A 72,089-nucleotide genomic window follows, 5' to 3' on the forward strand; every position below is an offset into this window, starting at 1 on the left:
AGCAAGAGAGAAAGCGAAAGCGAAAGTGAAAGTGAAAGTGAAAGCGAAGGGGTAGCCGGCTAAAGCTTAAAGCCAGCCACTTGTTCCCTCTTGAGCCGAGTCAAGGCTTGGCTTTACAGCTAGGGGCCCTGTTTAGCAGGGCAGGCCTGAGCTGTTTGTAGCACTGGCTTTAAGCAAGCAGCTCACAGTCCAGCCTGAGCCCAGACCTGGGCCGGGGCTAGGGAGCCGGCTGCTCCGGCTAGGGAGCCGGCCCCAAGCAGTTTTTAATGGATTCTTGTCACGTTGGGCGCCAGATGTAGATGTAACCAATCGTATTATTAAAATAAGAAACACAGAGCCAAGGTAAAAGAGAAAAGCCGAGAGGTCAGAGCTCAGAGATAAAATCTTACCTCCTCAGTGCTCCTAGCTTCCCCGAGAGAGGGAGGTACTTCCTGTGTCCCTGTTTAAATAATCTTTCTGTTCTGCCTTCTCATTGGTTGTAAACCCAACCACATGACTGCTTCATCACTGCCTGTAAGTACCGCCCTCCAGGTCTTAAAGGCATATGTCTCCAATACTGGCTGTATCCCTGAACACACAGAAATCTACCTAGCTCTTCTAACCACCACGCTCTTACTATGGCTCTAATAGCTCTGACCCCAGGGCAACTTTATTTATTAACATAAAATTAAAATAACATTTCAGTACAAATAAAATATCACCACATCCCTGTTTTCTATAGACACGGTGATGGTTAATTTGGTGTGTAAAAATGCTGCAGGAATGTGGGGCTTACCGCTCCTGTCACCAGCCCCTGCATGCAGCATTTAACTTGAAGAGTGAAGGGGTAGGCTCTGTCCTCTTGCTGGTCTGCACTCGGACACTGCAGCCCGAGTGGAGTGTCTGTGTTTCAGTGTCCCTTCTGGAATAAAGAGATGGAGCTGAAGCTGCCTTTCAGTTTTGCTTTGGGTTTTGCCTGGTTGTTTGCATCACGTCAGACTCGAGTTTAGACTTTGGGAGCACACCATTGATGAGCTTTCGCCACTTCAGAACACAGATGTTTACATTTGCAGTCCTAGAAATTGACCATCACAATCTCTGGGCAGAGTTTAGTCAGCAGGTCAGCTCAGAGAGCAGCCTGCTGTACAGGCCTGGAACCTGGCTCCCATCGGAAAGACTCACTTAAAGGTGGAAGGAAGTAGCCGACTCCATGGGTTGTCCTTTGACCTCCATATGTGTATACACATTAATATTTTTTCTACAGAACTACAATCTCACGGGCTTCAATCACATTCAGAAAAACAGATCACAGCCTTATATTAACAACTTGTAGAGCCGGCTGAGTCCACTTCTCCCTCGACAGTAACTAGGACTTACATTCCTTTTCAGGTATCGGCAGAAAAACATCTTAAGGTGAACCCCAGAAATTACTTTCTGAAGGCTCCTCACAAAACTCCTTTATCTAAATTGATGTGGAAAAAGAGTCTGGGCATCGCTGATGGCACAGCTGTCTGCCAAAGTGTCTCCAAAGTGGCAAGGGCCAGATCCATTCTTCTACACGTAACACGGTCCTGATGATAAACAGAGAGATGCATCTCAGACAAGCAAGAAAGGAGGGGTTATAAGAGAGAAGTCCATGATGCTCTGGTTTAATTTCCTGCTGCCGTGATGAAAGCACCTGGGCGGGGGTGGTTATTTCATCTTACCGGTGGTAACAGTTCACCGAGGGAGGGGAGGGCAGGAATTCAAGCAGAAACCTGGAGCAGAGGCCTGGAGGAACGCTGCTTGCTCACACACCCACTCAGGCAGCCCACCTGCCTAGGGATGATACCAACCACAGAAGACGGAAGCCTCCTCCCTCAATTGGCAATCACAAAAATGCTCCCAAAGGCGTCCCTCCAGGGCTGTCTAATGGAGGTGATACTTCAGTTGAGGTTCCCTTTCCTCTTGTATGTCACAATTGACAACCAAGATTAGCCATCGCAGACAGTGAGTGACTTGCTTTGGTGGCTGGGGACTCATATAAAACCTTTAATGCAGAGAGTGACTCTTAAAATGCTGGAAAACAGGCCAGTTTTCCTCTTTAACCCCTGCTAGTCACTCCCAATCCGAAAACACAATATAAAAGGAAAACGCAGTCTTTATTGTTTTTCCATTTTGCTTTGTTTTCATCGGGTGCCTGAGGCTCAGGCAGCTGGAAAGATGGAGTTACTAACCATGAGAGCAGACAAGACACTTCTACTAAAGCAAATTTTACATGGGAGTTTCTGGTTCTATTTTGGGCATGGCAAGGCCTCTGTTACAAATCTAAATAAAGATGCCTGGATTTGAGAGATGTATGGAACAGAGATATGTGCCCCCAGAGCTGGGGGTTGGGGAGATGCCTCCGTGAGCAAAACACTTTGCTGTGCAAGCCCGATGACCTGAGTTTGGGTGCCACAACCCATGTAAGGCCAGCTGCACACAGCAGCTTGGTAATCTGGAAGCAGGTGGAAAAATGTTCAGAGACTTAAATGTCTCATCGATCCTATAGAGATGCTAAATCAGTTCAGATCTCTGAGGTTCACAAATGTGTCACTCACAAGCTTGGCAAAGCTGTCTCTGTAACCAGTGGGGAGCAAAGGCCTCAGTAGCATAAGCTACAGAGAACCTGGCAGAGACAACTGAAGACAGGGCTCACAAGGATGGTTGAAGTAGAATATTTTAGCAAAACAGAACAGAGACGTGGGGACAGCGGCTGGCAAGGAGGGCCAAAAGTAAGACTTTAAAAAATAGTAACACGAGAGGTGATTTTCCAATAAAAGGAAACATGATAATGTTTGGGGAGCAGAAGGAAAATTATTGGAGTTATTGGTAGTGTAATACCAACCTAGATTTCTAATGTGAGTCCTAGGTGGCAGTGTTTCGTCTTTTGAAAAACATACCCTGGGTTCAGGTTGTTAATTCACCATACTCTGTAGAATTTTTATGACTATACTGCTAAGGGAAATAAACCTATAATTTCGCTTTCTTATAATGTCTTAGTCAGATTTTGGTATAAGTTATACTGATCTCATAAGTGAAATTTTCTTTTTCTACTTTCTGGGAAATTTTACACAAAATTAAATATTTATTCTTAAAATGCTTGAAATTTCTATGTGAAGCTATCTGGCCCTAAGTAGTCTCTGTGGTAAAGGTTTCGTGTTGCTGTTGCTTCTGCTTAATAATTAAGGGGCCTCTCTGATACTTTGTTTCTTTGTGGGTCCATTTTCATATTTAGGTTTTATAGAAATTTGATATTCTGGAAAACATATTAGCATGAAGGATTTTGAGGGCTCATATTTGCTTACATCCACACATACAGAATTATGGTTATTCTAACCAAATGGACATGTTTGTCATATATATTTTCTCATAGCGTCATCCATTTTAAGAAATAGAATTATCGGAAGCAACTGCATGAAAGAGTACCCATTTGACTGTTCCTCTCTATAACGTTCAAAACTGTTAAAGCTAGAGAATAACCATTTCTGCTGTTTCTGCCAAACTCAGCATGAATGCCATTTATCATCTATTTGTTGACCATTTACCAGGCTGAAAGAATATTCTTTTTATTAACGTTTTTCCAAAAGTTCTGACAAGATGGACATTTCTGGCAAATTCTGACTGGACAAGTGGCTTTGGTGAGCACCCTATAGGTTACATGTTGTACTTGTTGTTTTTTCACCTGTGGTAACAGGGATTGAACACAGGGCCTTGCTTGGTGTTGCTACTAGGTGGCACTATTCTTTCTTATTTAAAACAGTACAAGTTGTGTCATTTTAATATACATAAATGCAATAGAATTTCAAATGTTGTCATTTATAGAACTGTTCCCTACTAGTTGCTTAATGAGCCATTTTAAAAGTAAAACAAAAGATTACATGTTTGCCAAATTATCAACTAAATTGATGTCATCATTATGACCCCAAATTGTTTCTTAAAGCAAAATTATCTTTTCTAAAATAATAAAAAAAAAAATCAAGAAACAATAGATTCAGTCAATGCAACAGACCTTAGAAATCTAAACAGTCACTGAAAATATTCAAAATTAATTCATGTACAGACACATCACGACCAGTGTTTGATATTGGAGCTGGGTAACATTATTGCCTGTATATTTATTTATGTATATGTGTGTGTGTGCCTATGTAAGTTTATATGCACCACATACATGCAGGTGTCTGTGGAGTCAAAAAGAAGGTGTAGGTTCCTCTGGGGCTGGAGTTACATAGATGGTTGATATGGGTGCTGAGAAACAAACCCAGGTTGTTTACAAGAGCAGCAAGTGCTCATAAACACTGAGCAATCTCTCCAGCCCACCCACCCCCATTCAGTAATCTTTTTTTTTTTTTTTTTTGTTTTTTTTTTTGTTTTTTTGAGACAGGGTTTCTCTGTGTAGCTTTGCGCCTTTCCTGGGACTCACTTGGTAGCCCAGGCTGGCCTTGAACTCACAGAGATCCGCCTGGCTCTGCCTCCCGAGTGCTGGGATTAAAGGTGTGCGCCACCACCGCCTGGCTTCCCATTCAGTAATCTTAAAACAATATTCAATATTGCTTTTTGTTTAACATCAGTTTTTGAAACTAATTTAGAACTAATTTTTAAAAACTCAATTTCCAATTAATTACTTTAATATGTACCATAATGTTATAAAGTACTAGATTAAAAATGTAGATAGATAATACTGATAGATAGATAGATGATAGACAGATAGATAGACAGATGATGATAGATAAGTATATGAACAAAAAAAGTATATGAACAAAATTCTTAGAAATGTGAAGCTTAACTACCAAATTCCTATCACAAGAGCCTTATTATGGAATCTTGAGAGAAACAGGTAAAAATGCAAGTGACTCAAGAGAAAATAATATCAATGAATTGTCTTTGAACTATTTAAAGTGTGTGAGCTCCATCAGAGTATGTGGATGTTAAGTATGTGCTAATAAGTTTCTCATACAACTCACTAGCAGTCATGTCTCCTTTCAAACATATTTAATGGTTATTTTCCCAGCCTTTGCTGTAACACTTCTGCTATCACTCAGTTCTGACTTCTGAAAAATCTTGTATTTCACCATTGTTTGTACGGCATCCTAGAACACTGACTGCAAGCTCAGAACCCTAGATCACACAACTCCATGTTCAATATGACATCATCAGTTACAACCATAGAGCCTACAGGTCCCTTTTTTCTTTTTTGTGAGGTACTCATTTATTTTCTACCTTGAAAAATTATTGGGAAGATTAAAATAAGACTTGTGAAAAATATATCCCTTTCTCAAGGATGCCTTACCCAGCAACTCAAACCCTAAGCCTGAAGGTCCGTTCATGTCTCTTCCTTCTCATACCCATCAACTCCTGTCATCACCATCACTTCATCTTAACCATGTGGTCAGTCTTCACCAGTGCCTTCTATAAGGCCTTCCTCAGTCATTTCTGATGGAGCTCTCTTTATTTTGTCCTTCCCACATCATTCTCTAGGAGAGTTACATTTCTAGGTCATGGAGTAAAACCTGTCAACAACCCAGTGTGGCTCCCGGTGGGACTCTTCATTCCTTCAGGATAAATTGGAACTGCTCAGCAGGGCTCCCCAGAGGTCCTTGTCAATGTGGCTTTTAGTTCTTTCCAACTTGAGGTATTTGTTTCTTGTATTCCATATGCAAACTCTCTCTTTCCAGCCATTCTTGTTTGTTTAGAAATTTAAAGAGCTTTTTTTGGGGGTTTCCTTTTATTTACTTACATATTTACTTGTTTGTTTGTTTTTTATTGAGACAAGTTTAACTATGTACCCCAGGTAGGTACTGAACTCACAGTTAGCCCTGCCTTCTTCTTCTACTTCCCATCCCTACCCAAGGTAGAACTCACCCTTCTAGTTCCCACTATAGTTGGCACAAATATATTGTATGATAGATAGCAAATGGTGTCCTTTTGTGTGTAATTCCTACTACTGAACTCTAGGAGTGGTACCCTAGCATCAGACAATGATCACAAAACACTTATTTTTTTAATCAAGGAGGTGACAGTTCGAGGACGCTCTAAACCACCTGTACTGGAGTGACTTGTTAAAAGAAACATTAACTACAAACTATGTGTACTCCTCCAGTGGTTGCTCCAAGAGATGTACAGATTTGTTCTTTTAATATTTCTTTTGTTGTATTTTTATAAGTAAGTCTAATGTATTGCCCCCAGAGTCTTGCTCATCCTGAAGCTATATTGTACAAAGTAGAGAAAACCCAGAGGGAGAAGCAAATCTCCTGGAATGCATCATCTTATCCTTTAAACTCCCCCAGAAACCTGACATACATAGCATCTGTAATTCTTCGTCAACTATAAAGGTCAGTGCTCTAGATGGCATCATTAAAGGTCAGCTGCCCCAGGGATGTCCTTACAACAAATACAGCAGCTTGGGAAGTCTTGTGAGGATATCAACCTAAAGAACTGAAAACCTTCCAGACTTTCATCTTCCTTGAGTAAAGAGTGTGGTGGCCTTGTTTTGACAGAGACCAACTGTGGTGGTATGAATGAGAACGGCCACAAGAGACCCATTTCTTTGAATGTTAGTGGACTATTAGGAAGGATCAGGATGTGTGACCTTGTTGGAGGAGGTGTGCCAGTGGGGGATGGGCTTTGAAGTTTCAACAGTTAGCTCCCTCTCTCTCTCATCCCCTCCCTCCCTCCCTCCTTCCCTCCCTCCCTCCCTTCCTCCCTCCCTGCAGTTCTCTCTTCTCTCTCTCTCCCTTTCCCTCCCCCCACCCTCTGGCTCTAACTTTCGGATCAGGATGCTTATAGCTGTTAGCTACTTCTCCAGTGCCGTGCCTGCCTGTCTGCTGCCATGATGCTCACGAACTCACCCACTAAAACTGTTACGTCCCCAAGTAAATACCTTCTTTCATAAGTTGCCTTGTTTGTGGTGTTTTAACATAGAAATAGAATAGTCACTAAGACTGTTAGTTATTTCGCGGCGCTCTTACCCTGTGAGGAAATGTCACGAAACACGACAGAATCCACTAACAAGAGTTTTATTAAGATAAAAGGGACAGACGAGTGCTCAGGCCTGTGGAAGAGACACGTGTGTGGAGAAGAAGGAGAAGGGGGAGCTGGGAATATGGCGCCGGCTTATAAAGGCTGGGTGGCGCATGTGTGTACACAGGTTGACGTAACTACTCCACACATGCGCAGATCACGTGGCTGCGTTGCCTCCATCCAACTTGAAAATGAGTCCACCATCACAAGGAGATATTTAACTTTCCTGACGGTGGGCATATGGGTAAAATTGAGCTGCCAGTCAGTCCCTGGAAGGGAACCTCTAGCCTGGTGGGTGGGAAAAGGCTGACTCCTGTACTTGGTATTGGGATCTGTTTTTTGGCAGATCTCACAAAAGGCAGTAATAGTTCTTAAGAACTGTAAGTCCTCAGAGGTGGGCTGCAGGTGAGCTTTTACGAATTGAAACAGGGCAAGATTATTAGGATGAAAGAGCTGGTGTAGATAGGAAAGAATTTGTCTAGTGTCAGGAGTTCCCTGTGAGGGTGTAGGCTGCACTGTGTGGATTCCCTGTGGTGGGTGAGGTGAGACTTGGCCCTGGAGGGCTGCTGTCCTGGCTGCCTGGTCAGCCCAGTTGTTTCCCTTAGAGATGATAGAACTATTGGTCTGATGAGACCAGAAGTGGACAATTCCTATTGCCTTGGGGAGGTGGGAAGCCTCCAGCATGGCCATTATTTGGCCTGAGTTAGATATGGATCCCCCTTTTGCTGTGAGAAGGCCACACTTCCTCCAAATAGCAGTATGGGACAGGAGGATATGAAAAGCATATTTTGAGTCTGTGTAAACATTTAGAGATTGTCCCTGTGCCAATTGGAAGGCACAAGTGAGAGCTATCAGCTCAGCCTGTTGGTTGGTGGTGTGTGTGGGTAATGCCTGTGCCTCTATTATCTCAGTATCTGACACTATGGCATAACCTGCCAACCAGAGAAGTGGTGTTGGATGTAGTTTAGTGCAGCCGGGCGAAATGGAGAGCTGTCTGAGGCATACGGAGCAGAGTCCCCGGTTTACAGGTTTACAGGCACAGGGCCCGGAAGTGCCCACTTGGTCTCAGCACCAGATGTTAGTTATTTAGCGGTGCTCTTACCCTGCGAGGAAATGTCACCAAACACGACAGAACCCACAAACAAGATAAAAGGGACAGACGAGTGCTCAGGCCTGTGGAAGAGACACGTGTGGAGAAGGAGAAGGGGGAGCCGGGAATATGGCGCTGGCTTATAAAGGCTGAGTGGTGCATGTGCGTACACAGGTCGACGTAACTACTCTACGCATGCGCAGATCACATGGCTGCGTTGCGTGCTCTTACACAACCATGCAAAGTCACGGGATCCTGGTCACGCGAGACGCTTTTGACCTGGAAATGGCTATTTTGACCTGGAATTGGCTAGGCAGAAGTGTCTAGGTCTGCCGTGCATGCACAAACATGCCCAACTGTGGGGGTGTGTTGTGAATCCATCAAAGACATCATCTGAATTCTTACTTTTTGTTGTGCCCAGATCGTGACCCTCAGAGAGACCACCAAAGACGAGCATGCCAGAATGCAAAAGCAAGGTTTATTTCTGGATATCCAAAAGCAATACAAGCCTAGGCAGTCCAATACACTCCAACGCAGTGGAGGCCGGAGGAAGTGCCCACCTGTCTGCAAGCTCAGCCTTTAAGGGGAAAAATCACAAGGCTACATCATTTAGGGGTGCTAGTACGGGTACAATTCTGATTGGCTCGATTCTAGGGACTTCTAGAAATTACCTCTAAGGGAGTGGTTGCCCGCCACCATTTCTCATTTGCTGCCCTCAGGTGGGGGCATTTCTGTGGTCAGTTACCCTAGAAACCAGGGAGAGGACATTCCATAGTCCGGCAGGCATTGCCTCATGACAATCTTGTGACTCTGTACTTTTACACTTCCTGGTTTCTGGAATCTGAACTGACTGATTTCAGTAACGAATGGCCTATTCCTAAAAGGAAAAATCTTAGGCCTTAGTTTTTGGGTGAAAGCATTTTGGTCTTATTTCTAAGATGGCTCATTTTGGTCTCACACTTTTCAAGCAGTTTACTATGATGAGAAGGGTAAAAAACACATTGACTGTGTTTTTTAAGATGTGATTTCTATGTCAGAGTCGATAAAGTCCTCTCAGAACCAGTCCCAGCCCATGGCATTAAGCACAGTGTGAGAAAATATAACACTGACCACACAAGAGCTGAGGGGAGACTAGTGGGTCTCAGAGGCCAGTCAGAGCAAAGGTGGAAGGACAGGCTGCTCACCTTTACCTGGATTATAGACTGGAGCCTGAAGTTCTGTATGGAGTACCCAGGGGTCCCAGGGTTTAGCTATATCTGTCGTCAGATATCTGAGGAGAAAAAAAAAAATCTACGCACACTATGTTCTTACGTCTGTTAACTTTATTCCTCGAAGACAAAATTCTTTTTTTTTTTTTTTGGTTTTTCGAGACAGGGTTTCTCTGTGTAGCTTTGCGCCTTTCCTGGAGCTCACTTGGTAGCCCAGGCTGGCCTCGAACTCACAGAGATCCGCCTGGCTCTGCCTCCCGAGTGCTGGGATTAAAGGCGTGCGCCACCAACGCCCGGCTCGAAGACAAAATTCTATCAGTACAGCTATAGCTCCATCAGGCATTCAGGGCAGAAATAACTCTAGACATACCAAGCTCTATCAGTCTACTTTATTTCTCTGGGATGAAATCCTGTTTCCATAACTACAGTTCCTTCCAGTTCCCTAGCTCAGAGTCTTGCTAACGACTTAACGCCTGTTTTCAACCTCATCTTCTCCATGTCCACTACTCTCTACTCAGAAAACTCTACTCGAGATCTGCTTACCCTCTATGGAACCTCTGTCATCCTCTCTTCTCTCTCGCCATGCTGTTCTGTCTGTTTCCACAGAAAATGCCTGCCCTTTCTTTTCCTGGGCACCTGGTTTTCTGCCTCTTCAGGAATGTTGTTTTACCTCTCACCTTGATATGTAAAAACCTCTTTTGTTCTCATTCAAAATGCTCTGGAGAACCACTAGGCCTTCTCAAGGCCAGAGGATGGTCTGAGCTTCATTAGCACAAGAAACAAAGCTATGTGTCTCCTGCCAGCTTGTCTCCTAAACTCAGCAGGAGAGTTAGTAACTTAGAAGTTCAGCAGGTCTGGGGAGCTGAACTGTTTGCCAATTGGACTGGGCACCCAAGGACTTCATAGCAGAAGACAGCTGGAATATTAAAGGCTGGATATCACCAAATAAATATAATAATACTTATAAATAAATATTTATAATAATAAATGGCTTGCCTTTTGACAGATCCTTGGCAGGTCAAAGTATAGCTTTAATACACAGCTGAATCTCTGTAATATATTCCTGTGGCCTGCACAAGTTCTGGAGTGTTTATAGGTAGCTATTATTACTGTATATTGTGAAAAGGGAAGCAGAAAGGATCCCAAACGTTTTCATCTTAAAGCAATAATAAATGTGTAAGGAGATAGTCTGAGTCAAATCCAGCCATTAAACAAAGTATATAAATGGGTTGATATAGCACCCTGTGCCTTGTAAGAATGTACAACTTTCATTATGTAATTTAAAAGCAAATTTAAACATTCAAAAGAATAGAAAAGAAGAAAAAGGAAAGCAAGGAGACAGTGAAACCATTTTCCATTGGTCTAAGCTAGTTTTGATTGGAAGACTATACTAAAATAGGCTTATGATGCCCTAGAAATAAATACCTTCCAGTCATTAAATAGACGGCCACCCATGCCTCTGGTAATGTTCTGGAATCTGCATATGTGAAGTTCTACACTTAGAAACACAAAGGAGACTCCTAGGGGTGACAGTCAGCAAGTGATGTCTAGAAAGCGAGTCCAGTGGCTGTCTAGGGCTAGGCATAGATATTCACGAATAGTGCTGGCCCTGGAGAAGACACCAGAATTGGTCCTTCCTTCTGACACATGTCATATTTACAGGCAAAATTGAAACTTTTGTGCTGTATGTCCACACTGGGCATAGCCATGGTGTCCTATCAAGTCTAGATAGCTTCTTGTAAAAAGGTTTGCCTTGAAGTTGTGCTGGCTAACAAAACTGAATATACATTTTGTACGGAAAATCTGCCTATACTACTTTCCCAGAATACATGCTCTGCAACTGTGTGAGTTACATATAATTGTGTAGGTCTGTGGGAACAGCTGTTCTCAGAGATGCTGCTTGTAGTTTGCCAATGTCAATCAAACTTGACCCTGCCTGTAACCACGTTATGCTTGGAGATCCTTCACAGCTAAGCATTCTGCTTCCATGCTGTGAACTCAGTCTGTTTAGAATGAACTTTTATGGAAACCAATGTAATCAATCCTACTAGATTTTGGACTCCCAATGTTCTTAACACCGAGCTGAAACCATAGCTTTGATCTCATACCTTGCTCTTCATGTCTGACTCAGAGCAACACATCTGTGTGTAAAGACGTGCTGACCATTTACTCGAAGCACCAAGTGGCCATACCCTTCCCCCCTCATAATTTTGAAAACAACCTGTGGACATAGGTTGGTAATATTTGCTTGTGGCTTTTTTGTGCTGTTGTGAGTCGATATAGTGAGAACAATATCCTCCCTTGGGAAATTCCTGTAAGACTCATTAAGACAAAATTTCCTCATTCCTTTTCCATATTGTTTGTATTTTCTGGGTTATTCCATAGAGAAGATGCCTTCGCTCAGATCAGAGCAGAGCAATCAGAACGCTTCTAAACAACCAGGCTCACTCTTGAGTCAATAACACCAAGGGTTAATTTCTTTTTATGTGGTATCACTTCACACATCCTCTACCCCAAAGTCACCATACCTTGGCCAATCAAGCTCAAGAAAGTCGCCTCACTCTGCCCTCCCCTCCATTTCTGTTCTTCTAGAAACCTTCCTAATTTCCCTTACTCCAAGTCTTTTCTATTCCTTCCTTCCTTCCTTCCTTCCTTCCTCCCTCCCTCCCTCCCTCCCTTCTTCTTTCATCTGTAAATGTCCAATAGACTTTGGGAAGTTGCATAAATTTCAGTCTGCCTGGGATAAATTCTGAGCAGTAGAGAAAGGTAACTAAATGTATGGAGCTGAAGCTGGAATCCCTTTCCTGTAATGGAAGAAGGAATCCCCATCTGCAGTCTAGAATGAAGTTCCCTGCAGGAAGAAACATGCATGCTAGGCATTCTTAGATGTTTGAGATGTCAAATAGGTCTTCTGCTTCTAGCTGTATTTGTTCATATCTCTCTCTCTCTCTCTCTCTCCCTCCCTCCCTCTCTCTCTCCTAACTCCTCCGCACATTTGAAACCCAGCCTTGTTTCTTAATAGTGTTTCTGAAGTATTCCGTCTCTCTCCTCTCCCTCTTTTCCTGTCTCTGTCAGTGTCTCCCTCTCTCCATCCACCAATATACTGGAACTCTAGTTACTTTAAAACAAAATGTCAGAAAGGTATGTGTGTGTGTGTGTGTGTGTGTGGGGTGATTTGGGAGGATTTGGGGAGAGGAGAAGTAGAGAGTGAATTGGTCAAGATACATTGTAAATTCTTTAAGAACAAAAAATATTTTTAACAAGTTTTAAAACTCAGTTGTTTCCCAAATGGTTTCACAGATAATCAGATATCCATTAACAATTATTTTAAAATTATTATTGTACAAACATGGCAAAAGCTTTAGAGAAAAGGTAGGTTCTTTAATAAATGGTGTTAGGAAAACTGAGTATGCACAGATAGAAGACCAAACTTAGATATGTTTTATGTTGTATGAAAATCACCTCAAAATGGAACACGGGCCTTCATGCAACACTTTAAATTGCTAGGAGACCCCATGGGAAATGCTTCAAGATACTGGCATAGCCTATGATCTCCTGAGCAGGACACTTAACAGCTCAGAAGGTAGAAGTAAGAGCTGACATTTGGGACTGTATCAAATGGAAAAGCCTTTACAAGGCAAATGAACGACAGAGAAGCCATCTACAGAATCTTGGAGGCCAGAATGGGAGAGAATCTTGGCCAGCCATTCATCTAAGAGAGGACTAGCATGCAGAATCTCTAAAGAACTCAAGCTGGGAATGTGGCTCAGTGCCAGAGGGTTTGCTTGGCACTCTAAAAGCCTTGGGTTAGAATTTGCTACCCCCAGCACACAGATGAGAGACCAAGGGGAGGGAAGGACAAAAAGATCGAAGAAGGAAGAAAGGAAATCGAACAACTTATGAATAGATTCTCACACATGCACAAGGGGCCAACAGCTCACACAAAAATGCTGAACATCTTTTGCTATGAGAAAAATCCACAGAAGGAATGCAAATCAAAGCCAAGCTGAGGTGCCAGCTCAGTCCAGTCAGAAAGGCTTCATCAGAAAGCAGAAAGACAGGCCAAGGGGATGGTTCAATGAGTTAAGGTGCTTCCAAAACAAGCCTAATAACCTGAGTTCAGTTCCTGGTACCCACATAAAAGTGGAAGGACAGATCTGACTCTGTAAATTTGTCTTCTGATCTCCGCATATATACATACACAATAATAAATAATTTTAAAGCAACAAAGAAAAACCCACCAAACAAACCCGAAGCAAAACAAATGAAAATGCTAGCAAGGATGTGAAAGTGTAAAATAAATCTGTATGAATTTGTGGGGGGTGGGGAAGAGGGAGGAGAGAGAATGTACATTAGTACAGCTAGTGTGGAAACCAATATAGCTCCCTCACTACAGTAAGAACAGAAGCACCATATGATCTACCAATGGCACTCATAGGTGGAAATTCAATGGAAACAAAGTCAGGGTACTAAGGACATCTGTGCACGCAGGCTTACTAAAGCACTATTCCCAACAGTCACACCGTGAAATCAGCCTATGTGCCTACCAACTGATAAAAAAGATACAGAAAATAGTACACACACACACACACACACACACACACACACACACACACACACGTATATATACCTGTATTATACAATATAGATAACAGAGTACTATTAAGCTTAAAAAAAAAAAAAAAACCAGGTCATCTGCAGGAAAATGGAATGAAGTAGGGGTCACCATGTTGAACTAAAGGCAGATGCTTTTTTTTTTTTTCCTTCAGTATGATGCTAGGGAGACAAAAAGAAAAAAAACCTGAAAGAAGTAGATTGGAGAAGGGTAAGAAGCCACAAGAAAAAAGGAGGGAAGGGTAAAACAGACTTGGGAGAGTAACAAGTATCGCATATGTAAAAGAAACAGTTAATATGGACAGTTGACAAGCACAATTGTAATAAAGATTTGTACGCTGTTAGATTTAAAAACATTTCTGTATGTTACTCCTGCTTTAAACACCTTGTGGATTCTTTGTTTCTTATCCTCTCTCTTCTGAAAACATGTTGAGCCACAGACCTTGTCTTCTGCAAAATTTGCAATACATGAATTTAAAGGAGTTTCTAGAAGATTGGGTAACAAAGGCCATAAGTTTGGACATATGGACTCCATCAAAGAATAGTCATTGCCTGGGATCTAATAACTATCTTCATATCAGGATGAGGCATCTCTGAGATACTCATCTGTTTTAGTTACTGTTCCATTGCCATGAAAAGGATACCACGACTAAGGCAACTCTTAGAAATCATTTAATTGGAAGTTTGCTTACATCTCTGAAGGCAGAGAGAGGAGAGAGGAGGGGGAGAAAAAGAAAGACCCAATAAAGTTATACCTACTCCAACAAGGGCACATCTCCTAATCCTTCCCAAACAGTTCTACTAACTGGAACCCAAACATTCAAACATATGAGCCCATGAGGGCCATTCTCATTCAAATTAACACATCTTTCCATGAATTTCTGCCAACCACCCTGATAGCACTTTCCAATGTGCTGTGGGGCATTGGGATAGGGGATGTTCTATGAAGAAAAAATATATACAGAAAGCAATATACCTCCGGAACCTATACATTGGGTTGAACCCTATACAACTGCCACCTTGTAGTCAGTTTTGGCTCAAAGTTAACAGTACTGGAATACATTAACAAAATTAAGGCCTTCAGCTATTTTCTTCTCTTCTCAAATCCATTTCTGCCCCAAACTTGTGAACTGAATTCATTTGAACCTGTATTGTTACCAACAAATATACCAACAATTATACGTCAAAATCCAAAGTGTTAAAATTATCTACATCTAATGAATCATACACCGAGGCAGCTTCCATAATTGAGTCTGATGGTGCCAAATCATGTCTGAAACAAAACACTGCATGATACATCATCAAACAGATATTTTCAAGAGCTGTTACAGGGGGAAAGAACAAACGTCCCCCAGCACTTCTGAATGTCATAGGAGCACACCATAAAAGCTTTAGAGGTATGCTAACAGGTTTTGTCCAGTGACTGGCAATTAGGACAGAGAACATTTTAATCCATCTCTACCATCGCCACACTACAGACTGCCATCATCTATTTACCAAATTTCAATGGACAGTACCTGCTAATAGATTCTATCCCTTTGTATCTGTTCTAGTTTGTTATCTTTGGGGTCATACCTCTTGTTAGAAAAAAACACTTGGCTCCTCTCTCCTCAATATAAACAAAAGCTTTTACCACATGAACAAGGTCAATTTATTCTATTCAGGGGTAATGCGACGAACTGTAAGGTATTGCAGTGCAAAATGTACCCGCCTTTCATCAACCTTACAAAAGAGGACTGAGAGGCAACGAACAACTGAGCAGTATGTCATGGTGAGGCTTTTCAGACTAGCTTTCAAAAAACAAACATGCACAGCAGCATAGAAATCGAGCACACAATGGTATTTTGTTACATTTGCAGAAGAGAGTATTTTTCTTCCTTTTTACTTTACTGATACACAAATTCGCACCTTGTTTCCAGGACACTAAGTAGCTGTACATGTCTAATTCACTACACAATAGTAGGTACATAGTGCAGACAGTCAAAAAATGTGATCTGATGCTATTCCTGCTAGAAACTTAAAACAAGTATCTGCTAGGAAATACTGAGGAGATAATATCCAACTTCAGTTTCAACTATAGTATGTTCTTAACATCCTAGGTTCCAACTGAATAGAATGTCTGTTGTGTGCTAACATATTCACATACTTTCCAAAAAGTAATCAAAACAAGCAGAGTACTGGCACTCTAATGGCCACAAAGGACACTGCTGTGACTTCCTTTAGAACCCTGAATGAATTAAGTCATAAATAGCTCACCTTGAACAGTACTCAACAAGTTTTTGTAAAATTTTCGGTATTTCACATTTCAGCCCAGACTGCATTGAGTTTCGTGTGTGTGTATGTGTGTGTGTGTGTGTGTGTGTGTGTCAGGTTTTCTCTGATGTCAAACAAGCAGTGTCTGAGCACGTATTTTGGAAGGGCTCATTGTGTGAATATGTAGATTAATTCATTCTGCAAATGTCAAGTTTTGACTTTTAAGGACTCTTATTTGAGAAGGCATTAACTTACTGTCCCTAGCACATAATTATAGCAGTACACGACTATTTTAAAGAAGTTCTAAGCACCTGAGTATGTAATGATAGCACTCCATGTGAAGAATTTGCTCAAATTTTGGGACTTGGTTAAGGGAAAGGGAAGAACACAGGACAAAGCTGTTACTTCTCTCAGTTTATATTCCCCAACTTTAGTCACTAGGAGGTGAGGGACATTAGAGTGGAAACTCAACAATGGGAAGTTGTGTGAAAGGACAGGACTATCACAACCAAACCTATTAAAATGTAAAAATCTGTAAAACCAAATAAAAAACCAGCCATTACTGGTGAAACATAAATCACTATGATACAATATAACACAATGCCTGAACTTGTATCTCCTCAAAACAACACAGGGCTTGAAAATGCTGCTTACATGAAGTAAACCCTTTGAATACTGGGGCCTTAACCCCTCTGATTTTAAAAGTTAAAATGACAACACTTAGATTCTCATTAAATGGTGTTTATTAGCAAAAAGTAACACATAAGGGTAACGAATAAAAAGCATCTAAAGTGGAGAGTACAGAGTAGAAAAGAAGGAATACTGCTCCTGGACGTTTCTGTTCCTTCTCCATTGAGCACTGGTAACGAGGAACCATTACTAAACATCTCACCACATAGTGACATGCACACATTTTGGAACTCTGTCACTTTTGCCCAATGTTCTGCTATGGTCTGACTGTCCCCTCCAAACTCAGGCTGGAATTTGTTACTGGAACAGTACTAGTAAGGGGGATCTTTAAAGAAGGGCTTCAGACTATGGCATGCCATGGTATGGTAACAAAAGACCCCATCCTCCACAGCTGCTTTCTGTGATGAAACAGCAAGAAGGCCCTTGCCAAGTAAGTGTTGGCCCCCCACACTGTGCTTTCAGGACTCCGGAACTGTGAGGCAGTCATTTGGTTTGATATGAATTACCCAGTCTGTGCATCCCATCATAGCAGTCCACTGTCAAATAAGGCATGTCCCTCAGTAAATTTTCAAAGTTTTTTATTCCAGATTTTCAAAAGGTAGCCTCACCCGCTTCTTTCAATATCCATCCACAAAACTGTATGTTTGTGGATGTCAAAAGAGGCCAGAAGAGGGCATCAGTTCCCCTGGAGAACCAAGGCATAAGAGTTCCAGTTGGTTGTGAGCAGCAAACATGGTTGGTCCAAACTCTGGTCCTCTAGAAGAACAGCAAGTGATAGCCACTTATCTTTCCAGACCTCCACATCCATTTCTAATCAGTGCACATCTGATTACTATGAATTGCACTATCTTTTTTTGTAAAACAAAATTGAGCTTAATAAACATAGTAGCTTAGTCAGCAACAGTCCATTTTACATTTATTAACTACAGACTGCAGATATAATTAGCTGCATGACACTGACTATCCTAATTTAGTGCAGGCAAAAATTAAGGATTTTCTATTTGAAGTAAGAAATAATTAATACATTTACTTTTTCAGGTTGGAGTTTAGATGTAGGGCCAAGGTGATTTTGAATGTACTCTTAAAGTGAGGATAACAATCCTGCACCATTTCTCTCTTCCAAAAGGTCGTTTGTCTGTTAGTCTGTGTATTACTTCAAAATCAACAGACTTGAATAATTTATAAACAATACAAATTAATGATTTTAGTTCTGGATGCTGGAAAACGCAGCAGCTTCTCTGATGTTTGCCCATTTCTGCTCCAAAGGCAGTACTTGTTCCCAGCTCTTCCAAGGGAAGAGACTTACTCCCCACACAGTAGAGGATTAGAAGCGTTCGAGGCCCAAAGCAGTCTCCTCCAGCCACATTCCAGGGCATGCACCCACTGACAGGCAGCTTCTTTCATGAAGAATCACGTCTAAAAGGCCCCACAACCTTAATACCACCCACAGCTAATTGTATCTAACCACTCATATTGGAAGAACAGTAAAACCTTTTTTTTGGGTTCCACTCCAAAGATGAAGATTACAAAACTCTTCAAGAAATAATCCTCAGATGCCAATCCATACTGAAATGCTAAAGGTATAGAATTTGTAGCTAGTTTTTCTCACTGATACAACCTCACCTCCACGCTACCCAAAGTAGCTCACTCAAGTTCAAGTGCATTGTCAAGAAAGCTATAGTAATGTTTTGTCCTGAAATACTTGCAGATTAAGATTAAATTCTGTGCCAGACTAGTATGCACTCTTAACTGCTGAGCCATCTCTCCAGCCCAAATACAATCTATCAACCAGAAACACTCTACAAACCAGACATACATACTACCAACTATAAAGACCATTCCTAAAAGCAATCTTCAGAGAATGATGAAGAAACTCCAGCGTAATAAAGTTGACATATATACTTTCACAGAAACTAAGAAATCAAGTTTCATGCCAAGGCAGAGCTCTGCAGCTGTCTCAGTCTATAGGGAGTAAAGTGGGACCTTGATGCAAACAGCTGACAAGCTTGGAATGAGTGATCTGCAAATCCCCCATGTGCTGCACAAAGAGTATTGTCGGGGGATGAAGGATCAGGAAGCACCAACTGAGTAGAAAGTACTGAGAAAGAAGAAACCTGGATTCAGTTCTTTGCCACTGTAACAGGTAAGCGGCCTCTGTTAAATTAGAGCCTCTACTGAGCACACAGGCCTCTCAATAAATGGGAGTGGAGAGACTTTGCTGAAAGCCTACTCAAGATCTCAAATTCCAAACGCCTTTTTTTTTTTTTTTTTTGGTTTTTCAAGACAGGGTTTCTCTGTGTAGTTTTGTGCCTTTCCTGGATCTTGCTCTGTAGACCAGGCTGGCCTTGAACTCACAAAGATCTGCCTGCTTCTGCCTCCCGAGTGCTGGGATTAAAGGTGTGCACCACCACTACCCGGCTTTTTCATTTCTTTTTCTTTCCTCCAGTTTTTCGAGACAGGGTTTCTCTCTGTAGCTTTGCGCCTTTGCTGGAACTCATTCTGTAGCCCAGGCTGGCCTCAAACTCAGAGATCTACCTGGCTCTGCTATATTCAAGACCTCCTCCCTCCTTCAATAAACGGCATTTGGCATTAAAAAACAAAACAACAAAAACAAAAACAAAACAGGGCTGGAGAGATGGCTCAGAGGTTAAAAGCACTGACTGCTCTTCCAGAGTTTCTGAGTTGAATTCCCAGTACCCACATGGTGGCTCACAACCAACTGTAATGAGATCTGGCGCCCTCCTCTGTGTACATAATAAATAAATAAAATCTTAAAAAAAAACAAAAAAGGATCCCAAATTCCTTGATTATTCTTACCGTTTACACCAATGCTGGAAAACAACACTCATTTAGTTAAAAACTGTAAATTCATTTGGTCATTCAATATGCATTAGACATGTCACCCATGACAGATACTGGAGAGACCAGGAAGACACACACATATATACCCCACACATCTTAATGTTCAAGTAACTCAACAGTAAAGCTTTTTACATATGTGTAAGTAATGAAGACCTACAGAGCCAATGTGTTTGTCAACACAGGGTTAATACTAACCAGCTAGTTAAAGCTTCTGCCTATAGTGTCTTCCTCCTTCACACTTGTAACTTGCTTAAAGAAATTAAGTTTAAAAAATTCTTACACTCTAATTCCAAAAGTGTCAAGTTTATAAAAAATACTTTATTTTAAAGACTCTTAGTAGGACTTCAACATCTATCTTTAAGATTATATACTACAAAGACAATCAGTGTTCGGCATATTATAGAGGCGTATTTAACAGCCACAACAAAATCTGCTCCATAACCACTACTCTGCATGTTGTTTACTGGATGGGGGTAGTGGAGGACATGATTCAACATTGTACTTAAATATTACATAAATTAAATTTTTCTCCAAGAATGAGATTAACTGTCCCTATGAATACTATCTCATAAACGTTACAAATATATATGAACTTACAACTGAGTTATTTAAAATATATATGGGCCGGGCGGTGGTGGCGCACGCCTTTAATCCCAGCACTTGGGAGGCAGAGCCAGGCGGATCTCTGTGAGTTCGAGGCCAGCCTGGTCTACCAAGTGAGCTCCAGGAAAGGCGCAAAGCTACACAGAGAAACCCTGTCTCGAAAAACAAAAAACAAAAAACAAAAAAAAAAAAAAAAAAAATAAAATAAAATAAAATAAAATATATATGAACATACAACTGAGTTCTTTCATTTAGTATTTTACAATGTTTTTTAAAAAAATCTAGCTCCATAATATTTTTCTTTAAAAAAAAATTCTTTAACATATAATCTGAGCAGTCCATATTTTTCTGAAATACAAGTACATATCTAATAATAAGGTCCAAAATGAGAAGACTTATTCTCTCCAGGAGAGGGAGGGGGAGGGGGTGGTGGAGGGGGTGGTGGGGGCAGGGAGTATGGTAAATTAAGCAAGGGATGAGAGGCCATGTTAGGTGGAGCCCACCCCATGCTTACAGATGGGGGTGGGGGTGGGGGAGGGAGTGAAAAGTTATGCATATCAAACATGGGAGGGGGATAGGGGTAGTGGGGCAGGACAGGATTATCTTGTCTCTGAGGTGGAAACCCCAAAGTCTTTTGAGATGCCATATGATCTGACTTATACAACTGCTGAGGCGGAGGCCTGCTGTGGCTTCCTCGGGAAAACCGACCCCTGGGAAAGCCTCTGGTAAATTCTCTGTTGTGATAGCCCTTTGAGTACTCTGAAGAAGAGCCAAAAGCATTCCAATTCTGGTGCACTTCCCCACAGTCTTCACCTTTGATGGAAGAAACACATAAAAGCACAATTAAAATTCGGTTTATACATCCAGATCGTTGTTAAAAAATGATTTCCATTCTTTAAGTTACTAACATGACAGAAAACTCAGTTTTAAATGAATTAAAAAGGCACAACTTAATGCTTAAGGATTAGGAAAGGCCACCAAGACAGAAAATATTTACCAATAACTGCATCCAAACACCACAAAAAACCCACAGCACCAATCCCACCCACACTCAAGGCTAAGAAAGGCTGTATTCCTGCTTAGCATTTGTCTCAGAGAAATGAAAATTTATTTAAAAAAAAAAACCTGTACAAACATATTTATAGACAATTTATTTCTGAGAAAAAAATGGAAATAAGCCAGATGTTCCTTAGTGGATAAGCAGTTAAACAATTCATGTTCTAATCAGCCCACAGGACAGGTCTCTGTAAAGAAAGAAACAATCTACATATCTAGAAACCTGGATGGATTTCCAAGAAAGAATGATCAGCAGCAAAGCAAATGTGTGATTTTAAACGCTCGTGTGAAACACTACAGGATTTTATTTCTGTAACACTCCTGGAACGATCACATTAAAGAAATGGAGAACAGCACTGACAGTGAGACCCGGGCAGAGCACTTGCACATGCAAGGCCATGAATTTGATCTCTAGCATTACAAGACAGACAAAGGGGAAGAGGGAGCAGACACACACACACACACACACACACACCATACACACACACACACATACACATACACACACACACAGATGCTTGTCATGCTGAGGTGAAAAAGATGTAAACAGTCACAACTAGAAAGCAAATGAAGGACTAGGGACTAAGGAACATTCTCTTCTGGTCACAGAACTATTAAGCCTTGAGGATATTATCTCAAATAATAATTCCAGGTGTAAGTTTCAAGTTGCAATTGAAAGAAATAGGGTAAAGAGTATATAATAAACATATGTGAATCTACAATTATCTCAAAAAGTTTAATTTTTAAAAAAGAAAACAGATTATAAGAGGGAAAGTCAAAATAAACAATGTGATTTGGGTGCCACACTACTGAATTCTAAACATGAGCAAATCTTTTTTTTTTTTTTTGGTTTTTCGAGACAGGTAGCTTTTGGAGCCTGTCCTGGAACTCACTTTGTAGACCAGGCTGGCCTGAGATTCACCTGTCTCTGCCTCCCGAGTGCTGGAACTAAAGATGTACGCCAGTACCGCCTGGCTGCAAACCTATTTCTTAAGAAAATCACAACAAGCACAGCTGCCTCTGTTGGTTAGGCTGCTTACCCTACAAGACAACTTCAGATCATCAAACAACCCAAATATTCCCAGAGCTCTCAATATAGCCTATGCTGTGTAATGCCTCCAACAGGAGGCGCATCAGGAGATAAACAGAGAGAACCCAGATGTTTTCTTTTATTTTTGCTTACATATTTGTACATGAAAGCCAAAAATGACTATACAGAAACAATATACTCACTTGACTCATTCAATTCTGATTTGAGTTTTTTCCGCCCTTGAATCTGAGATTTCTTCCTCTGTTTGGCTTCTTTTTCTTTTTCATCATCACTGAAATCCAAGGCCTTGCAGATAAAAGTAGAAATTCAAGTATCACTTGTTTGCCAATGCAACAGTAGGCGCTTGCAGGTGAGGCTCAAACCCACTAACCATGAGAAAAGGTTGCTCATTTCAACTAATACTTCCTATTAATAGGTGGATTAGCATCTACAGTAGTAATAGAAAAAAAAAAAACTAGGTTGTTTTTGTTTTTTTAAAGATTTATTTATTTATTATGCATACAATGTTCTGCCTGCATGTATGTCTGCAGGCCAGAAGAGGGCGCCAGATCTCATTATAGATGGTTGTGAGCCACCATGTGGTTACTGGGAATTGAACTCAGGACCTCTGAAAGAACAGTGTTCTTAACCTCTGAGCCATCTCTCCAGCCCTAGGGTTGTTTGTTTTTAATCCCTAGTGAGTTTAATAAAACTAGATACTCAAAATTTGCCTTTAAAATTCTTTGCCTATTTAATTCCTAGAAAGCTTCAGATAGATAAATAACTTTAAAATGCAAAAAAAAAAAAGAAAATGAAAAAATCAGCAATCTTAAACACATTCCCTGGCCTGAAGTCTAACTTCCTGTTTAGGTTTAAGATTCATCACCTTTCCAACTGCCAAAGAAAACAGTAATGAAGACTAAGCTGTTTTTATACACATAGATATCATTCCATGATTTGTTCACTCAAAATCAGACACACATCTTGTCCATCAATCTTGTCATAATCTCAAATTTCATTCTTTACAACGAGCAATACAACAACCAAATACCCTGATTTTGTGCTAAGGAGTGTGGGGCTGGGTAAGGAGAAAGCAGAAAAGGTAGACTTCTTGGCAGAACAGGAAAGAACATGCACACAGTCAACAGAGCAGAGTATACAAAAGAAAAATGCTCTGTAAGCAAAGCATGGCCTCTCTTCCCTATGGCAGAATCACAACACTGCAGTGTGAGGGAACGGCCTTCTATCATTTTTCTTATACAAATTCAATTTTGAATTCATGGAATATTTAAGTCAACTATAAATTTTTCACATATATACTAAAATTGTAGATAAAGATGAGATTTAAATTAAGAAATCTTTAGGTCTTTTATGCATGCCCAGCATTTTGTCATGGGATAAAAGTAGAGAATTCTTCTGGACTGTAAAATATCATTAACAACTATATAAAATTAAACCCCAACATTTTTCATGAGGTAGTCTGCCACCAACTCCTGCCCCGACCCCACCTCAAAATACCCATAATCTTATAGCATGTGGGATTTAATTCTGTAAAAACTAAATCAAATCAAACTAATGTCACAAGAACTTAACACTACCAAAATTATTAACTTTAATCCTCAGGCCTAAAATGGGGTTTAACAATTGACCAATTTTAACAATGACCAATTTTAAGATCCAAATACTTCAAAACATGCAACTTCATTATGAAGATGCTCTAAGCATAACAGCACAACAAAATGTGAGTAGTTATTAATATCAAAATCACTAGCTAACATTTCAGTAGCTACCAAGACAGACTACTCCCTGAGCTAAGAGACTCGTGCCTGTAAAATCTCCTTAAGTGGGCATAAACCTGACTCACACCAGGATTTTCAGCACTGTTTGAGATATCTGAAGTATTCAGAAATTAAATCTTCAATTAAATCAAAGCCACAACACTAAAATCTTTAGAACACCCAACTCTATATCACCAGGAGTGGGAACAAATGATCCTGACATGTTTGTGTGCAATTCCCAAATGAATTACACAGCTCCAGACAGATTCAATTATTAGCCTACCTTAGGAGATAAAAGTAAGGCCCCAGTGACATGAACACAAACATAAAATCAAGAGACAGAGTTTCAGAAGAGTAAGTCTGTTACACAAACCTTAGAAGTAGAGTCGGTAGCTGCTCATGACTCTACCCCACCCCCAAAGGACAGCATACTAAAGGCATCACAGCCATCAGGTACCACTGACATTCACTAAACTTAAGAATAAACTCAATATTAAGCAATACCATTTTGTCTATCAACAAAGCTGATAAAAATGAGATTGACAAGGTGAATAAGTAGTAATCAGTTAACAGTGTGTATTATTAAGGCATGTGTTGCTCTGTGAAATTGGAAATAAAAAAGGCTCATACTAACTTCTGGAGGTGGTTCCTGATCATTCTTCCAAGAGGCATCCGATCCTCTGTCCCTAGAAAAGATCAGACTTTGTTAAGTGCTTATAGAAACTAACACAATGGGAAATTAGATGTGCTCAACCTGTACTTGTATATGGAAATAGGAATAAACTAAAAGACTATCTTTTGTGTCCTTTACTGATTTCAGATAACGCAGGCATCTTACAAGACACAAAACCTGGGCACATGCGGTGTCAGCACTGGGAAGTGAGAGAAGGCTATGCTGTGCCAAGTGGTTTTTCACGTTTGGTTTTCACTTCCAAGATTACCTGACCTTTGGATAAAATTTTGTTCCAAACCCACATAAGAGAAACATGAAAAACAACAGAGCAATTCCCTTTCTAAGGCTTCAGGGAACAGGCAGAGGCAAAGACACAAGTTCTTGTTCCTCACCTCATCTAAGAAATACCAACAATTCTCCATGAGTGATTCTCAAATCAAAGGTTTGTAAAAGAAAGACTGATGATGAGTTTAGGGAGGAGGAGGAGGAACACTGAATATTCCAAAGGATGGTGTAGTGTATCAGACGCCCATATGAAATGAGTCATTAGAGATGAAATTAGTAACTTTTGGTGGGAAGTTTTATAATGTGAAAAAAAAAAGTATCAGAGTATAATTATAATTTCTGAAACCTCATTTTTAAAATCTGTTTAATCTTAACCATTTCATGGTTTCAGCCATCTTTGTTACTCAACTATATTAATACAAATTGTTCTGACCAGATGTCCTCACTACTTTAAATTAGATCTTAAAAATAAGTGAGATTCTCTGGAATTAATGCCACTAAAATCTGTATGACAACGATACCAAGTTGTCACAAAATGAAAACTAAATTGCTTTAAATATTTCACTGCAATCTTTGACAATGACTATTTTATCATTTGGTCAGCGGTTATTAACATGCTCACCTCACATCAACCCAGCGTTCCTTTTTCATATAGTCAGTATAAGAAATAATGTGTAAGATCCTTAGTCTGGAGTTTACAGAGGTATCAGGAAAGTTCCTTAGCTGGTGTGTCTACTGCAAAAAAACTAAATTTGCTAAAGAAAAAATAAGCAACAAGACAGCAAGTGGGCTCCGGGAGTCCAATCGATGAGAGAGGGGAGGGATTTTATGGGTAAGGGACATCAAGATCATGATGGGAAAACGTACAGAGAGGGCCAGCCAAACTAGTAAACACGCATGAACTGTGGACCAATAGCTGAGGAGCTCCCAAGCTACTGGACTAGGCCCTCTGGATAGGTGAGACAGGTGTTTAGCTTGAACTGGCTAGAGGGGAGCCCCAGGCAGTGGGATCAGGATCCATCCCTGGTGCATGAAAAGGAGCCCAGTGCCTATGGTGGGGCACCTTGTGCAGCCTTGGTGCTGAGGGCAGGGGCTTGGACCTGCCTCCACTGAATGTACCAGGCTCTGTAAACTCCCCATGGGAGACCTTACCTTGGAGGAGGTGGAAACAGGGGTGGGGTGGGGGTGGGGGGGTGTTGGGGAGGAAGGCTGGGGGTGGGAAGGAGGAGAGGGGGATCTGTGGTTGGTATGTAAAATGAATAGAAAATTTCTCAATAATAAAAATAAAAAAATAAAATAAAATAAAAACCAGCAAGTGGACAGAAAGCTAACTAACCTAGTCTTGTTAGGGCTGGAACTGCCAAGGGGCTGAACTATTCTACTCCAAAAGCCAAGTTCTACACAGATAGGTATAAGGAGACATCACAATGAATGGACGCTAGGGTTGCTATAGTTCAGCCTCACTGCTCCCTTCTCTGGTTTCTTCAAATTCTTCTCAGAATTGAAAATCAAGAATAAAAAGCTGTTTTTATTTAACTATTTTGTAAGCATTTTCAGAAAACCTTTTTGGGAATCTGTTAAAGGTTACGTATGGGGCAAATATACTGGGTACCATCTTAATATTCAAGAAAGAATGAAATGACCACTGCTTAAGCATTATCTAAAATATAAAACCTTTATGACTTATGACTTAGTATCTATTTAATTCATCTATCCTGTTACGAATTCATGTAGGAAAATTAACTATACAGAGCTGGAAAAATAATTTAGGCCAAATGGTTCTACTTTAGATTCTTAAACATGACTTATCCATTATGAAGACCAAAACTTTTACCTCTGAAATAGTAAATGAAGTTTAGAACCCTGATTTAATATAAAAAATGGTAGAGAACTTCTTACGTGGTACAGCTAGTATGTTTTATAAGGCTAGGCACAGTGGAACAACCTTGTGAACTCAGCACTTGGGAGATGGAGGCCGAAGAATCAGGAATACGAATGTACCCAGCTAGGGGTACAAGACACCCTGCCTTAAACCAAAACAAACCAAACAAAAATAGTTCTTTAAACTCTTAACTTTATTAGAAGCAATTTTTCTTATGTAGTAATACTAATATTGAAGTAGTTTGGATAATAATATTTGTGATAGAAAAAAACCCAATGAACTAAAGAATTCAAAAAGCTTATAAGATCCTAGTGGCTTATTTGGGTCAAGTATAAAAATACAGACTGTCTACCTGTTAATACTGATGACAAATCACAGCTCTCAAAGACGTTCACAGAAAGAAAACTGAGCTCTCTGGAACACAGCCACCATTTAACTATAATAAACTACCATCTACGGCAGTGGCTCTCAACCAACCTTCCTAATGCTGCGACCATTTAATACAGTTCCTCATGTTGTGGTGGCCCTGACCACAAAATTATTTCCTTGCTACTTCATAACTGTAATTTTGCTACTGTTAGGAACTGTAATGTAAATATGTAATGTGACCCCAAAGGGTCAGATTCTTCAAATAGAGATGACTAACACATGAAGGACACAGCAGTGAAGCACTTACTGTTTGAGTTTTTCTGTGAATATGTACTGAGTGAAGTCTTTCATCGATGGAGCAAAATACATAGTGTCCTTTATTCTGATACCTTTACTCTCAATGTGATCTGAAGAATTAAACCGTAACACATAAAACGGATGGGCAACAGGTCCAAATATCTCAAATATCTACAAAACAGAAGACACAGAATACGTATCTTTCAATAATGATTTGAAAGGTCGCAAAATTTTTTAAACCACTGATAATTGCTAAAACAAGGCAATTTTATATATTACAGCAATAATTTTCCTTTTTACACTCAAAGTTCTCATATTTTGATTACAAATGCAAAAGCTTTATTACAAACTTTTTTCAAATAAAATAGTATGCTTTTTTGCCAATTCAAATAATTTTGGTGGCATATACTAGATGCAAACAATGAGTTTTTCTCTCCATGTTCATGACTTATATGCTACACAGAACTATAGGACGGTCAAAAATTGGAATATGATGGAAAATATAAAAGCAAGTTTCTGAATCAAAAGATAAAGGGTCAATTAATGTTGTTCTCATAAAATGCTGGCACGCTCAAGTGAAGCCCTGGCTTGACTTAGTTTCAAAGGCAGAGCAGCTGGTCTAGCGCTGCACGTCAGAGGGCAGTCAGTCCGGCCTCCTCTCCATGCTGGTGAGTGGACACATAATCCTCCGTTGTGACCTAGCACACTTCATTAACTTGTACTAGTTAAGGCAGTTTCAAATTTGTTCAGTATCATGTAATGCCATGATGGAATTTTCAAAAAGCATGATGATTCAAGAATCTCCATTGTTTCTTTTACCAATTTACCCTTGGGTAACTTGATTTTGGTAAGTGTTCTCATTTTGCAATTCAATCTTATATTCACCATCATTAAAGAGCAAAACTGCTAACCTAGCAAGGTAAGACTATTCTTATATTTATGAATAAAAATAAGCAGTTAAATATTATTAAAGTAATAAAATGAGAACATTCAGAAATATATGCTAATGCTTCTTTTAATTTTAAAAATAAAACCAATTTAACAAAATAGCAAGATAAAAGCTTTGAAAAGGTTTAGAAAAATAGCAGACTTCTTTCAACGAGAGCTGCATGGGTTAAAAGGACTGTCAGCACTACCAATCTCACTGGCTTATACTATATGTGTCTTGAGTAATTCATTATCTTACCTTCTTTAGTAATTAAAACACAACTTCCTGGATAAACATGTTTAAGACAGTGATAATCTACATCAAAGAAAATTCCCATGACTCCACTAATATAGGGTAACCAGTGTATTATATGGTTCCATGTAATACATGGTACATAAGGCTCATCTCCAGGGTCTTATTCCCTGGATAATGTGATTCCATTTCTTTCCTTAACTGTGGACTCCTATGACAACTTCAGGCCTATGCAGAGCTTGGTTTGCACTGTAACAACAGAAATTCTTGCACACATTTTAAGGAACCACTTCCTTGGGATCTGAAGTGTCTGTGCTTCACAGCTACAAGTAAACCATTAGGAAGTTTTAGTAAAAAAGTATCACCTAGCAAGTGCAAGGAAGAGCATGACAGACTTGGCGTGCACTGGCAGGCATTCATAGTCCGACCTCAATCACAGGGAAACGTGGCTGAGTTCAAATCAAGCAATTTACCTAATCAGAATTATTTAAAAGGATATCCGAACATTGTTTCACAAAAAACCCTTACGATCCTCAGAGTGTAGCTCTGAGGCTGAGCAACACCTGGGGGTGAAACTGAAGAGCAACCTCTGGGTAATGCACCTTCTCATACAGTTTCCTGTGAGTTCTCTGCACCTGTGCTAACAGTCTATTCAACTTCAGAAAGTTTGTAACTGCACATCACCTAGCATGAAATGACAACACAGGGCTTTACTGTGAGAAAAGCACAAAAAGCCAAGTTCAGAGGAGTAAGAGCAGACATTTACTCTGAGCCACCCAGAAGCATCTTTCTACAGAGAATCTGTGAGGAAATAACCGAGGAGCAGAAGTAAGTGTGCAGTCCCCTAAATTCTCCTCTCCCGGCCTTGCTGGACTCAGTTATCAGAATGCACCATGGCAAAGATTCTAGTGGAGGGTGAGCTACACCACCCCTTCTAGTCACTCAAGAGGTCAGAGTTCATCCATGCTTTCTCCAAACAGAAATCTACCAGGAAATAGACCTACAATAGCTTGTATTTCCTATTCTGGCCACTGGTTTGTTTCACAAATATCTAGACTCTCCTCCGCTCCAACCCATTTTGGAGGAAAGGTGTTCAAATCTCTAACTACATTCTATTTCCTTCTTTGTCTGAGGTAGGATCTTGTTCAATTCTGTTCAGACTGTTGAAGGCTGGGCTTACCTTCCCCTTTTCAAGTTTACAAAGTTCTCTAGGGAAAATTTAAACATAGATGGCATTTCTGCCTCCGTGCATAACTTTCATCTAATGCCGATTAAAGTTTATTAGTCTCACTTGTAAGTCTGAAAATTCACATATATATGGGGCATAAAAATACCCTTTTTTAAAAGATTGAATTAGCAAAGCATGTATTCTGAAATTAAAATTACCCAAAGAAAGTCTATCTTGAGAAAAAAGCAGATTTCATGAAAATCATAATAAGAACTAGAGAAATAATCACTTTTCATAATTTTATTTCAGATTAAAAGAAAAATCAAGTAACGAATTTCCCTCTCTACTCTGTTCCACTTCCTTGGGGACCCCAACAAGCATTCTGTTTTTGCTAGGGCAAAACTGGTTTCTTCTGACACAGTGCAGCGGGCATGGAGAGCTGCATCAGTCTCTGGCCACAGCACAGTCGTGTGGCCCCTCCCACTCCTTTCCTCTCTGCACCCTAAGGTTGTTTTCTCCCCAAGTGTATGGAGATTCGCACTGGCACCAAGAACGTCCAGCCCAAGTTTTCCAAGGAGGAAAAGCACAGCATCCTCCTCCACACACCCATCTCCTCCCTCCACAGCCTTTCCCCAAATAAAAACAGTTCTCAACGGCAGTGAGTTCTGCCACTGACTGCTTTGTGATACCTGCGGGAAACTAGCAGCCAAATCAAACATAACGTAGGTGGTGAAAGGTGGCAGGACTTGGTAAAACTTGATCCTTTCTAAGCTGTTTTAAAATTAAAACAGTATGGAAAGCAGAGAGCTGAGAAAGGTATGTGAGTTCACCTAAGAATAGTTCCTTCTTCCTGACTGAGTGTAACTCACTTTGATCTCCTGAAAGAAAAAAGTTCATCTGGGAAGAACTAACTTCCAAAAGCATGTTTTAGAGAAGAACCTAAAATCTGAAGTTTCCAATTGACTAATGTACAAAACAAACATGATAGCTATGACTACCCTGTGGAAATCCTACTCACTCAGCTCTGAGTCCCTGTGGGGAGAACAGCAATGTCATACGCAGTGTTTAGAACCTCTGTCCTGAAGTCTCTGACAAACAAACACTGAGGAACAAAAATCTCCACATGTGAATTCACTGATCCACGCGGCCAGAATTCTAGGGGACAGTAAGGCAATTTAAAACACACGAAGAACTGAGAATGACTTAAAACTTGATGACTCGTCTACTCAAACTCTTAAGACAAACAGGAGAAAACAATACAGAAACGATGATTCGTATGATCAGTTTTCACAAACCTTCCCTGCTGCTTGTCGATCACTTTTGAAAACGACAGTCTCCTCATTAACTGGAGGAATGTTAGTCAGAGACTCAATTATTACTGAAAAACAGACAAAGAACAGGTTACGGCTTACAAAGAAGACAGGCCATCATTTAATCACAAAAATGTCCATCATAGAGCACTGGAATTTGTTCTTACCAACTTTTGTTACTGACAAACAGAGAGGGTGACAACAGGCCCATTGTAATTTCTATCACAGACCTTTCTTCAAAAGAAGCAAATGCACAGTATGCCAAGGGTTTAGTGAGCATAATCCCCAATTCTTGTAAATGATAGATTATAAACTGGTCTACACAGCAATATGCAACACACATACACCACAGTAACACAGACTATCATACTATACAGATAATGCCATGGTCACTGGAAAGGGAAGCTCATATTATTAAAAGTAACTCAAATTTTTTCTTTTGTATCTCAATTTAGTGCTGCAATTAGTATATCTAAGTTCTAAATATAATTCCATGATGTCAAATTCAGGAGACGTCACACATACACACAGTAAATAAATAAAATATAAAGAAATATATATCATGGAACAAATGTAAATGCAGTAAATGTAGCAACAGGATCTAAGTATCAGAATTATTTTTATAAAAACAAGTTTTTACTTTAATCAAAATTTAAGTCAAAATACTACAAAATTATGGTAAATACTAATTTTTAAAAGTATTGATATAGCTGTTGTTTAGAAAAGGGTCAAAAGGTAAAATTTCATTTCAACCCCTTATACAACAGATTGGGAGTAAGACTTGAATTCTGTGTTACATAGGTTCTATAAATTAAGAGGGCTTGTAATTTAGTTGCTTTCCCAAATTCCAAAACCCTATGGATTTCTCGGCTCCTAACTGTAGTCTTAGATTTATCTCATTGTCAGAGTTAGTGGTTGTTCTTGGTTGACTACCGTAACTTTCCCGTCACCAGATCCAATTGCCAAAGACTCTACATACTATGGTTGCAGGACAGAAAAATTAAGCCATATTCAGTGGGCTGTGGAAGGGAAAACCTCTTGGTCCAGGGCTTTGTAGGGTCAATCGCTTTATCCTTTGGTCGTTCATCTTTCTATGAAAATCTGCCAACTTCTGTCCTCAGCAAATCCAGGGTTAATGGGAGAGGATGGAGTTCATATTCTTGAAGGCAAATCTCTATTACCCACACATAATACATAGTTACAAAGAAGTACCAGTTTCCATGCTTTCTCATAGCCAAAGAGAAGAGGCATGATATGAGGCTTCCTCATGCTCAGGAGATACTGATTCTACTGTCCTGGCTGATTGTGTACTGAACCTTTCCATGGGATAGGCAAAAACAGATCTAATGACGGTAAAAGGATCACACAGAGGATAAATTCCTGGCTATAAGAATGAAGAAGCTGGTGGTGTTGGCACATGCCTTTGATTTGATCCAGCATTCCAGAGACAGAAGCAGGTGAATCTCTGAGATTGTGTGGCAGCCCAGCTAGGAGACCAGCTCCCACATTTTATGATAAGGTACTATTGAGGAGTGAGGAATAAGAGATATTAGATAGAAAATTAGAGGGAAGAGAAACAGAAACACAGGATAGCCTTGGGAGGGCCTGAATCATTATCCACCAGCCCCTTCTGTCTCTTCTAAAGGGCTATTTATAGGAATGCCAAGGGGTGGAGCAAAAGACCTCCCCCTAGCTCAGCCAAGTGCAGACCCTTCCAATCACCTGGTAACCATGCATGTGGTCAGGCAATCCTCTAATGCAGCCCTGCTGGGTAAAGCAAGCTCAGATCTCACTAGGAAACCTATGTGGACCTCCACAAATTTGAGGCCAGCCTGGTCTACAGAGTGAGTTCAGGAGAGGGCTATACAGAGACTATGTCTCAAAAAACCAAAGAAGAATGAAGAATAGAGACATGAGACAGGAAACATGTAAGTTGAGTTTAGAAACCAAAAAGGAGCAGAAAAGGAGATCTTCCAAAGAGTCTAAGAATAGGGCTCAGCATTCTTGGATATCTGATTTTAGCCTACTATGACCAGACCTGTATCAGACTGCAAAGTTCACAAAGATGTTAGATAGGAAATTTGTGCTGTTTTATGTCATAAAACTTTTGTCAACTTGTTACAGACAATAAAGTAAACCAAATCAGAGAAAATTCTCAAAACATGGCAGCAAAGACAAAAATAAATAAATAAATAAATTTAACTAAAAACTCAATATTATACAAGTGACTAAGATAAACTGTATTTGTTTCAAAGAAAATTTACTACATCAAGTCCTTGACTTATTGTTAGTACATGCCTGGACACAGATTTTGTTAATAAAAGTTACTTACACACCTAATTGTTCAATAATGCTTGAAACCTTCCCAAGAGGCTTTAGTTCAATGTCTTCTGGCAGAGTAACAGTGAGTTCTTCAACAGAAGGCAGTTCCTATAACACAAGGAAAAGCATTAATCGTCTTCCAGCTTCAGTAACTTAAAAAAAGAGAAATATTTCCCATTTAAACTGTGACACAGATTGTTAATGATATAATATTAAGGGCTTAAGGCATTCCTTTGATGTTTCCTATGCATAGCTGATTGAACTTCTGATTACATTTCTGCCACTTACGTGGCTCAGTAACTCTAAAATATAAATCCAGTGAGATGAAGAATGTAGACTTAAGTACTATCAATCACACTTGACAAGAGATGACCTCTTTAAAGAAAAGCTTATTAAGGAATCCAGAGACATCCCAATTGAAGAATCCTACTAAGAACTACAATTTCTTCCACAGCAGGAGAGCTCTCTCTTTGAGCTGTTTTATTAATTTGTCTAATTAATTAATGTGACTTTAATTATAGTAGAATAAACCATTAGCAATCTTTCCTGTCACTATGTGAAGAGTGTAAGTCTGACAATGACATCAATTAAAGAGACTTCTTGGAAATAGATGTGGCCTGTAAAAGCTAAGAAGGTGGTGTTACTGCATACCTTCTCTTTACATGTTAAAAAATGTTTCTCAACACCACAGATTTCTTTTTTGACCCAACTGTAAAGCATACCTCAGTTGTTATAGAAACTAAATGCTGAACTAGGGGAAGCAAACGCTAAGAATAAAACTGACACTAGCTTTCCTAGTAATTAAACAGCCTTTTGCTCTTGACCCTTAACCAATGATAATCACTCCCAAAGGAAACTGGAAAACTCAAAGGCCCTGGCAATGACGTCAGTGGTTATTGGTGGGATAATGTTTGGAGAAATGTTGAGAAAGATGAGAAAAATCTAAATAATACAAAGTATAACGCAAATGAGTAGATTCTGGGTAATAATTTTTCCCTGCAGTAACTTAAGTTTTTAAAAGAAAGAATCATTATAGTAGCTTTATTCATAATAGTCAGAAACTGGAAACAACCTAGATGTTCCTCAACCAAAGAATGGACAAAGAAAATGTGGGGATGTAATATATGAGAAAAGAATGAATACATTAGAAAAAAGGAATCATTTTAACCATTTATTTAAAATATACTTTCCTTCTGGGATATGCTAATTTTTTTCTAACTCAAAGATTACTTACAAAGACATACACTAAGGGTTGCAGCCAACTCAATACAACAATTTGCCTCAGCATGGTTAAAACATGCCTAGGGTTCAAGGAAATAATCTCGTTTCAACTGTCAGATTTCTTCTGAATATTTTTTGGGAGGACAACTACCTGCCATTTTTGAAACTTACTAATTTTTTTTTGAGTATGCGTTTTCTGTACATGTATGTCTATGTACCATGTGAATGCTTGGTGCCCAAAAAGACTAGAAGAGGGCATGAAATCCCTGGAACATGAGTTACAGATGGTAATGAGTCACCAAGTGGGTGCTGGGAGTTGAACCTCTCTCTTAATGGCTGAGCAATCATTCCAGCCCCCACTCGCCATTTTAACACAAGACAGAAGGTTTTCTGGTAAGATCCTGCTTTGAAGGTGTTAGCATATATATCAGACACCAAAGTAAGTTCTAATGGTAAAATATAGGTTCATGTTAAAAAACAAACAAAAAACACTCTTTAGTAGTACAGAATACAAAGTAAAAAACAATTCCTGACCTTATCCTTGCCAACAAGCCACACCAGTTACTATCATATCACAAGCCTGTGTTTCCTTCAAATACATTCACTATGCAGATACGAGCTTTATCTAACTTGACACTTTTCACTCTCCTGAAATACCCCTGCTGCACACCAGCATTTCTTTTAAAGCCTGCATATTTTCCTACACTAAAATAAGTATCTACCCAATTGTACTTAACACCTACTACATGGTCTGCAGAGGTGTGCCATAATCTACCACAATAATCATGTAATTATTTATGTCTTCTCAAAAAATCTTTGTCACACATGTTTTTACATGACTTTTGTGGTAAGTAGACCTCTTATATTAAAAAAGAAGTATTTTATATTTTGACACAGACTTGCTAAATTTATTCTAAAAAACACTATCGATTCACACTTCCTACACTGTGCCATTACTGAGAAGCAAACTAAAAATCACTGCCAGTTGATATAAAATAAAATAGTATCTTGCTTTAAAACTGTTTTCTTTGAACTTGACTGATAAGACTGAATATCCTTACCATATTTCTTGGTGATCTGCATGTGCTTATGAACTGCACATGTAATTTATGCAGTCTTCTTCTGAAGGATTTCTGTTATTGACTTTTATGAGAACTATGGATGTCTAAGAACACTTTTCTTGTTTCAAATACCCAGCAAATATGCTCCCCTTGGCCCTAGCAGTTTGTTTGGTACACATCTGGCACTTCTGAGCTGTATTAAAACTCCACTGGCATTTTCTTCACTTTTCTAGTTTCAGGAGTCAATATTTGTTTATTTGATCCATTCATTATTTTATCCTTGTATAAAAGTAAAGCAGGGATTGGCTTTATTTTCACCTAGAACACTAGCCAGCAATCCCCACATGTTATAATCTTCCAGAATGACTTGTAAAAAGTCTTTAACATACTAAATACACTTACCTTTGCACAGCTTTTACCAAGAATCTCAATTTAGTTCCACTGATCTGTGACACTGTCAATATTACATTATTTTAACAACTGTGGCTTTCATAACATATTGTAGTATTCAAAAGGAGCTAATTCCCTACCAATTCCATCAACATTTTCCACAATGACATTTTCCTAACTGCTCTTACATGTTTATTTTACTAGGTAAACTTCAGAACTGTCATATTAGTAATGACTGAGATCACAGTTAAGTAGTTTTGTTATAAGCTACTTTACTCACTACTTGCTATCATAAATTTCTAGTATTTAGCCTGCCGACCCCCTCCCCCATGTGCTCTCTTCTCTTCCCTCCTTCCCTCCTCTTTGGAGACAGGGTCTCACTACACAGCCCTGGCATTCCTAGAACTCGCTTTGTAGACCAGGCTGGCTTTGAACTCAGAGATCAAACTACCTTTGCCTCCCAAGTGCTGGGACTGAGGTGGGTGCCACTATGCCTGGCTTTCTCTGATTCATTACAGGAACATAACTGACACATTGCTTTGCAATATTAGTGCATTATGTTTTCAGATTCTTTAGAGTAAGTAAATATAACAGTGGGCATGATGCCTAATTCTAAGAATATTACAAATGTTAAGAATAATTACATATTGATATATCTTGATAAGGTTAAGAAAATATGTAACTATTCCTCTAAGGTTAATCAACAGAAGCCCAGTGAGTCTTCTGTCTTTTCCTCACTTTGACATCATTAACACATTTTTATAGGCTAAGTTTGCTGAGTCTACAGTGTGATGAAGTCCGAACACCCTACTCTAAGGAAGGAGTTCCTGCAGGGGAGAAAATAAAATATATAGCCCCAGACTTTTCTAAGGCAAGTGTTAGTCTTGTCAGAAGGGAGTCTAGCAGGTCTCTTACCGCCTTGTTTCAATGAAAAGTTCCAACTAAATATGTACAAGATATCTGATTTCATGTAAAAACATAGGAGGAAAATAGTGATATTTGTGATTGTCACCACACTTCCACTTTCAGTTGAGTAATCCTGAGGAGCCTGTAACATGAGAATGTGTATTTCCTCAGCATTACATCACTTTCATTCATTCATTAATTTCTGTGTGTGTATGTGTTCATGCAGGCATGTGTGGAAGCCAGGGGTTGATATAGTTAATATCCTTTAACCTTCTCCCCTTGTTTTTGGAGACAGGGTATCGTAATCTGAAGCTCACTATTTTGGTTACACTGACTGGTCTGTAAGTTCCAAAACCACTGCACCCTTTATAGCCTAACACCTCCCTATGAAGTGCAGTAAATAAAGTCTCAATTCTAAATACTCTACAGAACACAGAGCAAGAAGAGATAAGTAATGGGACTAGGACCACAAAGTTCCAATTTAAGGGCTTCATACAGAGCATGCCTTGGAAAGTCAGTTAAATTTGGCTGTACATAGTTACTTTCAGAATGGCAGACATTTTTTCACACAAAAATCAAGGGATGATGGATGTTTATTTCTTTCAAATAAACAGGCTAGGAGACAGAAAAGAGGGGAAAACATTTTTCAAGTTCTATCAGCTAGAATTCATCCAACAGATATTCTTCCCATGAAAATTCTTAGTGGTCCAAGAAAGCAGAACTTAGAAAGGGTCGCATGGGATAGGTCTCTAGATAATTCCAAAGGTAAGTTCTTTGGATTGCCATATCCAAAAGAGCACTATTAAGATCCGGTCTTGATGTATGGATTCCAAGTGTCACCATTTCTCCCCTAACTACTGGATCTAAAGAACTATACTACTATCAAGCCTAGTTATTCTTCATCAGATTACTCCTTTTCCTCCTTCACAACATGCTAATATTCTATCCTTTTTTTTCACAAGCCCAATGAGAAAATAAACCCAGTATCTAGGACCTAATCAGCTGGAGCACGCAGAATGATGACCAGCACATTCATTATATATTAAGTGAACTGATCCATGTTACCACTCCAACCTAATCAAAGATCTCAGAAGTCAAGGTTCATTTTAGTCAGAGGAAAAAGTCAGAAAATGAAAATATAATTTAATACACAACCCTCAAGGAAGGAAAAACACCTGAACCCAACCACCTCAAAATAAAATAAAGCTGCCTAGGAAAGCTGACTGCCAGGAATGATGCATAGATACCTCCAGCTTGCAACAGCAAGCATTACTACAATTAGATTAACACCTGGTTTCCCTGATAACAAAGCAGCTGCCCTAGTCAGACAATACGTAAATCTCCTCAGAGGCATATTATCCTCATTAAAGGAGCCAATCACTGTATTGGGGGGGCAGTAAAAAGGTATACAGTGCCAAGAAATAAAAACACACTAACATCAATAATAGGGGGGAATATATATTGATGGATATGGCTATTTTGATTACACACAGAATTTAAATAATTGGAAAGGATCTCTGCATCAGATAATGAAGAGATAATGAAAGGAAAACAGGACAGAAAGACCTTCACAAGTAATGGACAAAATCCCAGGACACTGAAAAGACAAAGAGTACTTAATTGCAGATTAGGAAAATTAAATGAGCTGAGATCACCCTTCATCCACTTCAGAACAGCTATAAGCAATCCCTTTCATTTCACATATCCAAATAGGAAGAAATTGGTTAAGTTTAAATGTAACTGATTTACAATTAAATTTAATTATGAGCCAATCTCAAGTCAGACCAACCACATTTAAAATGTTTAACAGTGTTAGTGTTAAGATGACATGGATAGAACATTCTCATCACTGCACTTAAGTCTTCAGCATAACCTCATTTTACATTCTTACACAGAAACAGAGCCCATAACTGCAAGGCACATACACAGGTACTAACATGTGTCTAATTCCACCCAACACAGGTAAAAATTTAAAATTATACCTCAAGAGCATGTACCTACCACATTATTGAAATGCCATAATGCTAACCTAAATATTCCACTTGGGAAATGAAGATTTGTGATTAATCTATACTTTAGTTCCTAAAATTAAAATGAAATAAAAAGCTTGTTTTAAATGTACATTATCTGCAACTAAACGCAAATACTTATGTTGTCACTTATCTAAAAACAAGTATTATAAAATGTCCACTCACTCAAAATTCAATATACTATATAAATTCAAGCCATTTATTTCCTACACACTCTGCAGCTAAGTCAATGGTTTCTGAGGCAAAAGTGATACAAATACAATTTAAGAAATCTGACATGCAACATACACCCTTCACTACAACAAAACAATCCACTATTATTCAAAACCTAAATAACAATATTAAGTAACTTACACGAGATGTCAGTGTGGCTAGGCACTTTGCTATTAATCTTATCTATTCTGAATCCGCTCCTTCTCACTTAACAGATTCTCAGTCAAGTCTCCTTCTGCTGTCAGTTTCCTTCCATTGGCAATGCAGAAACTGACAAAAGCTCTGCACAAATGTCTAACACCACAATTTACAACATGCTGAGGAATCGTCATCAAAGAGGCAGATAATGAACATGGAAACTACATACCAGATTAGGACAAAATTACTATGACTTTCTGATAAGTTAGTATAAGCAAATCATAAGAAAATTACAAGACTCTGGAAGATACCTGCCATTAATACCAGCACTTAGGAGGCAGAGACAGGTGGATCTTTTATGAGTTCGAGCTCAGCATGGTCTATACTGAAAGTTCCAGGCTAGCCAGAGCTAAACCTTAAGACTGTCCTACAGCAAATCAAATCAAAACAAATGAACAGACCTTACCAACACTTCTGAAATAATCATGAAACAACAGCTGCAAGAATATTGTTTTGATTCTCTAAACATCTGAGTTATACAAGGTATCTGTTCAACAAAATGCTCAATGAGTAACACACAACATTCAAAATGTGTCCTATTAAAAACAAAACTTCCAGGCTGGAGAGATGGTTCAGAGGTTAGAGCACTGGCTGCTCTTCCAGAGGTTCTGAGTTAATTCCCAGCAACCACGTGGTGGCTCACAACCATCTATAATTTGATCTGGTGTCCTCTTCTGGCCTGCAAGCATACATGCAGGCAGAACACTGTATACATAGTAAATAAATAAATCTTAAAAAAAGCAAAAATGAAACTTCCAGAACAAAACCGCAAGGAGCTAGTCCCAAAAGCAGGCCACTGAGAAGGTAACATTCATCCTTTACAATGGCTTTGACTTCTCTAGATTTTTTTGAAGGTTTACTATTGAAAAAGGTGGGAAAAGGACAGTTTGATGATCTAAGGTCTCACAAATACGGAGTATGAGCAGCAGAGGGTTATGGGAGAAAGTAGCAAACATTCCAAATAGAAACTAATCTCTTCTGGTACTAGTTTGGGCAGAACTGAGAAAAGTGGGGAAAATGGAAGAAATTATCTAACCACTCTCTTATTAGCCAAGAAGAACACATGCACATGGCCAACAGTTACCTGATGCTATTAGGTGAGCCTTCACTTTTCAGATATGGGTGTAAAGGAGGATCCAATCTCTGGAGTATTGAGCCATGACTGAATTTTTAGTTTTCCTATATCTGGTAAAAACATATTGGAAAAAGAATGCATTAGGTCTGTACAGTTTGTGTCAACTATGACCACATTTAATATTTTGTTTATAATTTTTCAGCTTCTCTAGGAGAAGCTTCAGAGATTTCTGTAGAATTCAGCTATCTCTATAGTGCACCATTAGTGCCCTCATTCATTATTTTTATATAATAAAAAACAGTCTCAGGCCAGCTCATTAAATAATTGCACCTAAGTCAATGATTCTTGGAAGTATCTTAGTTTTTCTTTTCCAACGATCATGTTTTCGTCCTATTTTTCTCTAAAATGATGGTCAACAAAAACAAGTTCAAGGGTGGGCATGGTGGCACACACTTTTAATCTCAGGGAGAGGCAGCAGATCTATGAGAATTCAAGGCCAGCCAGACAGGGTCTCAATCAATCAATCAATCAATCAAACACACAAACAAACAAACAAAAACCTACAAAAATCTCAGATCATAAGAACTCTGCAAAAGACTGAAATATAAAACTGAATTAAAATTATGCTTCAGTATGAAAAATCTTAAAATAACAACCAACTCTAAGCATGCCTGTTACCTGAGGATTATATATTTCACCTAAGATCTTACATAAAACTAAGAAAAGGCACTGTCAGGTAACTGTGAATGCCACAGCTCACACATTTCTAAAAATTTTAAAGGCGAAAACGATTCAGTTTAGAACTAACAACATTAGCTGTGTGGATGATCAATAGACAAAAATAATCATCTGAGTTCCTCCTGACTCAGACTCCAAGTGGACTGTGACAGAACCATCCTTCCTTGGGGAAGTTCACATGCTCTTCACTTTTCACTCCTCGTCAAGTCTGTTCAGCCCTGATGCCTTCCTTCCCTTAACACTGCAAGGTAAGCCGTCTTCCCTTCTCAGTCCTACTGCACACAGCACTCCCTGACATTCTCTCACTAACTCTGTTATCTTTCAATTCTCCTCACACTTCCATTAGACAAACTTTCTTATTAGAGTCTACCAGGAAAAGTAAAAATATGGAATGGTTCCATGTAATTATAATCACACATATGTACATACACTAGAAATGTATGGGTACTCTAGTACATAAAATCTTCATTTGAAGCGTAACAAATCATTCACTCACTACCTTGAATAACTGTGTATGGTGCTAGATGGAACCCAGAAACCTGTGGGTGTTAAGGCAGGTGCTTTAGCCCAGGGCATTATGCTGCATATGGGTTTTATGTAATCATTTATACAGTGAAAGACAAAATTCTCCTTTTAAAAACATTCTGAGTATCATACAACAACAAATACTAATGAAAAATACATCTTCCTCCAAATCTATAAAAAAACAAAACAAAACAAAACAAAAAAAAAAAAACAAAAAACAACTACTTTAATCCCAGCACTCGGGAAGCAGAGGTAGGCGGATCTTTGTGAGTTCAAGGCCAGCTAGTCTACAAAGTGAGTTCCAGGGCAGGCTCCAAAGCTACACAGAGAAACCCTGTCTTGAAAAAACCAAAACCAAAACAAAACAACAAAAACAAACAAACAAAACTACTTAAACATCAGGCATCATGTTAAGTTTCATTAGTATCCAGGTTAGAACGTAGTAAATTCCAAATCTACCCATTCATAAAAAACTTAAACTTAAAAAGAATTCTTTCCCTATATTTAGGACAAAATGACAAAAAAACTCAGTCCTTGAGAAACAACATATTCAATTAGTAATGATGAGTATAGACTACAGTACAATACAATTTCCCACAAGACCTGGGACATCAAGCAGGTATAAAATATTTCACAGCAACTTCTAACTACCTGAAGTAGCCTAGGTATTTCTTTCCCTCATGTGAAGATTTTTTAAATGTGTCTGAATTACAAAATAAGTGTCCTCAAGCCAAATACAAAGTATACTTCTTTTTTTAAAAAAAAAAAAAAAAAAAAAAAGGCAGTCTTGATTGAAAGTTAAATTTCTCATAAACTGCTGACAGCATTTAACATTTTCTTGGTCATGCTGTATCATAAGCATAATTACGGGATTGTCCCTATTGAGTATTGTTCACTTTTTATCCTCATAAGCACTGAAGTCACAATTTTAAAATGAAGCCTTTCAGGTTTTCAGACAAGAAAATAAGCAATAATGTATAAAGCTTATTGCAGTTCATAGATTAGAACATCACACCATATCTAATGTTTTTAATAAATCAAATTTTCAATTACATTTTTTTATTTGAATGAAGAGCTCAGAGCATAAGTTTTTGAGAAATTTTTCAAAAGGAATCGAATTTTCTAATTCAATGACACACAGTCAATGCTATGGGGCTTAACATAGCTCCAAGGCTGCAATGCACACGGTGTTCTACATTCATACAGATTCTATAAAAGCCTCTCAGCATTCAAAGGTTTACATTGAAGAAATGCAATTAGTTAAATCACACATCAGAGCCTATAACTGACACATCATCCAGAGTGCCCTTTTCAGTTCCTCTATGGCTCACTAATCTCTTTTTCCTGTTCCCTTAACCACCTCCCTCCACAGCTTCTGTTTTTGAGACAACATCTATACAGCTCAGGCTGACTCTTAGGACTACAAGCATGTACTGATGACAGGATTTGGCTATCATCCAATTCAAAACAAAAAAACCTGCCCCTAAGGTATAGCTTTAAAAGAATAAGTTCTAAGTTACTTCACTGTAACTCCCAGATTGTCCCTCACAAGAAACTCTTGGCACCAGAAACACCCTGGCTTTCTGATTTCTAACAAGTTGCATACTAATAATGAGATATGCTGAAGATGGAACTCAAAACCTAAACATGAAATTCATTTGCTTAATGCATACCTTATACACATAGACTAAATGTAATCTTACACCGTTTTTCAAATAACTTTGTTCATGAAACAAAAGATTCATGCCAATACTCAAAAAGTTTCAGATTTTCAGTTAAGGATGCTCAACCTATAGCCAGATCACTGAGTTTAAGTTTTCAAATAGGAAAGACTTAAGGAGACTGAGTTGGAGGCAGCATTCTTGCTTGAAAGCAGACTGACAGGAAGTAAAGAGAGGCTCTGCACATCTGTAGAGAACACTCATAAAAGATGAAATATGTCAAAAGCAGATAGGACATAACATTTCAAGAAACATGGCATGTCCATAATCTAGACATCCCTAAGACTTACACAAACTATTTGGAGCACTTAGCAAAAACAACTGATTTTCTTCAGAACTTCGCTAGGTATTAAATAAACTACATGTATCCAGCAGCTTCATGCTAAGATAAGCAATTAACACTGCCTAAGAGTGCAAGTGACCCATCCAAGGTCTTAACAAAACAGACCATAGCACATGGAATTAGTTCTAACAAAGGGGGACTCTTCATAGAAGAATGAATTGTTATTTAGTAAACAAAATAAAAACCAAATAGTACTGTCCCAAAATAAAAGAAATAAAACTGCTAGTTCAAGGGAATCTACAAGAAAAAGCCATTATTTAGAGCCAGGAATAGAGAAGTCCATGAAGATAGAATGAAAAAGCTCAATCTAGAGGTGAATACGGGAAGCCAATGTGGAAAGACAGAATCACATGACATTCACTGAAACTGGAATATTCAAGAGGCACGCAAAATAATGACCTAATAGCTACCTTAGTTCCCACGACTTTCCGCCTCAAGTTTACAGTCAATCTTTCTGTTCTCTTGGTACCTCTTCTCCCTATACTGAGTCCAACCTTAGCCAAGCATCACAATCACTTCCATGTACTTGCCTCTATCAGTTAACACTGATATACTCCTACTGGACAGAATCTCTTTTTTGTCAGAAAAACCATCCCACATGGCTTATAAAGTACAATAACCCAATCCCCACCCTCCTCAAAATACATATTCACACTCCTTTCCTGCCAACTGGCTCGTAGGCACTCCCACTAACTATCAATACCAGTTCATTTGCTTTTCAAGCTTTCACTTTCCTACACATTCTCACCTCCTACAGACTTGCCCACACAAATAGGAATGACCACGAGGCTCATGTCCCAAACAAACTCAACATGCATTCCACTGGCTCCACTATTTGTTCAAGGCTGTGGAACAAGACACAGGTGGCAGGGTTTTTATAAACCCCTCATAAAAAGTGCATATTGTTACCCAAACTGCCACTCTACAGAGCAAGAGAGGCAGAGCAGGAAGGACACAGAGGTCATACTATCCTTCGAATTCAACACCAAACTTCTCCTCTCTCCCTCTCTCCCTCTCCCTCTCTCCCTCCCTCCCTTTTTCCAAGCTACTCTCATGTCTTGAACTTGATGAATCCTTTGAGAGTCAAAATAGATGCTTCCAGATTTAGGGCAAACCAGAGAAATTACAGTATCTCTACTACCTCTAGCAAAAAAGTGGTAGTGTTGTTTCCCTAATACTGTTAATATAAAAGCAAGTTAATATTTAAACAAGAGTCCATTAATTTGAAAATTAATAAATTGTTGGGTGTGATGGGGTGTGCCTTTAATTCCAGCACTAGGGAGTCAGAGGCAGGCAGATCTATGTGAGCTTGAGATCAGCCTAGTCTACCTAATGAGTTCCATACAGCTAGGGCTATGCAGAAAGACCCTGTCTCAAAACCCTAAATAAATAGGGGCTGGAGAGATGGCTCAGTGGTTAAGAGCACTGGCTGCTCTTCCAGAGGACCCAGGTTCAATTCCCAGCACTCAAATGAAAGCTCACAACTGTCTACAGCAAGTCCCAGGGCTTCTGATACCCTCACAGATATACATGCAGGCAAAACACCAATGCACATAAAGTAAACTGTAACTGCCTCTCTTGTCTTTCCCAAAAGAGCCCTTAGAAATAGCATAAAAAGGACATCAGCCATTGTTGAATTCTAAAAGACAACAATGTACTTTCCAAAAAAAAAAAAAATGCAATTTTCTTCTGAGCCAAATACACATACTTCAACACCACTCCTAGGAAGTATATTTGTCTCTGCTCTTTTTACTGTCTTTCCATTATATAATAAGAAAGTAGAAAGGTGACTGGTTTTGTTTCAAGTACCTGGTATATGTTTCAGATGTGTTACAATTTCTTAAAAGGACAAATAAAGAAAAGACACCTAGTCACACATACATTCTGTAATCATCACTATTGCTATGAACCTACAATCAGAGTCAACTATTTCACTGAGTACCAGGGAGATGCAAAAATGCGTATAAACTCAGTCCTCAAAGAATATGCCTCCTGACCTATCTAGCCAAAGATCCTGTCTGATTTCTCATGAATGTCTGAGTATTCTATTTAGAAAACCACCCCCTTACCCCAATATTTTGCATTAAATTTCAAAGGACTCCCAATATTAAGAAATTCAGACTAAATAAGGCAAATAAAACTATACAGATAAAACTCTAAAATATTGTGGTCTCCTATTTGTTGGTTTTATAATCTGAGAATTACTGAAAGATCATCAATATGGTAGTTTGAATATAAATGGCCCCCATAATCTCACTGAGGTGTAACATTGTTGGAGTGGGTATGGCCTTGTTGGAGGAAGTGTGTCACTGTGGGGTGGGCTTTTTGAGGCTTCCTATGCTCATGATACTGCCCAGTGTCTCAGTCAACTTCCTATTGCCTGCAAGCCAAGATGCAGCCAGCACCACATCTGTCTGCATGCTGCCATGCTCCCTGCCATGATAATGAACTGAATCTCTGAAACTGTAAGCGAGCCACCTCAATTCAATGTTTTCTCTGTAAGAGTTGTTGTGACCATGGTGTCTCTTCACAGTAGTAGAAGCCCTAATTAAGCCAACCAGGATACAGACAAAACAGACAGATTTCCCTGCACTTTCAGTTTGCCTGAATCCATTCTGAACTATTAACATGTGAACCATGGCATACTACTCAAAAAACCTACCATATGTCCTTTAAGCAACAAGTAATATTGGGAGAATCCAACCAAGAAATACACATCCTTCAAATTCTTATTAAACTAGGTTACTAATTTGGTCTTTTACACTAATTACAACTAATGATTACCAAACTTTGAAGAAGCATTGATAACTAAAGTACATGAACTAAATTAAAAACAAGCCAATTACCCGGTATTCTAATTCTTAGACTATCCTCTTGAGCCACAGGTTTCAACCAAATTTGCCATCCTCTTCCAAAGGTCAGTTTCCACAGCTGAAGACACCACAGAAAACTTGGCCAACAACTTCAATCAGGTGCCAATATAACCCATTTCATATAAATCATCTTTTCCCAATTGGGATTTTTTTTAAAAAAAATGCAAGATTTAATGTGATTAGGTATCCTACAGAGCTAAAAATTCACTAAAGCCAGTGAATTTTGCATTCTACTTCTAAAAGCAATCAATTAAAAAAATTTCAATTACTATAGGAGAAACTGTCTGATTTGTGGATAAAAACAGCAGCAATAAACAATGAAGGAGGGCCATGAAACTACAAAAGTAATTTTTCTCATGTTTTGGTAGTGCTGAGAATCAACACAGCGCCCCAGGTTTTTTACATACACTAAGCAAGTGGCCTAAAACTGACTGACCTGTGCCCAACCCTGTCTAAAGACTTGAAAACAAAGAAGTTACCAAAGCGAAGGCAATGCCTCCACACAATTATCAGCTAAGTCTCACGTGTCAGATTAGAAGCACCCTTAGAAACTTTCCGCATGGCTCTATGAAAGTGTCAAAGCATGGCAGAGGTCTGTGACAAGGCGAGAAGAGACACCAGGTTTAGGGGTAATCAATAACTAATACAAGTAAGTAATGTGAGTAACAAACCCAAGCACTTACATTGAGAAGCAGCTCATCTTTTGTTTTAAGAGGAAAATTCTTACTTTCCTTCTCAACTTGAGCATCTTCCTCTCCATCTGACAGCACTGGAGGAAGTGATACACAGGAGGAAGATGAGGATGAGGATGAAGAGGAGGAGCTTGAACTATCAGAATCTGTTTCACTGTAGAGGCAAAGTTGAAAACTTGGTCAAGTACTATCATAATTAAAACAAAATTTTGTTTCAAACAGGAGACAATTTACTTCCTCTTGCTTCTACTGCTTGTCTAATTTCAAAAGCTAACAATACAAACCAACTTTAGGGAATATTAGCATTTGTCTGTCTGTTTGTTGAGACAGGTTTCTCTTTGTAGCCTTTGCTGTCTTAGAACTCATTCTGTAGACCCTGCTGACCTTGAGCCAGTGATCCACCTGCCTCTGCCTCTAGGCATTAAAGGTATGCACCACCACCCTGGGCTTATTTTGTCCATTTAAAAAAATCCCTGATTTAAAGCAAGAGCAGGGCTCCTTATAATGGAAGATCATAGTAACAGCAGTGGGATGAAGACTAATTGTGGAGAGACGCCATTTTTGACGCTGGATATATAACTATTACAGACATAAAACCTGGACCTTCTCTGGGCCAACGGTGTCACATGTTATAAATCTCTGGGTACAATTAAGCATGTGACAATCAATGACATTGACTGTGACTCTAGGTAAAGCAAGTGTCTGAGTCACCTATAATGAGACCACTTAATTCAATGAGGAGTTTCTTCTCAGTCATCACCAAAAATGTCCTCTCCCCACAACTATTCATCCCACCGAGTTACTTTCACCTTCTCTCATGATCATATTACACCCAAACGGGATCCTGCTCTAGCTTTAAAAAAAAAAATATGATTGGACAAGAGATCAGAATAATTTTATAAGACAGTACTTACGATCTAGGTAATAGTGTTGTATATATATAAAAGAATATCCACTTTAAGTGATACATGCTTGAAACCTCAGTTCTGGAAGCAGGAACACCAGAAATTCAAGGTCATCCTTGGCTACATAGCAAGTCTGAAGCCACTCTTAGCTTAGAGAGAATATTCTACAGACACCGAAAAAGAAGTTGTAAACTTGGACCAGGGAGGAGGATCTGGGAGATGAGGGAGGGGAACTATGCTCAGGATATGTTGTATGAAAAAAATAATTTTCAATTATAAAAAGAATGCTGTGCTGACATATTTAAATGACATGTCTGCAGCAAATTAGTTTGAAATAGTCTAATAACATTTAACTAGTAGCATCAAAATACTAATAGTTGTTAAATCAAGACGGTAGCTGTATGGGTTTTTACTTTTCGCTAAGAAAATATGCAAACATACAGAAAAATATTAATTTTCCCCCAAAACATCTTTACTGTGGACAAGATAAAAAGACATGCTCCTTAGTATGTCAGCTTTACACTGCCTCAAAACCAGGTTTCTAGTAACATCCAGACCCTAGTTCCTCCCACTCCTCACAGAGCCTAACTCCACCCTCGTATTCACTACTGTGAAATGATGCTACTTGATCTGCCTGAAATACCTGCATTAGAGGCTCAACTCGAATACTATCTGCTCTGCAGCCACCCCCTACTCACCCAATCACTTCCTCCCAGAGCACTCTTCAAACAAACTGCTCCTGGAGGCTGTTCACAACTTCTTAAAAACCACTTTGGGTTACTGCTGTATAGTTATTTCCTCCCAACTGAAACACTGCCTCCTAGATGGAGGAGGGAGGCCCAGAGGCCCAGGAAACTTAGGCAACAGGCCCTCATCTAAAGTTATAAAAGCAGTCGCCTGCTGGGCAGAGACTTCTTGCAGGGCTGCTGCCACAGCAAGGAGCTCCAGGGATACAGGTGACATGGGCTGTTCCGTGAGACAGCTTCCGTTGCTCCTGTGAACAAACCCAATAAATGCATTGCCTCACTAAGCTGGACTTGTCGGAACTGTTTCTTTGGCCTGTTACTGGTGCACCATCAGAGATCAAGAGATGTCTGTTCTTGTCTCCTCAGAAAAGGTCACACGATTACCAAACAATTGAAATCAACGATCTATTAACAAAACATTATTTAGGTCAGGCAGGTGTGGCACACGCCTTTAATCCCAGCACTAGACAGTCCGATCTCTGTGAATTTGAAGGGTCTATAGAGTGAGTTCCTGGGCAGCCAAGGCTACACAGAGAAACCCTGTCTTGAAAAACAAACAAAAAAGCCAAAAGCATTATCTACCTAGCACACAGGCAAAAAGTTGTGCCTTTTTTCATTTCTTCAAATATTTAGTACTCTCTGCCACGAAGAGTCAGAAGTCATTTTCCCAACACTAATGTTTCCCATTTCCCATGTTTCACTTCAAACCTGGCTCCTGACCAGTTTCCCAGCAGCATGGGCTCTGATTACAAGATGACTACCATCTTAAAACTGCCAAGGAACCAAGCCGCTCATACCTGGCTTGGCTCCCTCCCATCTCTTCACACCTCTCCCTCTACTAGAAACCACTGTCCCTCGTCCTAGTCAATGGCTTCCTAAATATGCCACATCTCCCCGTCGTGCGCCTACCATGTCCACCTGCTCAGAACACCCTCGCCCTGTGCTTACTCACATATCTGTAGACAATGTTCAATGCAGTTCGAAAACATTCTATAGTCTGGATCTTCTTCCACCAAGATGGACACAGAGAGGAAATGTTTGTGTAAAGCATAGAGCCTCAAATACTGAGAAACTGGTTAGCAAATTTTATAGAATCCTGCTTCCTATGAAGATTTCCCTGAGTAACATTAACTGTCAAGAAACAGCTACTACGAGAGGAGAATGGTGGTGGGTGCATGTACAACCCTGAACTCGGGAGGTGGAGGCAGGAGGATCAGGAGTTCACTGTCATCCTTCCAGGCTTCAGTCTGAGACCAGCCTGGGCCACATGAGACCCTTTCTGGTAAAAGAGAGAGTCAACTATGAAACATATTTCCTGATCCTCCTGTTTTGAAAAAAAAAAAAAAGTGGACTCGATGAAAAGAAAAAAAAAAGTAGCATTTCTGAACTGAAACAAAATTGATGTCATAACCCTAAAGTACACGCTAAACTTGGATTGTTATGAAAAGAGTCCACACGTGTCGGGGTTTTTCACACTGCAAACAGCTTACTTACTACCTCTACTTGTGACTTGGCGGACTCTGGAGTTTGGGAAGGAAGTGGCAACTCCTAGAACTGAGCGGACACCACGGGCAAGCGCCGCTGCAAGGCCCGGGTAGGTAAGGGGGGTGCACGCTCCCGGAGCGCACGTGCGCACCGACCAGCACCGAGGCGCCGGCCCGCAAAGCGCGCGCGCGCACCAGCCACGACCCAGGCCGCCTGCCCCCCCCCCTTCCCCGCTCCCCCGGTCCCGGCAGCCCCGGGGCTCGCCCAGGCGGCACCCCACCTGTCCGAGTCCGAGTCCGAGGAGTCCGAGGCCTGCAGGGCTGGCGGGGGCTCCGCGGCGTCCGGGCCGGTGACGCAGGCCTCGCTCGGAGGCGGCCGGTCGGGCTGCGGCGGGCTTCCGCCGGCCTCGGCGCTCGGGGGTGCCGGCGTGGGCGGCGGCGGCTGCTCCCCTGCCGGCGGGGCGCGCTCCGCCTGCTCGGCGCCCGAGGCGGCCGCGGGCCCCTGGCCGGAGCCGCCGAACTGCAGCGTCTGCAGCTGCGCGGCGGCCTCCACCACCTCCATGGCGCCGCTCCCGGCCGCCGACCGGCTCGAGGTTGCTCTCCTCCGCAGCCGCGCGCTCCCCTCCGCAGCCGCGCGCTCGCCGCACCGAAACTCGCGCGTCTCTCAGGCAACAGCACGCGGAGCGGGCTGGAGACACGCCCCCAACCCCGGCGCGGTCACGGGACTTCCGGGGGCGGGGCGGGCGGCGTCACGTGGCCAGGCGCGGGTTGGGTTCCCGGGAGCGGGAGGAGTCGGTGGACTTAGAAAACTCGGCTTCCGCGCGGTCCTAGGGCCGCCGGTTTCCTTCCCGGCTGCTGCGGAGCTATGACTCTGACTGAAGCTGGTTTCCAGGTCTGGGTATCAAGCGAGGAATATCGTACTAGTTTCTGTAGGTAAGAATCTCGATCCAGGAACTCTTGAAAAGACACTCTTAGTGATTTCTTCAAAGTTAAATGAAGATGAAAAAGCACATTTACATTCTCATTATAAAAGAAAGAAAAAAAATATTATTTCATTTTTCTTTTTCCAGTACATTGAAAAGACAACATACATAGCGAAGGGACTTTGCTGTTTATGTTATGGCAGTGTCTATATCGTAGTTGATGCTGCTTTATAGGAAGGGTGGGGTGACCCTAACATGTAGTGTCCTTTAGTCAGACTGTAAGACGCTGAAGCACAAGGGTCTTCAATCTGATGCATTAATAATAATAATAATAATAATGTAACGATTTGTTAGGCATGCATATTTATGAAAGACTACGTAAACTTTTATATATTATTTGCTGACAGTTTTTTTTTTTTTTGTGGGGGCTCCATAGAAGACTCTCATTAATTAAAGGAAGATGTAATCCAGGCATCCCTGTACATTAAAGTGTTTACAATACAGTAGAAGTTTCAAAAGCAGAGGGAAATCTCTGGGAGATAATTGAAGTATGGCATAGAAGATTCAAGAGCATAACATTGGAAAGTTGAGATTGGTGGGCTATGTCATGGAAACTCTTCCAGATGAAGCAAAAATTCAAGATGTTAACACTAAGACAGCGATTAGGCAGTGTTCAGACTTCCTAAGTAAATATACATGTGTATATTTGAAAATCTCGATTCTACCATTTTTTCCTTAAAATATACAACCTGTTGTAACTAAATTTCCATTTACTTATCTGTAAAACACATACAAAAATATTGTCTCATTTAGTTTATGGAACATTAAATAAGGTTGTATGGAGAAGAATGGCTTGTCTAACATGCATTCAGTGTGCAGAAATACGTTAAAAGTGGACCAAAACATAGGTTTATGAATAAGATGTATGTGTCATTGAAAATGATTGATATTGGCCAGGCTGCAGTGGCATATGCCTTTAATCCCAGCAATCGGGAGGCAGAGCCAGGCGCATCTCTGTGAGTTCGAAGCCAGCTTGGGCTACAGAGTGAGTTCCAGGAAAGGCACAAAGCTACACAGAGAAACCCTGTCTCAAAAAACGAAAACGAAAACCAAAAACAAACAAACAAACAAAAAAAAACCCAGGAGATCAGCATTCAATAGAAAGGTTAGGATGAGAAGGACAGTTCAAGGATAATTCCAGAACTCATCTGTGCATTCCAAACTTGTTTACTTAGCATTATTGTGAGCAATGCACTGCTCTATAACCTGTGTGTCTGTGTGTACGAGAAGATTAATGAATCACAAGCCTACTCCGAATGTTAGGATTCTGCCGCCACTCCAGCTGCATGACCACACATGCACAGTTCAGCAGTTAAGCAAGGAGTCATGCATCTTACGTCATCAGTGTGTGATGGTGAATACGTGTATGCTGTGGACATGCAATCAGTGCATGCATGGCGTAGCTCCATAAGCCCACCTGGGCATGCTCACGGGAATCCTTAAAAAGGCACAGACAACTCCCCCCCTTTCTGTCTCTCTTCCCTCCATTACCTCTATCTGTCTCTCTCTGTGTCTCTCTGTCTCTCTCTCTCTCTGTTCTCTCCACGTGCTTCTTCCCCAGGCCTGGTTCTTTTGTGCCCCCACCCCCAATAAAGCTATGATCCTGGGTTTTGTTGTGGCTCGTGCCTCATGACCTTTCCACATGGTAACCAGTGTCACTTACCATTTTAAAACAACACCAAAAGAATTAATACTTGAGGAGAAAAGATAAGTTGGAAAACGAGATATTCGTGTAGTAGAAGAAGGAACTGTAGAAGTATACACTATGCATTTTTACAAGAGAGAAATGCAGAGATAGGGAAATCGAGAATAGAGAAGACACTTGGTAAGCTAAAAAACTAAAGTATGCAGTCTGAGAAATACTGTGACTGTAAGATTCACAGTAGCCAGGTAGCCACAAACCTGACTCAAGCATCTTGCAAGGTCCTTGATACAGATCACTCAGTCTGACACTCCTGGCCTCGGGGATTTCCAGAAAACAAGACCTCTTCCACACAGATGCAACTTTCTTTCTTTCTTTTTTTTTTTTTAAAGATTTATTTATTTATTATGTATACAGAAGAGGGCTCCAGATCTCATTACAGATGGTTGTGAGCCACCATGTGGTTGCTGGGAATTGAACTCAGGACCTCTGGAAGAGCAGTCGGTGCTCTTAACCTCTGAGCCATCTCTCCAGCCCCCAGATGCAACTTTCTTGAACATTAAGACAAAGCTGACCCTTGTAAGAACAGCTTGAACTTTTCTCTGTGAAGCTGCCATTTTGTAACTGACCCACATCAAATTCAAAAATAAGAAAGGGAGAAAGGATCACAAAGGTAGAGACTCCATCATATCTGACTGTACCTGCCCATGCTGCTGACCTACCAGTGTCCTTTGCTGTGCTGGAGAGTGACGACAGACCTCAAATAGGTTACTCAGGTACTCTACCACTGAGCCACTGAGCCACGCCCCCAGCCTTACACTGTCCATCTTGTCAGAAGACAAAAAAAAAACGTGTGAATTCCAGCCAGTGCCTTAGATCATCCTTGACAGAAATGGAAACCAAGTGAAGAACTGGCCCCCCAGGATAGCTAGGGAGTCCCAGGACCACCCAATACCCACCCAGTATTTCAGAATGCTTTTCCATGAATATGATGGTAAATGAGCTAGGCCTTTAAAGAGATCCATGAGTCTGTTAATCTGGGATAACTTAACAAGGAGGAATTGAAAAGAATCAGACAATTTCCTGCTTCAAACCCTAGATGTTTGCACTAGCAGTTTTAAAAAATCCGAATGCCCAGCTTAGGTTTCAAGCTCTCCTAGAGCCAGATGCTGCTTCTTCTCTTTTTCATCTTCCACTCTTCTCCCTCCCTTGTGCCCCGTGGTTTCTGGCTGTGAAGTCCTTCAGTCCACCAGATTTATTCTCTGTATATGACCCTTTCCCTTTGCTGGTGTCTTTTCTCTGCATAATAACAAGAATTATTTACTCAGTTTACCCAGGAAAATGGAACACTCTAGAAGAGACCAATTACTCAGCCTTAGTACTCAAGTTATCAGTCACTGCCTAAATTGTTGCTCATTGTTTTCTGCCAAATATACTATCTTCAAGTTATACTTATGATATTATGTACTACTTATAATATTTATTATTCTTTATTGTCTCCTGTTTTCCTTAAAAAATGAAGTCTCATGAATCTAAGAACTTCTTGTCCATATTATAACAAAAATTATAAAGGCTTTTTTTTTCCTTTCGTTTTTCGAGACAGGATTTCTCTGGTTAACAGTCGTGGCTGTCCTGGAATGTGTTTTGTAGACCAGGCTGGCCTCAAACTCACAGAGCTTCTCCTACCTCTGCCTCCCAAATGCTAGGGATAAAGGCATGCACTCCCATGCCCAGCTCTCTCAAATGTCTATTTTGTGTGTGCACATGTGTGTGGGCAGATCTATGGAGGTCAGAGGAAAACCTGAGAAAGCCAGTTCTCTTCTTCCACGGTGTGCATTCTGGACATAGAACTCAGCTCCTCAGGCTCAACAGCAAGGGAATTTACCCCCTGTGCCATCTTCCAGCCCCCGTAAAGATTTCTGAGTGGAAGAATGAAAGAAAAACATAAAATTTTATTAGGCAATCACAGTAAGAAAGATGGTTCACAGACAACATCTAAGATGACAACGCAGTTACTCATCACTTTAAGTTAATAGAGCAGTATCGAAGAAAGCCACTGTTGCGGATACAAACCTCTTGTTTCTGAGGTGGGGACAGTCTGGGTTTCAGTGTAAGAATAGCTAGCTGTACCTGTGCCTAGCTTTGAAATAGGTTACTTTTTCACAATCGGTACTATTTCTAAGTGCTTGAATGTTTCAAAATGTTCTGAATTTGCCTCCAGTACTTCCAGAACTTTCCCTCCTTCTGCATTATTTCTAAGAGCTGCTAAACTTAGCCTCAAGTGTTTAGCCCAAGGCTAACTCTAACTTTTTAGAGTCTGAATACCTGACAGATTTAGCAAAATTTAGAGAAGAGGATTTTTTTTTTTTTTTTTTGGTTTTTCGAGACAGGGTTTCTCTGTGTAGCTTTGTGCCTTTCCTGGAACTCACTTGGTAGCCCAGGCTGGCCTCGAACTCACAGAGATCCGCCTGGCTCTGCCTCCCGAGTGCTGGGATTAAAGGCGTGCACCACCACCGCCCGGCAAGAAGAGGATTTTTATTGTGTTGAATTCCAGGTCAAAGACCAAATCCCGTTTCAAAATGACACATTACTTAATGTGTGAAAATACAATTTAGGAAAACAATTTAGCAAATATACCATTCTTTGTACACTACTAAGATTGAAAAATTACATTACAAAGAAAACAAATACAAACAAATAATACAACCCTAACTAGTTGTTAAGGCCGTTTCCCTGGACTGCATCTTGCTGTTAATTGAGGAAGGAAGTTGGCACCTGCTGTGGGGCACTGCTAGAACCTTAGGCCTTGCCCCAGACCTTCTGCATTTAAATCTGCGTTTTAATTGAATGTGGTGGCTCCTGCCTGTAATCCTAGCACTCACTGGGGAGATTGAAGCAGGAGCATCCTAGAGAGTTTAAGGCTGGTTACCGCTTGCAGCCTTAGTAAGGGCCTACTTCAACACCAAAAACCAGGCCTAGGGAAATACCTCAATGGTAAAAGTACTTGCTGGTGCAAGTATGAAGGCCGGGGTGTCATCCCTGAAACCCACTTAAAAAAAGAAACAACAAAAAAAAACCTAGATGCCAAATAATAAATAAATAAATAAATAAATAAATAAGGAAGAGAGAGGAGATGAAGGAAGGAAAAAGGAAAAGAGAGAAAGAAGAAAGAAATGTCAGTCAGGTTTGGTGTCATGCACATTAGTGATTTCTCTGAGGAGAAAAAAATGTGCAGATCTTGTGCTCACTTGGCAGTCAGCCTAGCTCTGCACAGTACATTCCAGGCTAGTGAGAATCACTGTCTCAAAACACAAGGTGGGTGCCCGGCCAGTGAGTAGATATTCAGTAGGGGTTCTGAGTATCTTATTGTTGGCTAACCCATGTACTTGGGTTAGCTACAAGTTCCTCAAACTCCCGCCGTCCACAATGCTCAGCATCTCTTCCTCTTACTTCTCCTTTGGTTCCCATTCTGATAATGATTCCAACTGTCTTCAAGTCACTCACTATGTCCAACATCCCAGCCTCACAAATATGCTGAGTGATTTGGTCAGAGTTACTTAGTTTTCTCTGTCTTCTATTCAGTCATTTAATCAGCAAATCAACAAATCTGTGTAATCCTAGATACCAGGAAGAATGTGATTCAATGAATTAGAATGCTCATGTGCTCGAAGAACTCACAATGTCATTTTCAGTTTGACATGGGAAATGGTTATCCTTAGGTGCCAGGAAAAGACTAGAATCAAGAGAGGCTGGGAGGGTGAAGAAATTATGAGGAGCCTTGGACAGATAAAACATATTTTATTCACCAACACACTGACCCCTGGGCAGGCAGCCTCCTGAAGGAACCTAGGCACATGTCAACACACAGGCCCCACACAGGCAGGGACAACACACACACACACACACACACACACACACACACACACACACACACACACAGACTGGCACACAGACAGGCCTCAAGGAAGTATGCATCCAGACTTTCTCACACACACACACACACACACACACACACACATACACACACTGTGGATATCATTCTATATAAATAAAACACTGATGGCCAGTGACCAGGCAGGAAGTAGGTGACCAGGCAGGAAGTAGGTGGGACAAGGAGAGAGGAGAATTTTGGGAAGCAGAAGGCTGAGGCAGAGAGACACTGCCAGCTGCCGCCATGACCAGCAGCATGTGAAGACGCCGGTAAGCCACCAGCCTTGTGGCAAGGTATAGATTTATGGAAATGGATTAATTTAAGATATAAGAACAGTTAGCAAGAAGCCTGCCACAACCATACAGTTTGTAAGCAATATAAGTCTCTGTGTTTACTTGGTCGGGTCTGAGCTGCTGTGGGACTGGCGGGTGACAAAGATTTGTCCTGACTGTGGGTAAGGCAGGAAAACTCTAGCTACACACACACACACACACACACACACACACACACACACACACACACACACAGAGAGACAGGCCTCAAGGAAGTATGCATCCAGACTTTCAGACAGACAGACACAGGCATGCTGGAAAAGTAAAGGCCTCTGACCTCAGGATCATATTTATACAGAACCACACCAAAGTGTCACTCTGCCCAAACCAGTTCTACAACGGAGACCATCATTAATTACTTTTAGGGTCCTTAGTGGTCGAGTGACAGCCATTTTGTGCTGACTCATTCAGGTGAGAGCACTTACAGCCTGTGTTTCCAACAGACGCCCAACAAATGTTAGGATCCTGCCACTCCAGCCATATGACTGCACATGTGCAGTTCAGTAGGTAAGCAAGGGGTCTTACACCTTACATTGTCAGTGCGCTGCGTGATTGCGCAAATGTGCACAGTGCAGTCACGCAATCAGTGCATGCATGGCATAAGCCCACCTGCGCATGTGCAGGGGAGTCCTTAAAAACTGGACACAGACTCATCCCCTCTCTCCTTTTCTGCTTCTTTCTCTCTCTCTCTCTGTCTATCTCTGTCTCTGTCTCTCTCTCTCTGTCTCTCTCTGTCTCTCTCTCTCTCTCTCTCTCTCTCTCTCTCTCTCTCTCTCTCTCTCTCTCTCTGTGCACGGGCCTCTTCCCCAGGCCTGGTTCTGCTGCCCCCCCCCCCCCCAATAAAGCTCTGATACTGGGTTTTGTCAGGCCTCGTGACCTTTCCTCTCACGGTAACCAGCATCGCCTTTTAAAAACCAACAACAAGGACAAGGACTAATGAATGCAGTAGAGTGTTTCCGGAACCTCTCAAAGAAAAGATTAAAAAAAAAAAAAAAGGATGAGGTCCCAGACTCCTTGTGTATTTCGGGGTTCTAGTAAGACTTCATTTGCAGCAAGCATTTAATCACAAAAGTGCAAGAACACGAGCAAGTTGATGTCTGAGTCCATGGCTAGACATTTTATGTGATCTGGTTTTAATCTCCATTGATTTTGAAGTCAGAAACATTTGGCGATGACACCGATTGCTTCCGGTTCATTTGAGTGTGTATAAGGACGTGAGTGGACGGGTGTACAGTTCAGCTTGACACCCGCGCTGTCTTCAGTGGCGATGAGAGGTGTTCTAATGCTGATCACCTAATGCTAAGAACAGGCTCTGTGATGGATGTCCCAGCTGAGTCACTGTTGGTACACTGATGTATTCCAGCGCTAAGTTGAAGTCACGTTCTGACTTTTGCCAGTAGGAGAAAGTGAGGCAGGAGTGTTGATTTTTTTTTCTAAGTATTTTACTGAATATGATCCTTAGTGTTAACTGTGAACTCAACCGAAGTTAGAATGACCTGGGAGATGGGCCTCTGGGCGTGTCTGTGGGGGCTATCTTGATTACTTTAACTGAAGTGGGAAGACTCAAATACCACAGGCTCCCAAATGGGAGTGTCAGGACATAAGATGATGGAAAGGTTGGGATGAGGAGGTTTTGCCAACGCTGTGGCTCATGCAAACAAGTTTACCAAGGATACTGTTTCCAGGGGAATGATGGGACGGAGCCAGTGGAAAGCGACCGTGCAGTGGGACGAAGTCAGCAGGGGCCTAGTCAAGCAATGTGCACAAAGGGAACACAGGTCTCAAGAGCATCACAGACGGGGCACACAGTGGTCTTGGGACTGAAACTCCAGTCTCTTGGAGGGGGGGGGGGAGCCAAGTTCCCAGGAACTGAAACCTTAACTCCTTCCAGGCCCAGGCCCCAGCCTCAGACTGGCCTTCCCAAGTCTGCCCCATGGGCAAGGACAGAGAACTAGGTTCCTTTTGTCCTTTCATCAGGGCCTCTAAAAGCTTTGGATGGCGGTGGCTCTCACCAAGCTCCAGCGTCATGTTTTCACGGAAGGGTTGCCACTCCATTGCTCTGGACTGAACAGCAACTCACCAAGGGCTCACCGATTAAGTGCGCTTGCTGCTTTTTCAGAGGACCAAGAGCTTAGTTTCTATCACCCACTCCAGGCAGCTCACAGCTACCCGTGACTCCAGCTCCCGGGGATCTGATGCCCTCTTGTGACATCCAAGAGCATCTCCATGCATGTACACACCACACACACACACACACACACACACACACACACACACACACACACCTTTAAAAAAAAGAGTAACTCACTAACTTCCTACCCTCCTCTACTACATGACGCACCTGACTGGTGAGCTTGCAGTGACTATTGAACTTGTTGGCCGGCTACCTCTGGGCACTCCCCTAGCTCTGTGCCCTTGCAGTCGCCCTCCATTCTTTCACACTGACAAGTGCAAACAGATGACAGCAGTTTGCTGTGGGCCAGGCACTGTTCTAAGCACTGTATTAAATTCACTTCTCTCCACAAATATTAAATGGATAGAATTATTATCTCTTCTCTTATGAATAAGGGAACTGAAGCTTGAGGAGGCTTAATTAGGTTTAATTAGTTTCACAAGTTTCTATAGCTGGAAAAGATTTTAAATATTCCTCCAGAGGAATCTTGAAAATCCTAACTGGTAGAGTGACCGGGTAGAGAAGTCTCGTTAATCTCGAAAAGGCCATGTTGCTGCAGATCGAAAGTCAGGTTTTCCAAACAAGCCATTGTGAAGGTCTCTCTCTCTCCCACCTCCCCCGTTCTGCCTCCTCGTGTACAGTGCACCCTGTGATATGAAACAGGGTCCCAGTAGACCGCTCAGGTTGTCTTCAAACTTGACATCCTCCTGCTTCAGCATTCTGAGTAACTGGAATTATGACTATGCAATTTTATCAATAACTAAGTTAATGGGAACATCCAAGCACCCCTGGATCTTATTTCTAGACTGCTCTGTACTCCAGTGGGAAACAAGTACATGGTGTTTATTGGAAACTCCAGAAACTACCACTGATGACCAGATTTCATGAAGAGAAAACTACATACAAAATGAACTTTTCGGTCCTGAATATGAACACCTCTTCCTTTTAGAAACAAATGGCCCATGTGAAAATAACATTTTCCAAGGAGGTTATTCTGAGTTAGCACTGGCTGTTGAAATCTCTGCATTTATGGGAATGGCCTATCTCTGTTATTGACCAAGGAAGAACTCACCAGCCACACTTAACTCCCGAGAACGTGAAATGTGGATAAAATGGCTGAAACTGAAAAAAAGTTACTTGTGGTGATATTTTATTTATGCTGAAATGTGATATTTTATTTGTATGTTAATAAATAAAGTTTGCCTGGAGATCAGAGGTCATAGCGAGCCATAAACCGAACTCAGGCAGTGGTGGCACATGCCCTTAATCCGATCGCATGACAGGCAGAGTCTCTGTGTATTCAAGGACACAGCCAAGCATGGTGACACACACCTTTAATCTCAGTACCAACCATAGAGACCTGGAGGTCTGTATTAATAGGCAGTGATGTGGCTGGGCTTAGAGCCCATGAGAAGGCAGAACAGGAAGGCAATAAAGGCGTAGCTTAGACAGCAAGAAGCTCTCTTAGGAAGCTACGGCGAGGTGGTGAGCTAAGGTTAGTTGGTGGCTATTGCTTTGATCTGTACAGCTTATACCCTTGTATTTGGCTCTGTGTTCTTATTTAATAAGACTATTTAGAAATTTGTCTACAGTTACTGCTACTTAATATTAATTAGTTTCAATTTACATGTCCTCCAGGTGAGGTATGAAGAGTCTATGTACACAAAATAACCTATGCAGACCTGTGCAGGTTCTGTGCATGCTGGCTGAGTCTCGGTGAGTGCATAGGAGCTTTGATCATGTTGATTTAGAGGGCTTTGTTTTCTTGGTGTCTTCCATCTGTTCTATTACACTCTTTCTGCCTTCCTCTTCCACAGGGTTCCCTGATCCCTGAAGGGAGGGATTTGATAGAGCCATCCCATTTAGGGCTGAATGTTCCAAGGTCTCTCACTCTCTGTATAATGTCTGGCTGTGGGTCTCTGTATTTGTTCCCATCTGCTGCAGGAGGAAGCTTCTCTAATGATGTCTAAGCAAGGCACTGATATATGAGTACAGCAGACTGCAACCAGTAGTTATTGTACTGGATTCATGATACAATGGTGTTTTTCTTTTTTATACCAGTATTATTTGGTTTTACCCTAGATCCCTGCAATCTAGTCTCTGGTTTTAGTCACCCAAGCACTGTCGGGTGTGGGTTACATCTCGTGGAGTGGGCCTTAAGTCAGATATTGGTTGGTTACTCCCACAAATTTTGTGCCACCGTTGCCCTAGCATATCTTGAAGGCAGGACACTATTGTAGATCAAAGGGGTTATGGCTGGGCTAGTGTTCATGCTTCCCTCTTGATAGCCTGAAGAGTACCTTCCTGTAACAAAGACACCCGCACATAGTCGTGAATACTTTATGGTAGGCACCAGGTCAACTTCTGCATGTACAATGGGTTGTTGTGGGAGTCCAGCTCCCACCTTTTGAAGGGTGCTTAGGTGGAGGAGAGAGGTATTAAAAATATCAGATAGAAAGATAGTGATGAGGAGAAAGATAGAGACACAGGATAGCTTTGGGAGGGCCTGAGTTAATACCCAACAGCTTTGTCCTTTATTGAAAAGGGCTTTTTATAATATGCCAAGGGGAGAGGCAAAAGACCTCCCCCTTACAAGATTAAAGCATGCGGTACAGCCAAGTGTAGACCCTTCCAAACACCTGGTAAACATGCCCGTAACCAAACCATCCCATTATGCAGCCCTGCTAGGTAAAGCAAACCCAGATTCTCTGACTCTGAGTAAGGACTCACTAGATAGTCTCTGTGGGCTCCCATAGGCTGTGTAGGTATTGTCTTAAGCAATGGGGCCTTGCTGTCGGTTTGTGGAGGGTAAGCCATAGTGCTGGCAACATAGTGCTGGTTGTTTGGCCAACATCCCAATTAGGTGTACCACAATCACAATATTGGAAGTTTTATTTGGTGACAAGAGATGGCCAATTGGGGTTCTGTCTCCCCAATTACTTGGAAATTTCATATATATATGTGAATATATATATATATGAATATATATATATATATATTAGAAAATGGGAAAATATTTTTTACCAACTACACATCTGATAGAAGGCTAATAGCCAAAATATATAAATAACTTAATAAACTAGATACCAAAAAACCAAAGAACCCAATTTAAAAATGGGGTGCAGATCTAAACAAAGAATTCTCAAAAGAGGAACCTCAAATGGCTAAGAAACAGAGAAATGTTCAACATCATTATCCATCAGGGAAATTCAAACCAAAATTACTTTGATATTTCATCTTACACATGTAAGAATGACTACAATCTATAAAAACAAGTGGCAGCTCATGCTGGTGAGGATGTGGCCCTCCTCCATTGTTGGTGGGAAGGCAAACTTATATAGTCACTACGGAAATCAGTGTGGCAGTTTCTCAGGAAGATGGGAATTGATCTACCTCAAGATCCATCTATATCACTCTTGGGCATATACCTAAAGGATCCTTCCTCCCACCATAGAGACACTTGCTCAATCATGTTTTTTGCTGCTGTTTTCATAATAACCAGAAATCAGAAAAAACCTAGATGGACCTCAACAGATGAATGGATAAAGAAAATGTCATACATTTACACAATGGAGTATTACTCAGCATAAAAAAACACGAAGTATTTATTTTATGTATATGGATGTCTTGTCTACATGTATGTCTGCACACCAGAAAAGGGCATCAGATCCCATGGGACTACAGTTACAGATGGTCATGAGCCAACATGTAGGTGCTTGACGAAACCAAAGTTAATGAGGAAGAATGCTCAAAATGAGTATCAAGTTGAATAAAATTAGTTTTATTCATATCAGATCTAAAGTACACATTTTGAATATGTGCATGTTTGATACTATTTTTAACTCACTCCTGTGCCAAGAGTTACTAAATTCTGACCCCTGTAACCTGCACAAGCCCCACATCTGGCTGTGCAGAACCGAAACACTATATCTTAAAGTCTTAAGTTGGGAAATCTTGATGGTTTCAATTAGTAAGAGGATTCAGTTATTGATATTGAGACCTCTGATTCCAGCGTTATGATCAGAAGTAAGGATGAGTTTACTGGTAGAGCAGTTGCCTAGTGCCTCGGTCTTGGGTCCAGTGCCTACCACTACAGTAGGAGAACAAAAGCTCAGAATGTAATTTCCATCTAGAGAGGCCTTAAGGACGTACTTTCAAAGGGAATCGTTTGCTGTGTTTTAGCCCTAACAAGTGTAGAGCTATGGTATATGTGACCTTAAGACAAACCAGATTGGGTCAACTAACCAGTAGTGTAAATAATTTTTCTGTTTTTCATATAAAACAAAAACTTTCCCTTCATTCCAAATTCCATTATAATTAGCTAAAGAAACAGATAGGTTTTGTATTTTTTCAAAGTGTTATACATATTAAAAAGTTTTATTGTAGGCTTTCATGAAAAAAAAAAGAATCATGAAATTTGCAGGTAAATTGTTAGCATTCAGGCATATGTATGGGCCTGCCCTTAGGGTCCTGACAGGACACATCCTCAGCTGCAGTCACTAAGCATCTCCTGTGTGCATTTGCTATGTCCCCTTATAAAAGACAGGCCCTACCTGGCTCATGTCTCTTTCTGTTTCTCTTCCTTCACTCTCATCCCCAGGGACCAGTCTCTGCCCCTTCTCTGCCCTCCCCTCAATGAACCTCCCATGTGGGCCCTGTTGTATGGTGCGACTCCTTCCCACCATTTAAAAAATACAACATAAACAAATGGACCTAGAAAACAATCATCGTGAGTAAGGTATCCCTGACCTAGAAAGACAAACATGGTATGTAATCGATTATATGTGGGTATTAGCTTTGAAGTCAATAATAACCAAGCTTCGGGCCTTGAAAGAACAGAGGTTGGGTTATAGAGGGAGGGACTTGGGGTAATGATAGATCTTGTTATGAAAGGGAATTAGAATATATATTTTTAGACGGATGGGACAAGAGGATCAAGTGGGGATTGTGGGGAGAGGGGAACGAACAAGGGAGCAAATAAGGGCAGAGATGGCTAACATAAAGGGCCATTTGCGGGGTAGTATGGAAATCCAATACAGAGATTCTTTTATATCCTGGTAACAGGCCAATTAAGTCTTGCCTGTATATAAATTAGGCGCCCAACTGGGATGAATGTAGTCAGTTAATTTGAATGCTCATGGGGGATGCTGATTGGTCGGTGGGTCCCTGCCAGCAAGGGAGAGGACCCCATTAAAAAGTTCCAAGGGACAAGAAAAACCAGGTAGTAAAATGAACAGAGCCTTGAATGTTAGCTTCTTGCCTCAGATTAGGTGTTACAAGTTCATTGTTAAGCCTGGCTGTCTCTGAGCTGAACACAGGCTCCCTCGGGATATTTATAGGTGTCTTGTTGTCTTTGGGTCTGTAATCCTTGACAACTGCTGACAAAGCCAGGCTGCCTTTGCTCCTCTCTCCTGTCACTGCCTTGGATAGTCCTGCTTCTTAATTCTGCTTTACAGACACCACAGCGTCCTTAAGCTGCGGCTTGTGTCGTGAGCCTGGCCACCACCCACCTGCCTGGTTATATTCCACAGTGTAAACAAACACAACACCTCTTTACATAGTTAAACGAATGCAACACTTCTTTACATAGTTAAGCAAAAGCAACACATCTTTGTACAGTTAAATAAATATTCTTTGACAAGATAACACGCAGCACTTTGGTTGTGTTTGGTTTTTTTGTTTTGTTTTTGCTGCTGCTGTTCATTTTCAATTATCTGATGCTAATCCCCTTTTCTAAATAGTAGTTTGCAGAATAATCTGAGTTTTTCCGTGTATTGACTGTAATTCAGCTTTGGGGTTACTAAAATTGATTTTCCTTTTCCAAGCAAAATATAAAGCCACATCACAGTTAATCAGAGGTCAATCAATAGTTGAATGGTTTCACAAAATAGCAAATGTAGCAGCTGTCAACATTTCCAATCTGGGAAAGATGCAATCAAAACAGATGTTTCGTGGTTTGTTTGCTGGATGGAAGAAAGTTATTTTCACCCTGATTTATTGAGATTTGCTGATGATTGAGTGAAGGTTCTTATAGGGAACATTGTATTTTTCTCTGTATTTAAAAGTCAAATATGTCCCTTATTCTCAGAAATAGATTCTGATGCCAATCAGTAGATTAGTTAGTGCAAGTATCACTGGAAATATAATCATCGACTGACCGAGAGGAGAAAACATACTTTGGCCTAATTAACCCCAGAGTTTTATTACCATACATGATCTTATGTTCTGATGAAATTAAACAGCAGCATTTCTACAGGCTTTCTCCCCGATCCTGTGATTAACTCACGTCTCAGTACTTTTTAAATTCTTTCACTTACATTTATTGTGTATTCACATGGTATGAGTATGTGCATGCTTGTCATGTGGCCGTGCCATGGATCTTGTGTGGAGGTCAGAGGAAAGAAAGCTTTTAGGCGTCAGTCGTGTGTGTGTGTGTGTGTGTGTGTGTGTGTGTGTGTGTGTGTGTGTCCCGTTCTGATGATTAAATCAGATCCTCAGGCCTGGTAGCCCGTGCCCTGCCCCCTGAGCCTTTTCGCCAGCCACTTCTCCATTCTTCTGCATCATGCCTTCATCCAAAGGCAGTACCTCTCCTACCAACAACCATTTTCACCTTTCACCTGGGAAGGATCAAGTTAAGAAATAGTGGCTTGTTAATTGCATGCACCACATTTCAACTATCTACTCAACTTCTTCATCAAGTGCTTGGCATAAAAACCTTTCTAAGAGCTGAGCTGAGTGGTGCATGCCTACAATCCCAGTGACTCAAAAGCCTGAGGCAGAAAAAATCATAAGTTCAAGGCTAATCTCAGGTACATACTAAGGTACTCAGCAAAGCAAATCAAAACCCACTAGAATATTATTCTTTGTAAAAAAAAAAAAAAACATTTTTCCGGGAGGGCTGGAGAGATGGCTCAGAGGTTAAGAACACTGGCTGTTCTTCCAGAGGTCCTGAGTTCAATTCCCAGCAACCACATGGTGGCTCACAACCATCTGTAATGAGATCCGGTGCCCGCTTCTGACATGTAGGCATACATGCAGATAGAACACTGTACTAAATAAATAAATCTTTAAAAAAAAACCACATTTTTCCATGCAGATGTATATCATATGGGAATTTCTGCCCACTTCTTGTTTGTCCCATCATTTCCCTAGACAATTTCATTTCTGCTTTCATTTTAAGTGCTTTTTATGTGATAATGTAAAAATCTAAGAACCACAAATGAGAGAGAGAACATGTAGTCTCTGTAAGACTGGCTTAAAATCGCTTGGTATGATTGCCTCAAGTTACATCTATTTTTCTACAAACATACATTTATTCTTGCTTAGAGTGGAAAAACATTCCAGTGTGTATGTAAGCCCCCCCAGGCGAGTGGCCAGGCCCCATCCCCAGTCTGCTCTAGCAGCTTTCAGACACAAGTGACTAAGCTCAGTCCTATGGAGAAAAAAAAAAATCCAAGATCAGAACACAAAATCCCACCAATCCCTGAGCTTGCCCCAAGATCAGGCCACAGAATCCCACCAATCCCAGGCCACCCTGGAAAGCTCAGCCCTCCCCCACCCTGAGAACTGACATATAAAACTTGCTTCCTTCTCAGTCCTTGGATGCTTCTCTCCCAAATGGGGGCAGCCCCCCTCTTGTATCTTTCCCAATCAATCGCTTGTGTAAGGTTGGTTGTGCTGTGTGACAACAGCCAGGATACCTTTCCCCTCAGAGCAGTGACACTTGCCGATTATATGTGCCATGTTTTCTTTATACACTCCTTTGTTGTTGGATACCTAGCTTGGTTCTATAACTTAGCTGTTGAGAATATTTCTTTAATAAACACCAGTGTTGGGTGGGCGGTGGTGGCACACGCCTTTAATCCCAGCACTCAGGAGGCAGAGCCAGGTGGATCTCTGTGAGTTCGAGGCCAGCCTGGTCTACAGAGCGAGATCCAGGACAGCACCAAAGCTACACAGAGAAACCCTGTCTTAGAAAAATAAATAAATAAACAAGCAAACAAACAAACATCAATGTTCAGGTATCTCTGACACAGGCTGATATGAGCCCTGCATGTAAATAACCAGGGGTGATGGTGTTGAATTATAAGGTAGTTCCATTTTTAGTTTTCCTGGAAGCCGCCTTACTGATATCCATCTAGGCTGGTCTAGGTCACATTCTCACAAGCAGTGAATAAAGATTTATTTTTGTCCACATCCTCACCATAATTTTTTTTTTTAAATGAGTGACATTGGCTAACATTCTGACTAGGGTAAGATGGAATCTGTAGTTTTTGAGTCTGTTTCTGTGGAAGTTGATAGAGTATTGAAGGTAGCTTGCTAACTCCCAGGGCATAGGTATCTCTCTTTTGTTTAAATGTGTGTGCACCTCATCAGAAATAAGTTTGGAAATGTACACTCCTGTGATACACAGGTTCATTTACTTAATTATATAAATATTATGTTGAATTAAAATTTACAACAAAAAAAGTACACTGACAAATTTTAGATGAAGCTTTGGGTGATATGAAATATACTATTAATGTAACTCAATTTTTTTTTTTTTTTTTTTTTTTTTTTTGGTTTTTCGAGACAGGGTTTCTCTGTGTAGCTTTGCGCCTTTCCTGGAACTCGCTTTGTAGACCAGGCTGGCCTCGAACTCACAGAGATCCGCCTGGCTCTGCCTCCCTAGTGCTGGGATTAAAGGCGTGCGCCACCACTGCCCGGCATGTAACTCAATTTTTAAATGTAAAAACTCAATGGTACAGAAACAGTTTTATTGACCACATAGTTTCTTTTTCTTTAAAAATTTTTAGTCAAGCTGGGCCTGCCTGACCATCACTCCATGCTGATTTCACTCAAACATCTCTGTCTTCCTCCTCCAAGGAGCTGCCAAGATTTATAGCTTTCCTGTATGATATTTAAAAAAACAAAAAACAAATAATAACTTAGTAAACCTGTCTTTGAACTTCTAATTGAATGCATTCTTAAATTGTCTTATTGAGGCTAAAACCTCAGTGGGGGTACTGATTTTCCAGTAATGCAGCCAGGGCTACACAAGAACTTGTGTGTTTATTAATACTAAGAAGGAAAAAAAAGAAGCAGAGAGAAGGGTGAGAAGGAGAGTGTGTGTGTATGAGTGTGTGTGTGTGTGTGTGTGTGTGTGTGTATGAGTGTGTGTGTGTGTGAAAGAGAGAGAGAGAAAGAGAGAGAGAGAGAGAGAAAGCAAGTGAGCAAGAAAGAGGGAATAACAAAAGGAGAAAAAAGAAAATAACCAGTTTGATAAGAATTTTTCAAACACAGTTTAAAAGAAATTATCATTTTCACAGTGATATTGGAATTCCAATTTCCAAGTCATAAAAGTAATAAAAATTGATAAAGAGCTGTGTCTGAAACCCAAGTCCTGTACATTGGTATGTATATTTCACAATTACTTTAGACAAGCTTCCCCCCCCATTCTTTATTGCTAAAATGTGTATACATTTATTGTAGACTCAAGATTAATTGAAATATTCATATATTTGGAGTGGCTGAATTCGGTTAATCAATGTAAAACATGCCTGTTTTCACGATTCAACGAGAGCACCACTAGTAATTACAGTGAGCATGCTCATTTCTTCTCAGTATTTTCTTATATAATTCAGTAAAGTGTTTAAACACTTTATAGACTCTTTGAGAGCTTTAGTGAATGTATTTAAACATATTCACACCCACCCCTCCCAGGTCTGCCCCACTCTTCCCCGCTTACCTCCAATTCTGTGTGCCCATTTTCACTTCTTGATAACCCATGGGATCCAAATCGTGCTGGCCATATACCCTTGGGTGTGAGGCCGCCCATGGGAGTGCTGTTACCTACCAAAAATCACACCTTTAAAGAGAACTGATTCTCTTTAAAGCAGCTCCTCAGTTAGGGGTGGGGCTCGTGAGCCCCTCCCCCTTCATGTTAGATTGTCGCCTGCCTGGCTCTTGTGCGGGACGGAACGCGTGCAGGCAACCACAGGTAGGTACCGCGAGTTCCTGAAGGCAGCTGCCCTGTCCTGTCCAGAAGACGATGTTTTGCTCCCAACCTTCAGTAAATACAAGGTGAAGTTTGAAATCAAGGTTTTTCTCTTTTTTGTTATGGAAAATTTTAAGAGAGAGTAGAGGGCGACTGCTGTCGGGGTCAGGGGGTACAATGCTTTCTGTGCAAGGGAAGCATGAGGAGGAGCTTGGATCCCCACCACCCACATTAAAGAAGCAGCTGGATGGTGGTGGGGAGGGTTTATGATCCTAGTGTTCAGGGTGGGGTTGGGGACAGAGACAGGTGCATCCTGGAGGCTCACTGGCCAGCAAATGCAGCCAAAATTCTGAGAGAGTTTCTTCTTTAGATCATTTGAGGTGGAAAGACCGACCTTAAATCTGGGCCACACCTTCTAGCGGCAGCCCACAGGAAAGGACGTGTAAAAAGAAAGCTTTTGCTTTTTGCTCACTGTCACTTTTGCTGGCAGGTTCATCTGTCCTGTTACTGAGGCGTTCCTTCAGTAGTAGAACGAACTGCCTCAGGATTCCAGTGTAGACGCCTCCAGAACTCCAGCAGCAGATTGGGACTGCTCAGACATCCAGTCTTGAGAACTGGACAACTATCAGATCCTCAGCCTTCCCATGGCAAGACAGCCACCACATCATGTAAGCCAGTCTAAGAAATCCCATTATATACACCCATTCTATCAGTTCTGCTCCTTTAGAGGAATCTGACTGACAGCACCTTCTCAAGCACACAGTGAGGAGCATGACTGTGGCACGCAAGTGCCTGTGTGCGTGTGTGTGTGTGTGTGTGTGTGTGTGTGTGTGTGTGTGTGTGTGTGAGACCCTCTGAGTTCCAGGACATCTCAGTCTACAGAGAGAGTTCTAGGACAGCCAGGGTTGCACAGAGAAACCCTGCTAAAATAATCATGTGAGTATTTTACACACACATACCCCGCCCCTGCCCCTGCCCCACAAAGAGGGCTTTTCTGTAGCTAGTCCTGGCAATCCTGCAAATCAATCTATAGATTAGGCTGGCCTTGAACTTAGATATCCTCCTGCCTCTACCTCACAAGTGCTGGGATTAATGGTGTGAGTCACCATCACCCAGAATCTTTTTCTTTTTTAAAGATTTATTTTATTTAATATAAACAGTGTTCTTTCTGCAAGTTTGCCTGTATGCTTGACCTCTGGAAGAACAGTCAGTGCTCTTAACCTTAACCTCTGAGCCATCTCTCCAGCCCCCAGAATCTATTTCTTAAACTAGGTATTTTAAAAGTAGTAAGGCAAGCTGGGCAGTGGTGGTGCATGCCTTTAATCCCAGCACTTGAGAGGCAGAGCCAGGCAGATCTCTGTAGCCTGGGCTACAGAGTGAGTTCCAGGAAAGGTGCAAAACTGTACAGAGAAACCCTGTCTTGAAAAACCAAAACCAAAAAAAAAAAAAAAAAAAAAAAAAAAGTAAGGCAGCCATTAATTAACAAACATCTGAGCATTGTCAAAGTCCCAGGTTACTGCTTTAGATTCTTTATCAGTTTTACAGCCAGTTAAATTTCTGGGTAGTTTGGTTTTGTTTTTTTAAAGACATGAACCACTTCTTCTCTTGTCTCTACCTTGGAGCACTGTGCTGGGGTTACACGTACATTCTAACACACCTGTCTTCAATTGTATTTTGATACTTGATGTTAAAGTCTCTGATAGAGGAAAGAGAGATAGCACAGAAGTCTAACACAGAACATTATCTGTCGGAATACGTCAAATTAGGAAGGACAGTGCATATAAAAGCAGGTTGCCGACTCTCTCATAATTTGACCATTTTTGCCTGGTCTTCTAGGATTGGCTCAGACTTGGAGTTTTTCCTAGGAAACTGAGCCGTGCACCCCAGCTACCTTGTGGCTTCCTGCTCAGTTTACTAAAATCGTTCTCAAACCTGGGCTCTGTAACCCTTTGAAGTCCTTTATACATATGGTAAGAGCTTCTCCAATTAAAACTGGGTCATATAAGCCATGAATCCGTTTAAGTCCTACTTAAATGTTTCTGTGCTCCCTGTCCCTTGTGTACTGTGGAGATGTTATTCTTTCCCAGAATGCCCTTCTTATAGGAAACTTCTTATAGGAAACAAATCTAGAAAGAGAACCAGAACACTGGGATTAATCCATAATGTTATCACGTTTGGTTCCCCCCAACCCACAACACCCCCCCATTTCTTTTTTCCTTTCTCTCATTAAAAAAAATGTAT

At 40.7% G+C, this 72,089-nt stretch overlaps 1 protein-coding gene across 1 annotated transcript; it reads right to left on the bottom strand.

Moving 5' to 3' along the window:
• Positions 1-20,035: 20,035 nt before the first annotated feature.
• Naf1 (nuclear assembly factor 1 ribonucleoprotein) lies at positions 20,036-51,489 on the bottom strand. Its single transcript, XM_076553271.1, has 8 exons — positions 51,093-51,489; positions 47,668-47,830; positions 33,705-33,798; positions 31,354-31,436; positions 27,721-27,881; positions 24,839-24,890; positions 22,630-22,732; positions 20,036-21,153 (listed from the first exon to the last, which is right to left on the bottom strand). Exons 1-8 carry the CDS (start codon positions 51,371-51,373, stop codon positions 20,708-20,710), a joined length of 1,383 nt encoding a protein of 460 aa, XP_076409386.1. The 5' UTR covers positions 51,374-51,489; the 3' UTR covers positions 20,036-20,707.
• Between the last annotated feature and the right edge of the window lie 20,600 nt (positions 51,490-72,089).

Source organism: Peromyscus maniculatus, chromosome 17 (genome assembly GCF_049852395.1).
Source record: "Peromyscus maniculatus bairdii isolate BWxNUB_F1_BW_parent chromosome 17, HU_Pman_BW_mat_3.1, whole genome shotgun sequence".
Lineage (NCBI taxonomy): Eukaryota > Metazoa > Chordata > Mammalia > Rodentia > Cricetidae > Peromyscus > Peromyscus maniculatus.

Bases quoted from the DNA above. Each gene is read 5' to 3' on its own strand.
- Naf1 (XM_076553271.1), bottom strand. From the start codon at position 51,373: ATGGAGGTGGTGGAGGCCGCCGCGCAGCTGCAGACGCTGCAGTTCGGC. The intron at 33,799-47,667 runs GTAAGTGCTTGG...CTTGTGTTATAG, and splicing joins AAGATGAGCTGCTTCTCAAT to GAACTGCCTTCTGTTGAAGA. The intron at 31,437-33,704 runs GTGTGTAAGTAA...TCTGTTTTTCAG, and splicing joins AAGCATTATTGAACAATTAG to TAATAATTGAGTCTCTGACT.